General features: G+C 45.1%; 2 protein-coding genes across 2 annotated transcripts; one reads left to right on the top strand and one right to left on the bottom strand.

Annotated features, from left to right (window-relative positions):
* Positions 1-8,325: 8,325 nt before the first annotated feature.
* On the bottom strand, positions 8,326-15,851 carry LOC100016800 (uncharacterized transmembrane protein DDB_G0289901-like). The gene is made up of 3 exons (XM_001370521.4): positions 15,727-15,851; positions 15,524-15,643; positions 8,326-15,109 (listed from the first exon to the last, which is right to left on the bottom strand). The coding sequence occupies exon 3, from the start codon at positions 15,077-15,079 to the stop codon at positions 10,220-10,222; it is 4,860 nt and encodes a 1,619-aa protein (XP_001370558.4). The 5' UTR covers positions 15,080-15,109; positions 15,524-15,643; positions 15,727-15,851; the 3' UTR covers positions 8,326-10,219.
* A 20,161-nt stretch (positions 15,852-36,012) lies between these two features.
* On the top strand, positions 36,013-59,513 carry LOC103094772 (homeobox protein CDX-4-like). The gene is made up of 4 exons (XM_007507100.3): positions 36,013-36,279; positions 39,817-40,313; positions 50,886-51,028; positions 56,373-59,513. The coding sequence occupies exons 2-4, from the start codon at positions 39,911-39,913 to the stop codon at positions 56,511-56,513; spliced, it is 687 nt and encodes a 228-aa protein (XP_007507162.1). The 5' UTR covers positions 36,013-36,279; positions 39,817-39,910; the 3' UTR covers positions 56,514-59,513.
* Positions 59,514-69,702: the final 10,189 nt, after the last annotated feature.

A 69,702-nucleotide genomic window follows, 5' to 3' on the forward strand; every position in this document is an offset into this window, starting at 1 on the left:
AATTGAAGATCAAGCAAAAAAAAATAGAGAGCATTACAAGATGTAAAATGAATAATTTTAGTTATATCAAATTTAAAATGTTTTGCACAAACAAAATCAACCCAACCAAGATGAGAAGAGAAACAACCAATTGGGGGAAAAATTTATAGCAGATTTCTCTGATGAAAGTCTAATTTTTCAAATTTATAGAGAAGTCAAATTTATAAGAATAGAAGTCATTCTGCAGTTTACAAGTGGCTAAAGGATATGAACAAGCAATTTTCAGATGAGGAAATCAAAGCCATCAATAATCATATGAAAAAATGTTCTAAATCCCTCTTGATTACAGAAATGCAAATTAAAGCAACTCTGAGGTACCACCTCACACCTATCACATCGACCAATATGACAGTAAAGGAAAATGATAAATGTTGAAGGAGATATGGCAAAACTGGGACACTAATGCATTGTTGGTAGAGTTGTGAACTGCTCTTCTAGAGGGCAATTTGTCCAAAAGGGTATAAAACTGTGAATTCTTTTTGCTTCTGTAATACCACTCCTGGGTCTGTATTCCAAAGAGATCATAAAAAAGAGGAAAGGACCTACTTGTACACAAATATTTATAGCAGCTCTCTTTGTGGTGGCAAAGAATTGGAAACTGAGGGGAATGGCTGAACAAGATGTGCTGTATGATGCTGATAAAATACTATTGTGCTATAGGAAATGATGAGCAGGATGATTTAAGAAAAATCTGGGAAGCTCTACATCAACTGATACAGAGTGAAATAAGTAGAACCTGGAGAACATTGTCCACTGTAACAGCAATATTGTATGATGATCAGCTATGAAATCCTTAGCTCGTCTCAGCAGGACAATTCTGAGGGACTTGGGATAAAGAATGTTATCCACCTCCACAGAAAGAACAGCTGGAGCTGGAATGCAGATCAAAGCAGACTATTTCTCACTTTAGTTTATTTGGCTTTTTATTTTTCTTTGGGGAGTTTGATTTTATATGGGTATACTTTTACAACAATGACCCAAGTGTGTTTTGCATGATAATACATGTATAACCCAGATCAAACTGTTTACCATCTCTGGGAGTGGGGAAAGGAATGGAAGGAAGAAGATAATCTGGATCTTATAATTTCAGAATACATATGTTAAAAATTGTTATTACATGTTATTGGAAAAATAAAATATCTTTCAATTTATAAAAAAGAAATTATTAGAATGTCAATTTTGGAGAAATGTTTGAAAAAACTTACATGAAATTAAGAAGAGTGGAACAAGGAAAACCAAGAGAACATTGTATATGGCAATAGAAATATTGTTTGAAGAATGACGTATGTCTGTCCACTTCTAGAGAAAGAACTGATAACATAGAAACAAGCAAGAAATTGTTTGACATATCTTTTGTCAAGTGATGCCTTCTCTAGGGTGAGGAGGGGAAGAATGGTGGGAGGGAATTAACTGAGTATTTTAATGTAACAAACAAATAAATAAATTTAAGTTTCAAAAAAGAAAAGAAGAAAGAATTAAAATCTGGGATCATAGGTAAAGCAAGATGAGAAGACCTGTTACAAGTGCAGCAAGAGGCTCTTTCATTTATAAATTTCAAGAAGCAGGTAAGAGAGTGGCAGAGGCAAGATAATGGCGTAGTAGCAAGAGCCTTCTAAATCTCCTTCCAACTGACCATTACAAAGCTTCTCAAAAGGACAGAAATCAAAACCAGAAGAGTAAAAAATTCTCCCACTGGATAAAGCCTTAAAGAGAGGCAGTGAGTGGCTTCTGGCTGGGAAGGGAAGATGTTACCAAGGCAATGCCCTGCAAGACAGAAGCAAGCAATGTCCACCAACATGCAGGAAACACAATCCACAAACAACAAAAAGAATTAGCAGCAACAGAAAAAGCTTTTGACCCTGCATAATCTGTATGGAGAAAAAGAGCAAAATACAGAAGCAACAGCGGAGAGTGACAAACAAGCAAACACATCCAAACATTGCAAAAAAAAATGGAAACTGGTCACAAGCTCTAAAGGAACTCAAAAAGCAGTTCAAGAGCAAAGTAAGAAAGACAGAAGAAAAATGAGAAAAATAAATGAAAGTAATACAAAAAGAAAACAACAGCTTTAAAGACAAAATTGCCCAAATGGAAAAAGAGGCACAGAAATCCAATGAAGTAATAAGCAAATTGGAGATAAAATAAAAATTATAGTTACTAAGGGTACATGGAGAGGCAAATAAAAAACTAATTGGAAATTAAAGAATCTGATTTTCCAAAACTGGTTGGTCCAAGAACAAATCATAGGAATAATTAATGATTTCATTTGAGAGAATGACAATGAGGAAAGAACATATCAAGTTTTTGAGATACAGCACATGCTTGGATATGGATATGGGGAAAATTTATATCCCTGAGTGCCTATATCAACAAAAAAGAGAAAGAGGAGATCAATGAATTGGGAATGCAACTAAAAAAAACTAGAAAAAGAACAAATTAAAAACCCTCAGAGAAAAACCAAATTGGAAATCCTAAAAATCAAAGGAGAAATTAATAAAATTGAATTTAAAAGAACTATTCCACTAATAAATAAGACTAGGAACTGGTATTTTGAAAAAACAAATAAAATAGATAAAGTATTGGTTAATCTAATAAAAAAAGAAAGAAGAGAATCAAATTAACAGTATCATTAATGAAAAGGGTGATCTCACCTCTAATGAAGAGAAAATTAAAGGTAATTATTAAGAACTATTTTGCCCTATTATATGGCAATAAATATGGCAATCTAGGTAAAGTGAAACAATATTTACAAAAATAAAATTGCCTGGATTAACAGAAGAGGAAATAGAATACTTAAAGAATTTCTTATCAGAAAAAGCAATTGAACAAGCCATCAAAGAACTCCCTAAGAAAAAAATCCCCAGGGCCAGATGGATTCACAAGTGAATTCTATCAGACATTTAAAGATCAATTAATCCCAATACTCTACAAACTATTTGACAAACTAGGCAAAGAAGGAGTCTTACCAAATTCTTTTTATGATACAAATATGGTACTGATTCCCGAGTCAGAAAGTTCAAAAACAGAGAAGGAAAGACCAATATCCTTAATGAACATAGATGCTAAAATATTAAATAAAATGTTAGCTAACAAGCTATAACAAGCTATCACAAGGATTATTCACTATGGTTTAATATTAGGAAAACCACCTGCACAACTGACCATAACAACAACCAAACTTAGAGAAATCACATGATTATCTCAATAGATGCAGAAAAAGCCTTTGAGAAAATACAACACTCATTCGTATTGAAAACACTAGAAAGTATAGGAATAGAAGGGCCGTTCTTCAAAATAATAAACCACATTTATTTAAAACCATCAGCAAGTATCATCTGCAATAGGAATTAGTTTCAGGCCTTCCTAATAAGATCAGGAGTGAAGCAGGGATGCCCATTATCACCACCACTATTTAATATTGTACTAGAAATGCTTGCAGTAGCAATTAGAGAAGAAAATGAAATTGAAGGGATTAAAGTAGACAATGAGAAAACTAAACTATCACTCTTTGCAGATGACATGATGGTATGCATAGAGAATCCAGGAAAATCAACTAAAAAGTAGTAGAAACAATCAATAACTTTAGTAAAGTTTCAGGGTACAAAATCAGTCCACATAAATCATTAGCATTTCTATATATTTCCAACAAAACCCTGGAGCAAGAGTTAGACAGAGAAACTCCATTTAAAATTCCTCTAGACAAAATAAAATATTTAGGAATCTATCTGTCAAGACAAACACAGGAATTATATGAACACAACTACAAAACACTGTTCATGCAAGTAAAACTAGATCTAATCAGTTGGAAAAACTTTAATTGCTCATGGGTAGGACATGCTAATGTAATAATAATGACAATCCTACCTAAATTAATTTACTTATTCAGTGCCATACCTATCAAACCACCAAAACACTTTTTTATAGAGTTAGAAAAAGTTATTACAAAGTTCATCTGGAAGAACAAAAGATCAAGACTATCAAGGGAAATAATGAAAAAAATGCAAAGGATGGAGGCCTAGCTTTGCCAGATCTCAAACTATACTATAATGCAGTGATCATGAAAACTATATAGTACTGGCTTGGAGATGGAAGGGTGGATCAACAGGATAGTTTTGGGGTAAATTACAGTAGCAAGACAGTGTTCAATAAACCCCAAGATCCTAGCTTTGGGGACAAGAACCCAGTATTTGTCAAAAACTGCTGGGAGAATTGTAAAACAGTATGGGGAAAATTAGGTTTAGCTCCACATCTCACACCCTCTACTAAGATTAATGCAAAGTGGGTAAATGACTTAAATACAAAGAGGGAAATCAGAAACAAATTAGGTGAACATAAAATAGTATACCTGTCAGATCCATGGGAAAGGAAGGAATTTAAGACCAAGCAGGAGATAGAGAAGATTACAAAATGTAAAATGAATAATTTTGATTATATTAAATTAAAAAGTTTCTGCACAAACAACTCCAGTATAACCAAAATTAGAAGGGAAGCAAGTAATTGGGAAAAAAATTTCATAACAAAATCTTTGAAACCCAGTGGAATCGCATCAGCTATGGGGGGGGGGGGTGGAAGAAAAATGATCTTTGTCTCCAATGAATAATGTTTTGAAATGACCAAATAAAATATTGTTTAAAAAAATCTTTGACAAAAGTCTCATTTCTCAAATTTATAAGTAAATTGTGCAAAAAAATCAAGCCATTCCTCAATTGATAAATGGGCAAGGGACATGAATTGACAGTTTTCAGATAAAGAAATCAAAATTATCAATAAGCATGTAAAAAGTGTTCTAAATCTCTTATAATCAGAGAGATGCAAATCAAAACAACTCTGAGGTACCTCCTCACACCTATCACATTGGCCAATATGATAGTAAAGGAAAATAATGAATGCTGGACGGGATGTGGCAATATTGGGACACTAACACATTGATGGTGGAGTTGTGAATTGATCCAACCATTCTGGAGGGCAATCTGGAACTATGCCCAAAGGGTGCTAAAAGTCTTCCTGTCCTTTGATCCAGCCATAGCACTGCTGGGTTTGTACCTGAAAGAGATCATAAGGAAAAAGACTTGTGCAAGACTATTCATAGCTGCGCTCTTTGTGGTGGCAAAATATTGGAAAATGAGGGGATGCCCTTCAATTGGGGAATGGCTGAACAAATTGTGGTATCTATCACCAACATTGTGTTGTAAGCAATGATGATCTGGACCCTCCTTCTTTCTCTCTCTCATGCTTTCTCTCTCCCTCCCTTCCTACTGACCAACTGACCAACAGACCTACTTTACTACCTCTCTCTCTCTCTTCCTCCCTCCCTCCCTCCCTTCCTACCTACCTATATATCTATCAATCTCTCTCTCTCTGGTTCTGTCTCTCTCACTATCCTATCTCTCTCCAACTACCTCCCTGTTTGCTGCTGCTGTTCTATTTATCTAAGCAATCTCTACTTCTCTCTTTCTCTTTCTCCCTCTCTCCCTCTTCCTCTCTCTCCCCCTCTCCTTCCCCCTCTCCTCCCTCTCTCTCTGGAAACAGCTCCAGTGACTCATGGTTTGGTACAGAATTCCATTTTAGTTATTTTTTGAGAATTAGTGGAGACTGGAAAAAACGCAGGCCAAAATGTTGGGAGGCCCCTGACTGTCCTAGAGCTTGTGGATCACATGATCAGACTGGTGTATCTTTTTGCTCAGCACCTTTGTCTTTGTTCTCTTGGATAGTTCTCTTCTGTCCTGCACTTTCATTGCCTAGTTCATCTATCAACCAACCTTCAGGAGTGACAGAACCAGCAAAGGGCTGGACTAAGACAATCTTCCTGCTGAAAGACAACTTGGAAGGTCACTAGGAAAGTTCATTTCACTGGAGAGAGAGGCCAGCAAACTTTGCTTGTTGTAGTTGACCTGTCGTCCAAGGGGGGAATGGGAGAGAGGGGGTCCCTGGGCCCCCTTCCCCCTTCATTCCTGGAAGCTGAAGCCCCGCCTCCCCGGGCAGACCTATCCCAGGAGGGAGAAGAGGGGCTTAGAGGACTGTGGCCCAAGGCTTGCAGTGGGGACTTGGCCTTTCCAGCCTAGCAGGTGACAGACCAAGTGGGCCAGGTCCCAGGGGAGCAAACTGCCTTGTGGGTGTCCTCCCATGCGGGCCAGGCACTGGTGACCATAAACCCCAGAGGCCAGGGAGCAGGGTTCTGCCTCGGTGGGGCTGATGTGCAGAGGCCAGGGCTCTTGGCTAAACAAGACGGGGATGCTCAGGATGGCGGGGTGGGGGACGGGTTGTTACCAGCCTGAGGATTTCACTGGAGTTCCAGTCAAGTGTGTGAGTTTGGATGGAAACACTGAGAATGGGACCCCCCTCCAGGCACCTTTGTCCCTTCTAGGGATGTTTTGGTTCTAGCAGAAGAATCCTGGCGCCACCCTGGAGGGGGTTGTCTTTGTTTTTAGAGATGGGGAAATATTAGGAAAGATTTTCTACCAAAGACAAAAAATTATTTCAAATTATCACGTGGAGGAGAAGAGAAAGCAGCCACCAAAGGGGAGAATGTGGCCTCGGGCTTCTTTGTTGGATTTTTCCTGCAATTGCATTTAAAAAGTTTCCAACACTTAAAATTGTTTTTGAGTCTTGAATTTTCTCCCTTCTTTCCTTCCCTCCTCCTTCCCTTGGTAGGCAATCTCAGAAATTTTCCAAGTGCAATCACATAAAATGTTTTTCCATATTGATCCCATAGTATCCCATTCCAATCACGCCATAACTTATTCAGCCATTCCTCAATTGATGGGCATCCCCTCACTTTCCAATTCTTTGCCCTTCCACAAAGGGCTTCTTGGGATATTTGTGTCTCTGTGTTCCTCCCCACTCCCCTTCGCCCCTTTTGATCACTTTGGGATACAATCCCAGTAATGGCAGTGCTGGGCCAACGGATCTGTCCTGTTTTGCAGCCCTTTTGGCATAGATCCAACTGCTCTCCCCCCATCGGTGCACTAGTGTCTGGTTTTTCCTCATCCCTTCTTGGTCATTTCCCTTTAGGTTGGGGGGGGGGCAGCTCCCTCATTTTAATTTGCATTTCTCTCGATAGTTGCATGACTATGGAGCGTTTAATTGCCTTGTTTGAGAGTGGCCAGTTCAGATCCTCTGGCCTTTATCAATTGGGGAAAGACTTGTATGGATTCTTCCGTACTTGCCTTATTTCTCTGTATTTGAGTAACTGGACTGCAGCTAGACAAAAGTCTTAATCAGAGCAGAGCCATTGCCTCCCCAGAGTCATCCTCCGGCTCAGAATGTCCCAGGAGGACGGAGTGAAACTTCTAATGTCAAAGTTCCCAGAAGGCCCCGAGCCCAACTCACAGCTGAGAAAACACAAGTGGGAGGACACTTGTCCAAGGCTGCTCAGGTGGACAGCCTGTATGGCTTGAGGGAACCCGTGAAAATCGAAAATCTCCCTCCTCTCCTCCTCCCCCCAAGATGCATTGCTCAGAGTTTGCGTTGACCTAATGGCATGCTTTCATTCATCGGGGTAGGGATGTGTGATATGAAATTACTTCCCAGCAAGGAAGATGATCTGTGTAGGGAGGCCAGGGAAGGGGGCCTCACACTTGTCCTTTGACCCCGGTCTGCCTCAAAGCTCCCATTTTCTGGGCTAAGGCTAGATGATCTCCAAGGCCCTTAATCCTATGTGTTGTTCCTGCCTCAAAGGTCCACTCACACCTCATCCCCTTCCTCTTGGGTCCAGTGTGAGGTAGTATCCATGGGAAGGGGACCCAGGACTGAGGCTGGGCACTGGCAGTGTCATCGCAATGATTCCTGGGCCCTGGTCAAGCTATGGCAAGCTCATCCCTGGTTCCTCCTGGCTCGTGGGGCCACCAGGACACTTACTGATGAAAGGAAGCACCTTCCTCTTAGTTTGAGAACAGGAGGCTGCTAAATGGGGTCCTCTGCCTCTGGCCCTGAGGTCAGAAGCAAGGCTGAGGAGCCCTAACAAAAACCCTACTGAACAACCCAACCCTTCCCAGGAAGAAATCTCCAGCTTACCTCGGTTTCTCTTGAGCACTGGCATCAGCAGAAATCAGTCCTATCACCTTGGCCCAGAAACTTCACTCTTGGGACCACCCTAGAGACCTCGAAGGAAAGCAGATGTGCCAACTGCACCCCACTTTTGACCCTATACCCCTTCTGAGAGGTCCAGCAAGAGCACAGGCAAAGCTCAGTGGTCACTAATTACAAGCCGGGTGAGACCCGGGGTCTGTTGGAATTCACACACGCAGGTGCGCGCACACACACACACACACACCCATGTTTTGGGGGGACTAAAATCCATTTATTTTCAATTCTTTAATAGACCTCTAAAAGAGGTCCGCCAATACAGAACAGAAATTTCTTTCCCAACATTTAAATTTCCATTGGAGTCAACATAAGCAATGTGTGAAAGCTTAGCAATTAAGAGCACAAAAAGAAGGCGTGTGGAAAAGGGGCATAAGCACATTTCAAGAAGGATCTGAAAAGGGGCCAGCGGGCCAGCCCATGTGCCAGAGACCCAAACATGCCCTCGCTCAATCTCTGGCATGAACAATCATCAATCTAGGATTCGGGTCATCCAACAATGACACAGATTCCAAGTGCTGCGCTTTAAGAGCATGGGACCAACAGAATAGTCATCTTTTTTGCAACAAAATCAATAACATTTCTTAAAATCTTTACCTCGCCTTATTTGAGAATCAATCCCATGGGGTTTAGGTGACTTCCCCAGGGTCACACAACTAAAAGGAGCACCCACCCGAGGCTGGAACACTGAGCCACTTAGCTGCTCCCAAATCAATATATTTTCAACACTTTACAAAAGACCTCTAAAAGACATCTAGACATCTGTTAATACAGGTGAGAACTTTTCTTTCTATCACTTAAACTTGCATTGGAATCAACATAAGAACAGTTCAGTAATGAGGGAAAAAATTCAAGAAAGGGGCATTTCAAGCCAGTCCCATTGTACTAGATAACCCAGTATGCCCACACTTGGCTAAAGTGGTGACATCTTTGGCACTACCAATTATCAGTCTAGGCTTGTGGCCCCTGAGCACCGCCGCCTCGGGTTCAAAATACTGAGCTTCAAAAAACATGGCACCATACTTTTGTTTGACAGCAAAATTAACATATTTTTGATTCTTTCAAAAGACCCCCTGAAAGAGGAACTTTCCTAGACATCCGGGATTTTGTTTTTTGCTTTGAGGGTGGTTGTTTTTTTTTATTCAGCCTCTCCCACCTCTCCTACCCCTCCCCACACCATAGATGACATCATCTGGCACCAGACATCTGTTAATACAGATGAGTGCTTTTCTCCTACTAAACTCTGCCCTGAAATCAACACAGAAGCCATCAGAACCGTGTAGTAAGTAGGGCATAGTATAACACACACAGAGGAGAACGTGGTCACGTCCCAAGAAGGGGCAGAAGAGTAGCCCCCCCCCCCAGATAACCAGACCCACCCCCACCTGGTTAAAGAGAGGACAGCGCTGGCACAGATCGACTTAGCATTAACACAGGTTCTAAGGGATGGAGCTGAAAGCCCTGGAACCAAAAACTAAGTACCCTTTTTTGCAGCAAAATCACTGCATTTTCCACACTTGTAGCAGACCTCTGGGGAAGGAACTCCCCTAGACCTCTGTCAATACAGAAGAGAACTTTTTTCCCATCCCCTAAATCTGCATTGGAACCAACAAGGCGAACCATTGGGTGACTGGGACACATACCACTCATGGGAGAGGTCACAATCCAAGAAGGGGCTCTTGGCCAACCCCACAAAACAGACAAGCACCCCCACCCCCACCTGGCTAAAGACCGGTCGGTCATCTGTGGACTTTGGCATTAATCAATCAGTCTTTGGTGACTGTAGGGTTGGTAGCACAGGTCCCAAGTGCCCGGGTTCAAAGGCTTGGAACCAGTAGAATGCAACGTTCACCGAATACCTTGTGGTCGTCTGCATGGGGAAAGTTCCCAAATGGTGTCCAGTGTCTGTGTCCATGACCACAAACGTTAGTTATTGCTCTGTGGGGAGAGCAACTGAAGAGAACAAACATCAATCCCAAAACGATGGAGCACAATACTGCAACGGATCCTTTTTGCAAGCGAGGTACACCCACTGGCCTTGCTCCCAGAAATGGTAATGTGGCACAAGGAGCAGAGACCACCCTCCCCCCGGAGGCCTTTACTCAGCTTTTTCCTGGTACTCTTTGGTGGCCAGGTGGTAATCAGTGGCTGCTGTAAAGAGCTGAGAAGGATTACGGGCCAAATACTCTAGGAAATCTTGCAAATGGGTCATCAGCACGTTGAGGCTGTTGTCATCCAGGGAAGTGTAGGTGAGCATGGGGCCCAGCTGCTGGAAGAGACGCAGCAGGTGGGGACCTCCATAGATTTGGGACATCTTGTGAGTGGGGAAACGAGCCAGGATCTCTGCGTGTTGCTGTTTCTCAAACTTGTAGAGCAGTCGGGTCGCCAGCAGGAAGTCAAAGTACTCTTTGATCATGGCTACCAATGCACTGACAGAGCACCTTTTGTCTCGAGATTGGCAGTTTGGCTGGAAGGTGGCGTACTCGGACAGGATGACACTGACGGTCTTCTTGGCTGGCAGGTTGAAGAGCTTCTTCCCAAGGGTCACCAGCTCCCAATCTTGCACGAGGAGGGGCTTCAGGGCCTCGGGTATGTGGACCGGGACTTCCTCCCTACCCCTGAATTCTTTTCCTAGGCTTCCCCATAGCAGGTACTCCCTCTCTGCAGCAACACTCACTCTACTTTTTTTGGATGGGGGCTGCATCATTCCAGCCCCAGAGGCACTACTTTCATTCTGATCACTGCCGGAGGAGGTAGCAGCCTGGTCTTCATCCTCTTGTTTCCTCTTGGAAGTCCTCTTGAGGCCGACATCACTCTCCTGCTGCAAAGTGGTGGCAGCATAGCTAAGAACCTGTCCTTCAGGAGTCCATTCGTAGTTCCAGCCACTGACTACATGGCAGAACTGCCTTTCAAAGGCTACCTCAAAGCCAGTGGTGGTGCTGGCCTCCCCGCCTCCCTGGGAAATAAGTACATTGCTACTGCTCCTCCCACTGGAAGCCTCTAAGGGTTTGGTGCTAACCTGGCTGGTGCTGGACAAGCCACTGCCGGTTCTGAGGCCCAGGCCGCTGGTGCAGGAGAAGAGGTCACTGGTCCCGGAGCCATCACTGGGTGCGGAGAAGAGGCTGCCGGTTCTGGCGTCGTCACCACTGGGAGCGGAGAAGAGGCTGCCGGTTCTGGCGTCGTCACCACTGGGAGCGGAGAAGAGGCTGCCGGTTCTGGCGTCGTCACCACTGGGTGCGGAGAAGAGGCTGCCGGTTCTGGCGTCGTCACCACTGGGAGCGGAGAAGAGGCTGCCGGTTCTGGCGTCGTCACCACTGGGTGCGGAGAAGAGGCTGCCGGTTCTGGCGTCGTCACCACTGGGAGCGGAGAAGAGGCTGCCGGTTCTGGCGTCGTCACCACTGGGAGCGGAGAAGAGGCTGCCGGTTCTGGCGTCGTCACCACTGGGAGAGGAGAAGAGGCTGCCGGTTCTGGCGTCGTCACCACTGGGAGCGGAGAAGAGGCTGCCGGTTCTGGCGTCGTCACCACTGGGAGCGGAGAAGAGGCTGCCGGTTCTGGCGTCGTCACCACTGGGAGCGGAGAAGAGGCTGCCGGTTCTGGCGTCGTCACCACTGGGAGCGGAGAAGAGGCTGCCGGTTCTGGCGTCGTCACCACTGGGAGAGGAGAAGAGGCTGCCGGTTCTGGCGTCGTCACCACTGGGAGCGGAGAAGAGGCTGCCGGTTCTGGCGTCGTCACCACTGGGAGAGGAGAAGAGGCTGCCGGTTCTGGCGTCGTCACCACTGGGAGCGGAGAAGAGGCTGCCGGTTCTGAAGCCTTCACCACTGGGAGCAGAGAAGAGGCTGCCGGTTCTGGTGTCATGACCACTGGGAGCAGAGAAGAGGCTGCCGGTTCTGGTGTCATGACCACTGGTAGCGGAGAAGAGGCTGCCGGTTCTGAAGCCTTCACCACTGGTAGCAGAGAAGAGGCTGCCGGTTCTGGTGTCATCACCACTGGTAGTGGAGAAGAGGCTGCCGGTTCTGAAGCCTTCACCACTGGTAGCAGAGAAGAGGCTGCCGGTTCTGGTGTCATGACCACTGGTAGTGGAGAAGAGGCTTCCGGTTCTGAAGCCTTCACCACTGGGAGCAGAGAAGAGGCTGCCGGTTCTGAAGCCTTCACCACTGGTAGCAGAGAAGAGGCTGCTGGTTCTGAAGCCTTCACCACTGGTAGCAGAGAAGAGGTTACTGGTACTGGCACCATCACCACTGGTAGCAAAGAGGCCACCGATCCTGGATCCATTGCCACTGGTACTGGCAAACAGGTTGCTGGTACTGGATCCATCGCCACTGGTTCTCTGGAAGATGTTGCCGCTGGTGCCAGGACTGGGACTAGTGCTTCTGCTGCTGGTGTCGTGGAAGATGCCAGTTATGTTAGGGAAGACATTGGTAGTGGGTAAGCTGCTGCTGATGCTCTGGAAGATGTTACTTATAGCCTGGAAGCTGTCAGAGCTGCTAATGCCAACACTTGGACCAGCACCACTGGCGCTCGTGCCACCAATGCTGGTGAAGCCTGGGAAGCTTCTGGGGGTGCTGGAAGCACCATTTCTTGAGCTGGAAAAGCTGATGTTGGACAAGCGACTGCTGGCGATAAGGCCAGCACGGCCACCAGTACCAGTGGCCCCACTGGGGCTGCGGTTACCATCTTTGTCATCATTGTTGTTGTCCATGTCATTGTAGTCTGTGTCACTGTCATCATCCTCATCTTCATCTTCACTGGCACTGGAGAAGCCCATGTCTGAGAAACGAAAGGTTCCACTAAAGTCTGGTCTGTGGCAGCCCGCACCAGTACCGGAGTGGCAGAGGTTGCCATCGGTGCCCTTAACGGTACCCCTGGGACTGGGGCTGGGGCCGCTGCAGATACCACGAAGGCTGCCGTCGCTGTCTTTATTGCAGTTGCTGTCACCTTCACCACCATCACTGTCTCCCTCGTCATCACCTTCATCACCATCACCTTCATCACCGCCACTGTCTCCGTCGCCATCACCATCACCATCTCCGTCGCCATCACCATCATCACCGTCACCTTCATCACTGCCACTGTCTGCCTCGCCATCACCATCATCACCGTCTCCATCGCCGTCACCATCATCACCGTCACCTTCATCACCGCCACTGTCTCCCTCTCCATCACCTTCATCACTGTCTCCCTCGCCATCACCATCACCTTCACCACCATCGCTGCCTCTGCCGCCGCTGGTGCTGCCACTGGAACTAGAGTCCTCATCGCTGCTGCTGCTGTTCTTGGTACTGGGGTCCTCACCGCCACTGCCACCTGTGCCACTATTGCTCCTGAGGCCCTTCGCCATGCTGCTGCCCCCACTGCTCCTGAGTTCCTCTGCCATACTGCTGCTGTTGTTGCCCCTGCCACCGGTATTGGGGCCCTCCTCCACACTGCTACAGCTGCCACTGCCACCATTGCTCCTGGGGCCCTCCACCATGCTGCTGCCACCACTGCCAGGACTGGCACTGGGGCCCTCTGCCATGCTGCTGCCACCTGTGCCACCACTGCTCCTGGGGTCCTCCGCCATGCTGCTGCCACCACTGCTGGGTCTGGCACTGGGGCCCTCTGCCATGCTGCTGCCACCTGTGTCACCATTGCTCCTGGGGCCCTCCGCCATACTGCTGTCACCACTGCCAGGACTGGCACTGGGGCCCTCCTCCATGCCACTGCCACCTGTGCCACTACTGCTCCTGGTGCCCTCCGCCATGTTGCCGCCACCACTGTTTGGACTGGCACTGGGGCCCTCCACCATGCTGCTGCCACCACTGCTGGGACTGGCACTGGGGCCCTCCGCCATGCCACTGCCTGGACTGGCACTGGGGCCCTCCTCCATGCTGCTGCCACTTGTTCCACCACTGCTCCTGGGGCCCTCCGTCATGCTGCTGCCACCACTGTCTGGACTGGCATTGGTGCCCTCACTGCTTCCACTGCCAGGACTGGTACTGGGGCCCTCCTCCATGCCACTGCTGCCTGTGCCACCACTGCTCCCAGGGCCCTCTGTCATGCTGCTGCTGCCACCACTGCCAGGACTGGTACTGGGGCCCTCCTCCATGCTGCTTCCACTTGTGCCATCACTGCTCCTAGGGCCCTCCACCATGCTGCTACCACCACTGTCTGGACTGGCACTGGGGCCCTCTGCCATGCCACTGCCACCACTGCTGGGACTGGCACTAGGACCCTCCTCCATGACACTGCCACCTGTGCCACCACTGCTCCTGGGGTCCTCTGCCATGCTGCTGCCATCACTGCCAGGACTGGCACTGGGGCCCTCTGCCATGCCACTGCCACCTGTGCCACCACTGCTCCTGGGGCCCTCCATCATGCTGCTGTCACCACTGTCTGGACTGGTACTGAGGCCCTCTGCCATGCTGCTGCCATCACTGCCTGGACTGGCACTGGGGCCCTCCATCATGCTGTTGCCACCACTGCCAGGAGTGGCACTGAGGCACTTGCCGCTGCCACCACTACTAGCACTGGGGCCCCCTGCCATGCCGCTGCCACCACTGCCGGGACTGGCACCGAGGATCTTGCTGCTGCCACCACTACTAGCACTGGGGCCCTCTGCCATGACGCTGCCACCACTGCTGGGACTGGCACTTGGACCCTCTGTCATGCCACTGTGGTCTGTGCCACCACTGCTCCTGGGGCCCTCCACCATGCCACTGTCACCACTGCCGGGACTGGCACCAAGGACCTTGCTGCTGCCAGCACTGCTTGCGGTGGGGCCCTCTGCCATGCCGCTGTCACCACTGCCTGGATTGGCACTGAGGCCCTTGCCGCTGCCACCACTGCTGGCGCTGGGGCCCTCTGCCATGCTTCTGCTGCTCCCACTGTTGTCGCCACCGCCACCGATGCCACCGCTGCCAGGGCCCTCTGCTGCGGTGCTGCTCTTGGCATTTGGGCTGCTTCCACTGCTGGCCGACATGGCTTTCGGGCACTTGGGGCAGGCTCAGCCCTAGGGGAAGGAGGCGGGTGCTGAGGCTGCGCACAAGGGGAGGCAAAGGCAGCCTTCTGGGCTGGACTGACCCCGCCCCCACTCTGATAGCCTACCAGGTATTTGACTTCCTGGTCCTCCACATCTACCTGGATACACTGAGCCTTGTGCATCACCAAGCCCTGGAAGGTCGGCTCGGGCTCCCCCTCTTGGACGGCGGACAACTCCTTTCCCGGCTTCCCTGGCTTCCCGTGGAGCTTGGAAAAAGCCGTTTGGGGGTGTGGGACGCCTCCTGGGGCTGCTTTGGCTTTCCTAGACGGCTGGCTCGGGCCTTTACTCAACGGCAGCTATGGGGTAGCTGGGCTGGGACTGCAGAAGCAGTGGGGGGTGGGGGGGAGGGGACGTCACTGGGCTGGGCAGATAGCTGGCTCTTACCTCCTCTGCTCTTTGGCTGGACCACCGGGGCTGTCGAGGCCGGCTGTGAGAGAGGTCCCTGGGCTGACTGAACCGATAGGCTGGCTCTCACCTCCTCTGCCCTCAGGCCGGAGCGCTGAACTGCAGAGACAAAGGAAGAAGTCGGTCGGACCCTGGGCCGGCCGGCTGTTCGGCCAGTTAGAAGGCCGAGGGTCAGCTCTCACCTCCTCTGGTCTCTGGCTCGAACCCTGGAGCCGTCGAGGCTGGACTCGGGCCGGACTGGCGGCTCGTCGGGGTAGCGCACCAGAAACGCTGCTCTCTCCCCGAAACGTGCCTGGGCGGGCGCAGGCGGCCGCGTGGAGACCCTCCTTTTATGGGGCAATGTAGCAATGTAGAAGCCCGCCCACCGACGGGAGGGGTGGCGTGGGGGGGGGGAAAGTGCGCGAGGACGGTGGGCGCTGGGGCGGGGGCTACGTAACGGCTTCAACCTCCAATGGGCTGGGGAGAAAGACCCGGGTCTGAGTGCAAAAGTTAACCCCGTCACTTCCTGGCGGTGCCCTCTGGAGCAATCTCTGCCCCTCCCTGAGCCTCAGTTTCCCTCCTTGCAAAACGGAAGGCCCTGCGGCAATCCACGAGGGGGAAACTTTCCAACTCGGGTGGGCTCCATCAATGCTCGGGATTAAAGGGGGCTTAGAAAAGCACGGGTGGGCATCCCCCTCAGCAAATAGGAGCAGACGTTGCAACCCCAGGCATGGGTGTGTCCGTCTGAGCGCGCAGAAGGGTGGGGGGCAGGGCGAGGACAGAGGGCTCGGGAGCCCCTAAACAATCGATTTCTTTAGCTCGGGATGTCTCGCCCCTTGTTCATCACTCGTGAAAAGGTACTTTTTAAAGAGACATTTTCCAGTGAGCGCGCGCGGGAGCCGAGTTCGGGACCCTCTTTCGCCGCGGTGAGGGTGCAGTTTTTTCCCCCGTTTAAAAAAAAGGAAGGAAAGAAGGAAGTTGATAAAATTGCCTTTTGGTGTGGCATACAGCCTTTGTGGGCCTGCCCAAGGGCCCCCACTATTTATTTAGGGGAGGGGGATGCACACAGATTATGGGGAAATTTGGGGCGTTTGAAATTGTGTCAGCGCCGGGTCCCCCCAGCGACAAGCGGGGTTTTCACAGGTTCTGTGTTTCTGGGCTGCTTTGGGTCTGCCCTATCTCGTTTGCGCCCCGACTCATTATGGAGCACCTCCATTCTGTCTGGCAGATGGGGAGTGGGGGAAGGCCCCGTAGGGAAGCAAATCCGGGTATTAGTCCAAACGGCCACTGCTTCCTTCTCTAGAAATGAGCCCGGAGTGAGAGAAAAGTAGATGCTCCTCCAGGGCAGTTACTCCGAATGATGCCTCCAGGGTAAGAGTGGCCTTTCCATTCCCTTTTTTTTTTTTTTGGGTTCCGGGAACGGTTCTGTGAGGGTTCTCCCTGCCGGGGAGCAGAAACTCAATTGCGATTTCTATCTGGAAAAGTCTGGAGATGATTTTTAAAATCAACAACGCACTGGAGTAAATTTTTAAAAAATTCATCTCCTGAGCACAGCTATTAGCTCCCCAGATTTCAAATTGTAATATGCGTTCTCGCTGTAGTCAAGTCTTATTTAAAGTGCTAAATCGATTGAGATGAACCACCGGGCTTCACCCAAAGTTTGGGAAGGCTAAAGTATTGTAATTCTGTCCAAAAAAATCAGGTCGGGGAACTGGAAATCAGATCATCTCTAAGAGCCCGAAATGAGAGGGAACAATATTTTATTTGGAGTAGTGAATGCGGGTGGGGACCAGTGGATGTGAGAATGGGGAGCCCAAACCCTGGGATCTTTCTCTAGTGTTTCCAGTTTTGTTGCCCATTTTGGGATCCTCTTTCAGCCCCTGGGCCCCTGGAATCCTCCCTACCAATGCCAGACCCCATTGCCTGTCCAATAGACCTCTCCATCTATCTGTCTCCCTAAGTTGCCCTGGGATGGACAAATGACTCACTGGGACTTTTTCTTTCCTTTCTTGATCAGAACATGATTTGTTGTGTTTTTCTAGATATCTGTGGAGCAGATTTGATGGGGAGTTAGACTGTACTGCTCTCTCCTACTCTATCGCCTTCTCTGTTCTGGATTTGAAAAACAAGTATATTAAAAAAGTATATATAAAGTCCTTATCCATCTTGCAGGCAAAGCTCTTCCTCCTCATCCCCTTTGCTAAGGAGTTGTCTCTGAGAGATGTTATTTCTCAAAATGGGAAGAGGAAAAATATTGAGAAAAAGGGATAAGTGGGCGGGTTACTTGGTTCCTCACTAATAAATCTATGCTTGGAATAAAGCATATTCCCAACAATAACGTCTAACATTTTTCTGTTCTGAGTAAATAGTATCTGACAGAAGTAATATTGGGGAGTTTGGCAGCAGTGAAGGGGGCAGAGAGGAAAGATTCTCTCCCCTCTCTCAGTCCTCTCTCCCTTCCTCTTTCTCTGTCTGTGTCTCTCTGTCTCTGCCTTTGTCTCTCTTTCTTCCTCTCTCTGTCTCTGTCTCTTAGCCTCTCTTCCTCTCTTTTGTCTCTGTTTCTCTCTGTCTCTCTGTCCTCTCTCCCTCTGAGGTCACAACTGCAGAGACAAAGGCTTCTTCAAAACTGGACAAGGCCAGCAGGAAAGTTAATAGTCTATGTATGTGTGTGTGGGTGTATATACATATATATATATATATATATATATATATATAATTTTGTATAATCATGAAATGAAGTTTACATTTGCATTACTTAAGGATCCAGTGATGGCGATCTCCTGAGACCCTCTCTCTCAGCTCCAGGCATTCTCTCTGTCTGTACCCTGCCATACACCCACACCCACACTCCAGGCTTTGAATGCTCTCCTTTCTCTGATCCCACTACCAACCTTCCTGGCTTTAAATCTCAAATAAAATCCACCTTCTCCAGGAAACTTCCGTCAACCTCTCTTAATTCCAATGCATTTTCTCTCTTAATTATTTCCCATTTATTCTCTTTGTAGCTTGTTTGTTCTCTTCTCCATTAGACTGTGAGTTCCTTGGCCTCTTTGTATTTCCAGCACTGTGCCTGGCACATAATAGGTGCTTTATAAATGTTTATTGACTGAATAACATTAACAAAATAAGAAAAAGGGGGATTAAGGAACTGAATCAGCAAGTAAAAAATTAGAATTTAAATTAAATTAAAATAAGATAAGATTAAATGAGAACAAATAAGCAAGCCTAAAACACAAAAGAGGGGAAGATTAAAAATTAAAGGAGAAATAAATTAGAAACCAAAAAAGGAAATTACAGAAATGATAAATAAGAATAAAATCTGATTCTTTGGAAACTTTGATAAACCTTTAGCTAATCCGATTTTTTAAAAGAGGGCAGAAAATCAAATAATTTAAATGGCAATTGAGCAAGGTGAAATCACAACAAAACTAGAAGAAATAAAAAGAATAATCAGACTCTATTATCTACAGTTATATGCTAGTAAAACATGAAACAGAAAAATAACTTCAGAAATATCAACTACCCACACCAACAGAAGACCAAATAGAGATTTTAAATAACCCACACTAAGAACCGGGAAAAGTTGTAAAGTAACCACCAAAGGGGAGGGCAGGGAGAGGGAATCCCTGGTCCTGATGAATTCATGGGAGAATTCCATCAAACTTTTAAAGATTAATGGATACATAAACTTAGTATACCAATTATTCTCAAAAAATGGAGAAAGGAAGAGTCCTATCAGATTCATTTTAAGATTTTTTTAAATCTATTTTTATTTTATTTTATCTTTTATTCAGCCTTCCCCAAACCATCAAAGGCATTATCTGGCAAAATATATATAGCTTATGTCTTCCATGTTTTCTCTTCTGAGTTCATTCTCTGGAGGTGTACATTCACAAGTTATTTTTCAAATATTAAATTTATAGCTGTGTACAATGTTCCTCTGCTTCTACTCATCTCATTCTTCATTATCCCCTGTAGTTCTTTCTAAGATAAAAAAAAATGAATCTTCTCAACCTAGAGAGACTTACACAAATTCAAGCAGAGTGAAATATACAGAACTAGGAGACCATTGTACACAGTGACAGGAATAACTGTGAATAACTTGGCTAATCTCAGCAATACCATGATCCAACACAGTCCCAAAGAACTCAAGATAAAATAATGCCTTTACTTCCAGAGAAGGGCCTGAGGGAGTCTGAATCCATATCAACACTAACTTTTTTTCACTTTCTTGTGGTTTTTTGTTTGCGTTTCCTTCTACAAAAGGATTAGTATGGGAAAACATTTTACACGATTGCACAGGTAAAATCTATTTGAGATTGCTTACCATTTGGGAGGAGAGTGAAGGAAGGGAGAGAATGCAAGACTCAAATTTTTTTTAAATGTTGGAAACTGTTTTTACATGTAATTAGAGAATAAAATAAAATTATAATTAAAAAAAGAAATCTATCCTATCCCACAGGGAAGTAGGAGGAGAAAGAGATAAGCTAAGGGGAGGGGACTGATAAAAGGGAAGGCTGATTAAGGGAGGTAGTGTTGGGAAGGAAAATAGACTGCTGAGGAGGGAAAGGGGAGAATGAGAAGGATTATTAAGGGAAAAATAGGATGGAAAGAAATATGCAATTAATAATCATAATTGTGAATAGAATAAACTTACCCATAAAATGGAAGCAGCAGAATGATTTAAAAACAAGAATCCAACAAGAAACAAAGAAAGACATGTAGTGTAAAAATAAGGGAAAGGAGCAGAATTTATTGTTCTTCGACTGAGGTTTTAAAAAAAGAAAAGTGAGGAAGGAGAACAGCCAGCTGACTAAGCAGAGAGTCAGACCCAGAAACTGGTGGTCTAGGGTTCAAATGTGACCTCGGTCACTTCCTAGCTATGTGACCCCCATCACTTAACCCCAGTTGCCTTGTCCTTACCATTCTTCTGCCTTGGAACCAATGCACAGTATTAATTCCAAGGTAGAAGGCAAGAGTATTTTTTTTAAACCCTTACCTTCCGTCTTGGAGTCAATACTGTGTATTGGCTCCAAGGCAGAAGAGTGGTAAGGGTAGGCAATGGGGGTCAAGTGACTTGCCCAGGGTCACACAGCTAGGAAGTGGCTGAGGCCGGATTTGAACCTAGGACCTCCCGTCTCTAGGCCTGGCTCTCAATCCACTGAGCTACCCAGCTGCCCCCCAAGAGTATTTTTTTAAAGCCTCAGTAGAAAACATGATCTCAGAAAAAGAAAAAAGATATACCTAATTAAAGGAGATAAAGAGGGAAACCACATTTTGCTGAAAGTTACCATAGACAAAAAATGAATCTTTGTTTCTTATGGTACAATTGTTTTCTATCATAATCATATACCACAATTTCTTCAGCCATTCCCCAACTGATTGACATCCCCTCAATTTCCAATTCTTTGCCACCACAAAGGGAGCTGCTATAAGTATTTTGGCACATATAAATTCTTTTCCTTTTTCCCTGATTGCCTTGGGAAACAGATTTAGTAATGGTATTGCTGGGTCTAAGGCTATACACACAGTTTCATAGCTCACTGGGCATAAATTCAGATTGTTCTCCAAAATGGTTAGATCAGTTCATAGTTCCACCAACAGTGGTTTAGTCTACCCTTTTTCCCACATCCCCTCCAACATTTGTCATTTTCATCAGTTTGATGGGTAAATAGTTTTGGTTTGTATTTCCCTAATCAGTAGTGATTAGGAGTATTTTTATGTACCTAAAATTGACTTTGATTTCTTCATCCAAAAACTGGCTGTTCATATCTTTTGCCCATTTAGCAGTTGGAGGATGGCTCTTATTCCTATAAACTGGACGAAGTTCTCTCTATATTTTTTAAAAACCCTTACCTTCCATCTTAGAATCAATACTGGGTACTGGTTCTAAGGCAGAAGAGTGATATATATGGTCTAGGCAATGGGGGTCAAGTGACTTGCCCAGCTAGGAAGTGTCTGAGGTCAGATTTGAACCCAGGACCTCCGATCTCTGGGCCTGTCTCAATCCACTGAGCCACCCAGCTGCCCCCTCTCTCTATATTTTCAGTATGAGACCTCTATTTGAGAGGCTGCCTATGAAATCCCCCCCCAATTTTCTGCTTTTTTCCTAAATCTACAACACTTGTTTTATTTCTACAAAACTTTTCAAGTTAATGTATTAATAATTATCCTTTTTATAAATCACAGTGCTCTCTATATCCTGTTTACTCATCAATTCCTCTCCTATCCAGAAACCTGATAGGTAATATGTTTTCTGTTGTTCTAATTAATAGATTCACCTTTTGAAAAATATAGTACTAATGCCTAAACCAGAGAAAGAGGAAACCTTGAAGAAAAACTACAGATTAATATCATTGCTATCAATTCAAATTTTAATAGCATCCTATCAAAGAAATTATATATTTATACAAGAAATCATTCATTATGATCAAGTTGGATTTATGCCATGGTTGCAAGGATGGTTCAATAGAAGGAAAACAATTATCATAATTAGTCATATAAAAATATCCAAAACCACATGATAATCTCAACAGATGCAGAAGAAGCCTTTGATAAAATATAACATTCTTTTATGCTAAAAAAAATAAACTCTACAAAATGTAGGCATGGAAGGATCTTTCTGAATGTCATAAAAGTATTTAGCTAAACCTATGCAATCATATACAATGGGAATACACTAGAACCTTTCCCAATAAATATGGAAGTTAAGCAAGTCTATCCACTCTACCCATCCATTATTATTTGATATATTTCTGGAAATGCTAGCAAACAGTAATAAAAGAAGAGGAAGAAATGAAAGGCATAAAATAGGATAAGATGGAATAAAACTATCTCTATTTGCTGATATGTTGGCAAACCTGGAAAATCCTAGGGAATCCACAAAGATACTAATAGCCTCAGCAATGTTGCAGGTTACAAAATGAATACTCAAAAATCGGGAAAAAGAGGATTGTGGGAAGATGGGAGAATTGGATATGAGATTACCTCAGTCCAAAATCCCACACAAATAATTGAAAACAATGCCCGAGTCCCATTTTAAAGTGGACAGAAATAATTAAGAGTTGGGGAGGGGGCATGTGTGAAAAGACCAGCCCCAGGAAACCTGGAAGGAAGCTTTCTCACCTCCCAGGTGAGGGTTTGACCAGATTGAAGTGCAAACACCTTCAGGCAAATACCACAGGAATAGACAAACAACAAGCCCTTGAGGCATCTTCACCTGGCACCGGCAGCCTCACTTTCTCAGTTTCTCTTGTGATAAAGTTGATTGTTGATTTGGAACTACTATTATTCATTAGGAATCATTATTGGTAGATAAATAAGATTGTTAAATTGTAGTTCCCCTTAGTTGACAGAATAACTGAGTATAAGACATCTCTAATACAAAATCGATCGTAGTGGTTGTAGTTGTAGTAGTAAGGTAATCGTTTATAATCATAGACCTCTAGCAGTAATATTAATTAATCTTTCCTCTTGTGTGCAAACAAGAGTTCTCCCTGCTTTTGTCATTGATTTACCCAATGTAGAAACTTGTTTTTGAGATGACTGTGCAAAATGACTTTAGAGACTAAGTCAGCTACAGATCATTGCCAAAATTTCTACTGAGGACATGGACATTTTGCCACCATCACCCTAACCCCTATCCTCAACTTGAGCCCTTTCAAAAGGAATGGAACATCAGAACCTAGCCATCAGAAAACACAGGACCATCAGCATACTTGACCATATTAATAATCAAAATCACAGAAATCACATGATTATCTCAATAGATGCAGGAAAAGTCTTTGACAAAATACAATACCCATTCCTCCTGAAAACACTAGAAAGTATAGGAATAGAAGGGTCTTTCCTCAAAATAATAAACAGCATATATCTAAAACCATCAGTAAGCATCATCTCCAATGGGGAGATGTTAGAAGCCTTCTCAATAAGATCAGAAGTGAAGCAAGGATGCCCAGTATCACTATTATTATTTAATATTATAGTAGAAATGCTAGCTTTAGCAATAAAGGAATAAAAAGAAATTGAAGGAATCAAAGTAAGCAATGAGGAAACTAAACAATCACTCTTTGCAGATGACATGATGGTATACTTAGAGAATCCTAGAAAATAACTAAAAAAACTAGCTGGAATAATTAATAACTTTAGCAAAGATGCAGTATACAAAATAAACCCACATAAATCATTAGCAGTTCTTTATGTTTCCAACAAAGCCTAGCAAGAGTTGGAAAGAGAAATTCCATTAAAATCACTCAAGACAATATAAAAATACCTGGGAATCTATTTGCCAAGGCAAATGCAAGAATTATATTAACACAATTACAAAACTCATTAAGATATGATTAGATCTAAACAATTGGAAAAACATTAATTGCTCATGAGTAGGACAAGCTAATATAAAAAATGACAATACTACCCAAATTAACTTACTTATTCAATGCCATACCAATTAAACTACCAACAAACTATTTTAGAGAATTAGAAAAAAATAATAACAAAATTCATGTGGAAGAACAAAAGGTCATGAATGTGAAGGATAGTGGCTTAAACTAACTGTCTTATAAAGCAATGGTCATCAAAACAATCTGGTACTGACTAAGAAATAGAAGGGTGGGTCAATGGAATAGATTAGGGGGAAATGACCACAGCAAGCTAGTGTTTGATGAACCCAAAGATCCCAGCTTTTGGGATAAGAACTCATATGCTGGGAAAAGTGGAAAACAATATGTCAAAAATTAGATATAGACCAATATCTCATACCCTATATCAAGATAAGGTCAAAATCGGTATATGATTTAGACATAAAGGATGGTATTATAAATAAATTAGAGGAGCATAGAAGGGTTTACCTGTCAGATCTATGGATAAGGGAAGAATTTATGACCAAAGAAGAGAGAGAGAACAAGATGTAAAATGAATACTTTTGATTATATTACATTTAAACAGTTTTGAACAAATAATACAAATGCAACCAAGATTAGAAAGGAAACAACAAATTGGGGAGGGGAGAGGTTTGTAACAAATTTCTCTGATAAAAGTCTCATTTCTCAAATATATAGAGAACTAAATCAAATTTATAAGAATGCAAGTCATTCCCCAGTTGACAAATGATAAAAGGATATGAATAGGCAGTTTTCATATGAAGAAATCAAAGCTATCAATAATCATATGAAAAATGTTCTAAATCCCTCTTGATTAGACAAATACAAATTAAAACAACTCCGATGTACAACACCCATCGTATTGGCCAGTATGGCAATAAAGGAAAATGATAAATGTTAGAAGAGATGCGACAAAATGGGGACACTAATGCATTGCTGGGGGGGGGGGGGTTCTGAACGGATCCAACCATTTAGAAGGGTAATTTGGAATTATGTCCAAAGAGCTATAAAACAGTGTATATCCTTTGATCCAGGAATACTACTACTAAGTCTGTATCCCAAAGAAATTTTAAAAAATGGGAAAGGACCTGATTGTACAAAAATATTTATAGTAGCTCTTTTTGTGGTGGCAAAGAATTGGAAATTGAAGGGATATCTATTAATTGGGGCATGGCTGAACAAATTGTGGTATATAATAGTGACAAAATACTCTGGAAACATCTACACGAATTGATGCAAAGCAAAATAAGCAGAACCTGGAGAACATTGTACACAGTGGTAGCAATATTGTATTATGATCAACTATGAAAGCTTTAGCTGCTCTCAGCAATGCAATGATCCAGGCCAATTCTGAAGTATTAGGACAAAGAGTGGTATCTACCTCCAGAGAAAGAACTGTTGGAGTCAGATACATATGAAAGCAGACTATTTTCACATTGATTTATTTGTGGTTTTACATAGATAGTCTTTTACAACAATGACCAATATGAAAGTGTGTTTTTCATGAAACATCAAACTGTTAGCCATCTTTGGGAGCCAAGAGGGATGAGAGGGATTTGGATCTTATCATTTTGGAAAATGTATGTTGAAAAATTTTATACATGTAACTGGGAAAATAAGATATCTTTGAACAAAAAAGACCTACCTACGTCTAAAATGTCAAAGAAAAAGGCAAAGTGGTCACAAACCCCAAAAGAATTCTTGGAAGGACTTTAAAGAGACTTTGAAAACCAAATGAGAAATGTTGAGGAAAAATTAGGAAAAAAAATAAGAGCAAGAAAATCTAGAAAAAAATGTGGAAAAGGTCGACTAATTGGGAAAAAAGATCCAAAAACTTACTCATCAAAAATTAGAACTGTGCAAAAGAAAGCTAATGACTTCTTTTGTTAAAAACTCCTATCTTCTGTCTTAGAATCAATACTAAGTATTTTTTCCAAGGCAGAAAAACAGTAATGGCTATAATGTGACTTGCCCAGGGTCACATAGCTAGGAAGTACCTGAGCTCAAATTTGAACCCAGGACTCCCATCTCTAGTCTTGACTCTCAATCCAGAAGCTAATGACTTTTTTAAGATAATAAGAAATAATAAAACAAAATAAAATCAAAAGAATTAAAAAAATAGAAGAGAATATGAACTATTTATTACAGAAACAAATAGCCTGGAAAACAGAGCGAAGGGAGGCAATTTAAGAATTGTTAGGCTATGATCAAAAAAAGAGACTAGACACTACACTTCAAGAAATTACTGAGGAAATTGCCCAGAAGTTTTATAACTAACTAGAGGATAAAATAGAAATTGAAAGAAAACACTGATCACCATCTGAAAGACACCCCAAAATGAAAATTCACAGGAACATTATTGATAATTTTTTAGCTCCTAGTTAAGGAGAAAATGCTGCAAGCAACCAGAAAACAAACAATTTAAATACTGTGAAGCGACAGTCAGGATAACATAAGACTTAGTAGTAATCAGCATCAAAAGAATGAAGGACGTGGAACACAGCATTTCTCTCTCTTTTTAAAATTTTTATTTTTAAAATATTTTTCCATGTTTCCATGATTCCTTTTCTTTCCTTCCCTTCTTCCTTCCCCCCTCCCAGAGCCGACAAGCAATTCTACTGGGTTATACGAATGTTATCCCTTGGTACCCATTTCTATATTATTCATGTTTGCTATAGAGCAATCTTTTTAAAACCAAAACTCCAAATCATATACCCATGTCAACAAATGGTAAGTCATATGATTTTCCTCTGTGTTTCTACTCCCATGGTTCCTCTGGGTATGGATAGCATCTTTCTCGTAAGTCTCTCAGGACTGTTCTGGTTCATTGCCTTGCTGCTAGTAGTAAAATCCATTACATTGGATTGTGGAGCACAAGATTTCTAAGAACAAAGGAGCTGAGTTTACAACCAAGAAAACATACCCAGCAAAGTTGAGTATAGTTATACCAGAAGAAAGGCTATTTAACAAACAAAAGGATTTTTAGTTACTCTTGAGGAAAAGACCAGAAATGAATAGAAAACTTTATCTACAAGAATCATGAGAAAATAAACCTGAAAAACCAATTCTAAGGGACTGAGTAAGGTCAAACTGTTTACTTCTTAAGTGGAAAAGCCTTATCTGTTTTTCTTAAGAATGATATCACTACTTGAGTAATTTGAAAGAGCATATATAGATAGAACGTTTGAGGTCAATTTGAAGATAATGGAATAAGACAAAAATAAAATCGAGTACAAAGAGGTAAAATGGAACAATTATTTCATATAAAAAGAAATGTGAATGAAAGAACTGTTACAGTGAGAGGGAGGAGGGAGTGGAGGGCCAGTAGTATTAGAACCTTATTCTCATCAGATCTGAGTTAAAGAGGGAACAACACATATATCTAAAAGTCTTCTTAACTTACAGAGAAATGGGAGAGTGAGCTAGAATAAGAGAGGGACTCTTAGAAGGGTGAATAGATTAAGAGAAAAGAGGACAAGGGGATAAGAGAAAGGCGGCATTCTTAGATAGGAGTTCATATTAAGAAATAAGAAGACAAAGTAAGGATAAGGGAGGGACTCTTAGAAGGGTGGATAGAATAAGAACTAGGACATAAAGGGGAGGGGATAAGAGAGGACCCTTTGAAGAGCAGATAGATTTTGAACTAGGAAGGCAAGGGAAGACTCTTAGAAGAGATGCTGATCAGGGAGGATGTGGTCAGAAGAAAATCAGAATTCTGAGGAGTAAAAGGGTAAAAAGAGAAACTAGTAAATATAACTTTGAATGTTATTATTTTGTCTTAATTCACTCTTAAAACAAAAGCAGGCTGGAGGCAGGTGGGTAGCTCAATGGATCGAGAGTCAGGCCTAGAGATGGAAGATCCTGGGTTCAAATGTGGCTTCAGATACTTTCCAGCTGTGTGACCCTGGGCAAGTCACTTGACCCCCATTGCCTAGACCTTACCATTCTTCTGCCTTGGAGCCAATACACAGTATTCCGTCTTGGAATCAATACTGTGTATTGGCTCCAAGGCAGAAGAATGGTAAGGTCTAGGCAATGGGGGTTAAGTGACTTGCCCAGGGTCACACAGCTAGGAAGTGGCTGAGGTCAGATTTGAACCTAGAACCTCCTGTCTCTAGGCCTGGCTCTCGATCCACTGAGCCACCCAGCTGCCCCCGATTCCAAGACAGAAGGTAAGGGTTTAAAAAAAAGCAGGGAGCAGAATGGATCAAAAACCAAAATTCATCATATGATGGTGATGGAATACTATTGTGCCATAAGAAATTATGAGCAGGCAAATTCAAAAAAACATGGAAAGACCTAGATGAAATTATGAAAAGCAAAATGAGTGGAACAAAAAGAACATTATATATAGCTATGAAATTAATGCTTGAAGAATAACTAGTGAATGCCCATCTCCAGAGAAAGAATTGATAAATAGAAACATGAAAGGCATTGCTTCTATATACACTTTTTGTTGAATTATGCCTTCTCTAGTGTGGGGAGGGGAGAGAGGGAATGAGATACCTCATTATTTTAATACAACCAACAGACAAATTAATAATAAAAAAAAATCTTAAGATCAACCATATTACTTTGTAATAATAACAAAATCCAAGAGGCACTCATAAAAGAGAAATCCCCAAAAACTACAAACTACATAAAGTATGTTGTCATCTACCTCCCAAAGCACACAAAAGCTTTTCATAGATTCAATTACAAAGTGATGCTTAAAGAAATAAAGAACAGACCACATCAACAAGCAAACTAGCAAGAACCACATGATTATCTCAATAGATGCAGAAAAAGCCTTTGATAAAATACAACACCCATTCCTACTAAAAACACTAGAAAGCATAGGAATAGAAGGGTCATTCCTAAAAATAATAAACAGTATATATCTAAAACCAACAGCTAATATCATCTGCAATGGGGATAAACTAGATGCATTCCCAATAAGATCAGGAGTGAAACAAGGATGCCCATTATCACCTCTACTATTTGACATTGTACTAGAAACACTAGCAGTAGCAATTAGAGAAGAAAAAGAAATTGAAGGCATCAAAATAGGCAAGGAGGAGACCAAGTTATCACTCTTTGCAGATGACATGATGGTCTACTTAAAGAATCCTAGAGATTCAACCAAAAAGCTAATTGAAATAATCAACAACTTTAGCAAAGTTGCAGGATACAAAATAAACCCACATAAATCATCAGCTTTTCTATATATCTCCAACACAGCTCAGCAGCAAGAACTAGAAAGAGAAATCCCATTCAAAATCACCTTAGACAAAATAAAATACCTAGGAATCTATCTCCCGAGACAAACACAGGATCTATATGAACACAACTACAAAACACTCGCCACACAACTAAAACTAGACTTGAACAAATGGAAAAACATTAACTGCTCATGGATAGGACGAGCCAATATAATAAAAATGACCATCCTACCCAAACTTATTTATCTATTTAGTGCCATACCCATTGAACTATTGATAAAAAAACTCAACTATTGGGAAATCTGGAAAGCAATCTGGTAGAAATTAAGCTTAGATCGGCATCTTAACAATACACTCCACAATGCATTCTAAATGGATATGTGACCTTACTATTTTTTTTAATTAAACCCTTACCTTCCGTCTTGGAGTCAATACTGTGTATTGGCTCCAAGGCAGAAGAGTGGTAAGGGCTAAGCAATGGGGGTCAAGTGACTTGCCCAGGGTCACACAGCTGGGAAGTGTCTGAGGTCAGTTTTGAACCTAGAACCTCCCGTCTCTAGGGCTAGCTCTCAATCCACTGAGCTACCCAGCTGCCCCCTGTGACCTTACTATTAAAGACCATCCTATAAAGAAATAGAAGAGAAGCAAATTATATACCACTCATAGCTGTGGGTAGGAGATATATTATTAACTGAATAAGGGATAGAGGCAATTACAAAAGATAAAATAAATAAAATAATTTATTACAGAAAAGCTTCTGCACAGACAGCATCTAGCATAAGAAGGGAAGTGGTAAAATGGGGAAAAAAATCTTTGCATCAAACTTCTTTGAGAGTAGTTGGGTATCCAAGATATGTATATGTTGTGCCATAGAGGGGAACTAGATGGCACCATGGATAGAGTGGGATAGTCAGGAAGATCTGAGTTCAAATTAGGCCTCAGATGCCTATTAGCTGTGGGACTCTGAGCAAGTCACTTAACCTTGTTTGCCTTTGTTCCTTCATATGTAAAATGAGCTGGAGAAGGAAATGGCAAATGACTGTAGTATCTTTGCCAAGAAAACTCCAAATGGGACCATGAAGTTATACTAAAACAACTGAACAACAACAATATATGTATATATGTATATAATATATATTGGATATATAGATATACTGTATAGAAAAATATATGTGAAGACACACACACACACACATATATATATATACACACTAATAACCATTCCCCAGAAAGTAAATGATCAAAGAATTTGAAAAATGGTTTTCAAAAGAAAAGTTGTAAAGTATCCAATAACGACTTGAAAGAATGCTCTAAATCACTAATAAGGGTAATACACATCAAAACAACCCTGATGTTACACTTTACACACTACAAATTGACAAAAGATGGCAATAGTAAATGTTGGATGGGTTGTGGGAAGATAGGCACACTGGTGCATTGTTGGTGAATTGACACAACCATTTTGGAAAACAATTTGAACTTAAGCAGAAAACGTGACTAAAACGTGCATACTCTTTGACCCAGAGATTTAATTGCTGGGCTTATATTCCAAGGAGTCTATGGGTAAGAAGAAAGTCTCCATAAGCACAAAAATATTTATAGCAGTACTTTTTTTGTGATACCAAAGAATTGGGGGAAAGTAGTTGCTCATCAATTGGGCAACAAAAATTAGTAAACAAATTAATAGAATAGAATAATGCTGTGCTATAAGAAATTGTGAATATGGTTGATATAGAGAAGAATGGCATTCCATTTTAAAATATTTTTTCTATGGTTACATGATTAATTTTCTCGCCCTCCCCTTATCCCTACCCCCTCTCAGAGCTAACATGCAATCCCACTGGGTTTTACATGTGATATAGAGAACAGAAAGATTGACATGACCTGAGGCCAAATGAAAGAAGCAGGGAAAAAAAAAAAGGACTACAACAATATTTACAACCAAGCCCACAAAATCAAAGTCAATGTTAAAAAAGTATAAAGAATAGGCATGGAGTGGAGAAAAGTCTCCTACCACACTCCTTTGTAAAGGTAGGGGGTTCACAAGTGCTGTATACTGCACATTCTCTATTAATTTCATTTATTTATTTTATGTTTTCTATTTATAACTTATAATTTTTATCATTTTATATTATAATATTTATGTTTTACATTTAAAATTTATGTTCATATGAACTAATAGATTCATTTCTATTCAAATTTATTTGTTTATTGCACAATATTTCATTTATCTTCAGACTTTTTCCATGTTTTGATAGATTATGCTGATTCTTTCCCTCTTTTTGTTTTTTTTGGGGGGGTTGTCCTTAGAAACACTGTTATATGGGATGGCTTTCTGGGAGTGGAAAGGGAAGAAATACTGAGGGAAAATTATGGAGATGTGAAGAACAAATCTACTGGTAAAAATTCATTTAAAAAAAGAAATATTATTGGGATTCAATGCAAAACTCTGGTTGTTAGCACCACCCAGCCTTGAAAAAGAGCATCCTTCTGGGCACTAGGTGGCACTGTTGTCTCACTCAGTAGAGGGCAGTGTTACACTTCCTCGTGGAAGGGTGTCAGCTCCTTGTCTGGGATGGAAGTTTTATTGTTAGTTACTTCAAAGAATGATCACGAAAAAATCTAGTGGCCTAAGAAGAATAATGAGAACAGTAATAGATCTTACTAGGTGACTCAGTGACTAGAACCCAGGTCTCAGGACTCAAGAAGTTCAAATCCAGCTTTAGAAACTTACTAGTTGTATCACCCAGAAGAGTCATCTAACCTTTGCCTGCCTCAGTTTCCTCAGTAAAATAGGGATGATAATAACACCTGCGCCCTGGTGTTGTGGTGAGAACTAAGTGAGAGAATATTTGTAAAGCACTTTGCAAATAATAAAGTTCTTTATAAATGCATCATCATTTCTAAAGGCTTTTTTAAAAATCTCGTATACTTAAAAAATTATAGTTTCTTTCCCCCCACTTAGATGCAGAAGCGATTTTTAAATGTTCTTTTTTTAAAAGAGGAAACATAATGGGGTTGGCAGTAGCTAATAGTATTTTTTAAGAGGCAATATCAACTTCCTTCCTCTTGGCAGAGTGGTGGGAGATGACAGCTGCAGAATATTATATAGACTTTCAGATGTGGTCACACTTTAGGTCCGTTTTCTTAATACTTTTTCTTTGATGGGAGTGGTAATATCAGAAAATGACTGCCTTCTCATTTAAAAAGGCATTAATAAATGGTTTTTAAGAGGCAGCTAGGTAACATAGAGGATAGATATCCAGGCCTGGAATTGGGAAGATCTGGGTTCAAATCTGACCTCAGACACTTATTAGCTATGTGACCCTGGGCAAGTCACTTAAACATAATTGCCTAGCCCTTGATCTTCTGTCTTAGGTTATTACTAAGACAAAAGGTAAGTGTAAAAAAAATAAAATAGATTATTTTTAAAAGAGAAAAAAAGAAGCCATATAGTATAAAAAGGGATGGATATCTACTTGGAGTCAGGAAGAACCTGTGTTTACATTCTACCTCTAAGACTATCTCTGTAACTTAACTTCTTTCAGCCTCAGTTTCCTCTTCTGTAAATGGGGATAATAAAGGAATCAGCTAAGAATGTATATTAAATGCAATATAAGTCTTTAAATGCTTACCTTCTGCCTTAGAATCAATATTGTATATTGATTCTAAGACAGAAGAGTGGTAAGGGATAGACAATAGAGGTTAAATGTCTTTCCCTGGGTCACACTGCTAGGGAGAGACCATATTTGAACCCAGGATCTCCTTTCTCCACACCTTGCTCTCTATCCACTGAGCAACCTAGCTGCCCCCACGTATTCTTCATAAAGTATACCCACCACAGTTTCTCCACTGTGACTCTGGAAGGGAGATAGTTCAGGGATAGATATATATGCATCAGCCCATTTTACAGTTGGGAAGCCTGAGGCTTAGAGAGATGATGTGAGTAGCCCAGGGTCCCGCGGGAGCTCTTAAATATCTTATAAGTGTGTTATAAGTGTTAGTCTTAATGTGATATTTGAGTAGGGTGGATGGCCCAACTATGGATGAGAGGGGAAGCTTGGGCTTAGCTGGAGTCAATGAGGACCACTTAGCCCTGAGGGGAATATCAAAGGTAAGTGGGTTAAGTACTGGCCCTTGGGCTCTGGAGAGCCTGAGGTAGGAGGGATGGCAGGAGGATGGCCAGGGTGGGTGGTAGGCTGCATGGAGCAAGCACTTAGTAGCTGTGGGACCTCCTGGGGAGAGTCGGTTCCCATCTATGGACCTCAGTTTCTTCATCTGGAAAATGGAGGTAGTGATAAGACTTTCACTCTGTCCCTCCGGAATGGCTGGTGAGAGTCTGATGTGTGTGTGGGGGCGTGTAAGAGTGAGTGAGGAAGGTGCTAGTCTGGAAATCCTTCCAGTGTGCACACTCCCTTGGGAAAGTGAAGAGTTAATGGCTGCCTGCGCTGGGGCCACAGATAGACTTAGTGGCACCTGGCCAGGAGGTGAGCGGTGACTGACTGAAATGATGATGGATGGTCGGGTTGTTCTCTCTCCTGCCTCCAATCTTGGTGCAATAGTTGTTTTACATATCTGGCCTTGTTTATGCACATACCGTTCTGGAGCTGCCTTCCTAGTTCCTTCTCCGGGTCTGTCTCTGGGTTTGCCCATCTTCCCCTCTTCCTCTCTACAGATATCTGCACACTTGGGAATGAATGTGTCTACACAAACTCATCTCTAGGCATGTCTTATGTACTCGTGTGTATGGCCCTCGTCATTCTGGAGCCCTTCCTGGCTTGGGACTTGTTTTCCCAACAGTCCAGAGCCAAGCCTTGGGATACAGGTCTAACGAGAGGTTGGCCCTAAGGCCAGCAGCCCAGGATTGGGGTTCCCCTGGGGGATGGACAAGTCCCCGAGACAACCCGTGAGTTGGACCAACGGATGCTTCCTTCCTGGCCACTTCCTTCTTACTCTAGTGAGGCTATAAAAGGAGCAGTTGACCAAGGGCTGGGGTGGGGCGGGGCACTGTCCCTTTCTGGACCTCTCACTCAAAGTGGGACAAGACTCCACCCTCCTCAAACTTGGTTGGAGAATCCTGCTTTGAATCCCAGCAGTGGCCATCTGACACTTGCTCTAGGACTTGTGTATTCCTCTTTTCCTCTCTCCATTAACGGATTAATGGATTAACTCTTCTTCGGGAGCTGCCCCTGCTGAAGAGCTAGGTGGCCTCTGTCACTTAGACTTGAGCAGCGTGGGTGAGAGAAGGATTAGCAAAGACCACTACCATGCCAGAATTCTGTAACCCAGCATACCCAATGGGGAAATCAGTGTAAATGGAACTAAAAGTTAAAACTAAACATCATGTAATTAGAAGGAAGGCAAGTTTGGCCAAAAAGAAGAGTTGAGACCTCCCTCCTCCCTCCTTTACTGAGGTGGGAAGCTACACCATTTTTCCTCTTCTCTTTTGGACATTGTTACCAGAGATGACTCCCTGGGGTGGGGAAGACGTGAGATAGTCTTAGAAATGAAAGCTGTAGCAGGCAACTGGGTGACTCAGTGGATTGACAGCCAGGCCTAAAGACAAATTTGACCACAGATACTTCCTAGCTGGGTGACCCTGGGCAAGTCACTTAACGCCAATTGCCTAGCACTTCCCATTCTTTTGCCTTGGAACTGATACACAATATTGATTCTAAGATGGAACGGAAGGGGTTAAAAAAGAAATGAAAGCCATACTATGTGCTAATGGCTGTCTGAGGTAAGATTTGAACACAAGTCTTGTTGTCTATATCCCCTGTGCCACCAAGGCAGCTATACAATAAAAAATCCACACCTGTGAACTTCCCCCAAGCCTTGGTAGCCACCACATTTTACTGGGTTCGACTTGAAACTCCTCTGATTGCAAGCAGGAGCTGGGGTTCATTTATTTTTGCTTTAAGGTCTCCCCAGCCTCAAGTTCTAACTCCTGCGACCCTTCTGTAAATTCAATAGCCCAGAGAGACTGGGGGGGGGGGGAGGAAGAGGGGGAGAACAAGATAAGAGAGCCAAAAAAGAACCTATGTTTGAGGAGGGAGGAATAGGAACCAGGGAACTGGGATCTCAGGCAACCAGAAACCAGCCTATCTCTGGTATAGACAGCTAGAATGTGTCTCCCTCTCCCTCCTTTCCTCTATCTCCCACTCTGACATCTCAACAGCGTCCATCACTCCTTATCCCCACCCAATGTGTGAACCCCTGAAAAGGAAGTCCAACTGTTTGTTCATCTGTAAAATGGGAGGAATGCCTGGGGGTATCACCTTGGGGAATGAGTGTGAGGACAGAAGCTGTCTGAGCTCTTCAGTCTTACTCAGTCTCCAGGACTAATTGAACCCAGGAGGAGGCCGTTTTTGCTGCAGCATCGGGCTGGGGACTTCGCTCTCTTGGCGCCCAGGTTCCCAGGTGCTGCCGAATGAGAAGAGACATTTTGCTTGTATTCGTTTGTTACTTAAAAAGCTCAGGGAGGGCCTCGCCCCAAGGTCAGGTGGACTGCCTTCGCCCCAAATACACACACCCCATCTTCTGCCACAGGCTAGATACTGGGGAGGGGGAGGGGAGGAGGCTGGTATTAATTAGATCAGAAGACTAGATCACAGATCATACCTCGGGAATCAGGAATATATTTGGTTGGAGTTCCACTCCCAGTGGGGCCGCTCTCTCACTCACCAGCAATAAGCTGCTCCCTAATCAGAAAGATTTCTATCTCAAGGGCAAATTTCCTCCCGGCTCTGACACCCAGGGTTCAGAGGACCCTCCCAGCTCTGCCCATTTATATGTGGAGGACCCTAGTGGAGCTCCAGCATTCGGGCTTCCAAAGTCCTTTTCAGCACTGGTCTTGGGACCCTCCCAGTTTTGCCAAGGTCTGTACCATCTCTGGCATTCATTCTCTGGGGACCCTCCTGGCTCTGGCACTTGGAGTTCTTTCGAGCTTTGCCATTTTATAATCTAAGGACCCTCCCAACTCTGGCACTCTCTGTTCTAAAGTCCCTCCCAGTTCTAACATTCTATAATCTAAGGACCCTCCCAGCTCTGACATTTAGTGTTCCAAGGTCCCTTCCAGCTCAGATATTCTCTGTTCTCAGGTCTCTTCCAGCTCTAGCATTCTGATTCCCAGCAGCCCTGAATTCAGGCAGCAGCGTTCTGGAACAGAGAACAGGTGAGCACCCCCTTTCTCCCCACCAGTGGTAGCTCTCAGGGGAGCAGCACGCCCACCCAAGCCCTTCCCTCCCGGCCTCTTTCGCTGCCCAGAGGGCAAGAGAACCCACCATCAGCTTCTCAGGCACCTCACCCCAGCTGCTGTTGCTGGGCCTCGGGGCTCGCCCTTAGCAACTGGCTGGGAGCCGGTTCCCAAAGTCTCTGGCCAAAAACGGTTCTCCCCTAAGCAGGGAGTTTAAATAGCCCCAGAGGCAAAGCAGCAGGGACTTAAGAAGGGAGCCCCATAGAGAAGGTATGGCTTGTTTCTTTGGAATTCCTCCCCCACCCAACCCTGATCCCCAACCCCACACACAACACCAACGAGAGAGACAGACAGACAGACATAGAGAGAAAGACAGACAGAGAGATACAGACAGACAGGGAGAAAGACACACAAAGACAGAGACACACACACACACAAACAGAGACAGACAGAGAAAAAGAGACAGACAGACAGGGAGAGAGACACACACAGGCAGAGGGAGGGAGAGACACACAGAGAGACAGACAAAGAGAGAGAAACAGACATAGACAGAGAAAAAAAGAGACAGAGAGAGAGAGAAACAGACATAGACAGAGAAAAAGAGAGACAGAGAGATACAGACAGACAGAGAGACACACACAGACAGAGAGAGACACACAGACAGAGAGAGACAGACAGAGAAAAGAGACAGAGAAAAGAGACAGACAGACAGACAGGGAGAGAGACACACAGAGGGAGAGAGAAACAGAGAGACAGACAGAAAGACATAGACAGAGAGACAGACAGAAAAAGAGACAAACAGGGAGAGAGACACACAGACAGACGGAGAGAGAAACACAGAGAGACAGACAGAGAAAAAGAGACACACAGACAGAGGGAGAGAGAGACAGAGAGATAGACATAGAGAGACAAAGAGAAAGAGAGAGACAGACGGACAGACAGGGAGAGAGACACATACACACACAGAGGGAGTGAGACAGACAGTGACAGAAAGGGGGGGGGTGCCTAGCTGTGGGACAAAGATTGGCAGAATCAGGAAGGGCAAAGCTACCTGGGCATTAGAACAATACAGAACTCCCCAGGCAAGGGAGTACGCTGACCAGTGCAGCAGGGCAGCCACAGGGTAAAGAACTTGTTAACAGGCGCGGGGAATAGGTAGACTCATGCAGAAGACCTAGCAGGAAGAGATATTTGAATAGAAAGTGGCAGAACAGAAGAAGAACCTTGGAGGCCCGCTAGTCCAACCCCCCTCATTTTACAGGTGAGGAAACTGAGGCTCTGGGAAATGTTGACTTGCCCTGAGTCCTACTGCCTCTCTTCACTTCTCAATCACTAGCCCAGGGGTAGGAAAGTCAGTTCCTGCCCTAAACCAACTAAAACCAACTAGCCCTGGATGACAGTTCCCCTTGGAAGGTTTTCTTCTCTTGTTCATTCTTTTATTTTTGAAGCTGGGTCTCCCGGGCTTACCCAGGTCGGTGGGACAGTAGCCAATCACAGCTGATCCTACGAGTGACACCCCCCCCCAACTCTGGCCTTCTTTATTTCTGACACAAGCCAGTTTGACACCGCCCCCCCCCCAAGCTATTCACCAGCCTCAGCCTCCCAGGTAGCACCAAGCCCACTGAAATGATTTACTCTCTGTCTGCCCTCTCTCAACTCTCATTGAGGAGGGTCACATGATCCTCCATGCCTAGAATAGACTCCTTTCTCCCCCATCTCCAATCATCGAAATCTTTTCTTTCCTTCCTGCCTCAGTTCAGTTAATTGCTGCGTCCTCTGGGAAGCCTTCCCTGAAGCCATCCTTGAAAATCACTCTTTCCTGAAATTCTTCCCCTTGCTGTCCTCATCATCTAATAGCAGCTCACTTTTTACACAGGACTTTGAATCTAACACGGCATTTTACATGCACAATCTGATTTGTGCCTTTACTTGCAGAGATGTATATTTATTTTGCCATGTTAGGGTTTCCTTTTTAGATTATGAACACAGAAATCCTGGCCAAACCCAAACATTCGAGCGCACCCAGAAGAGAAAAAAGTGAACCATACTCAGAACTTGAGTTACATGCAGTTTTTAATAACTAATCAACTAGTTCAAAACTAATTTAATTAACAGACTTAACAAAAATAATTAATAATTAAGTGAATAACACTTATCTCCCTCTTTATCTCTTTCCCCTCTTTTGGTCTTTTATTTCTTATGGAATTTTGTTCTCAATATATTTTTCTTCCTCCCTCCCTTTCTTCCTCCCTCCCTTTCTTTCTTTCTTCCTCCCTCCCTTTCTTTCTTCCTTCTTTCCTTCCTTCTTTCCTTCTCTCCCTTCCTCCCTCCCTCCTTTTTTCTTTCTTTTTCTTTCTTTTTTCTCTTTCTCTTTCTCTTTCTCTTTCTCTTTCTCTCTCTCTCTCTCTCTCTCTCTCTCTCTCTCTCTCTTTCTTTCTTTCTTTCTTTCTTTCTCTCTGTCTCTCTCTCTCTCTGTCTCTCTCTCTGAGAGTCTCTGCCTGCTTGCTTGTCTATCTGTCTCTATCATGTTCTACCAGCTCCCCCTTCCATCTGCTCAGCTAATGTTACTTTTTATCTTTGTATTTCTGGTATGAGACACAGAGCCCTGTCAGCACACAGTAGGGACTTAGTAAATGTTTGCTGAATTGAATAGAAAACAAATGGACTCATTTGGGAAGGAAGAGTGTAGACTCTTTAGCTGGGAGAAGTCTTAGACATCATCTGCTACCAAGAGGAAGCTGGGGGGCCCAGTGGGCAGAGAGGTGGAGTCAGTGAGACCTGAGTTCAAAACCAGATTCAAACACTTAATCTGTAAACCTGGGTAAGGCACTTAGCCTCTATCTGACTCAGTTTCCTCCTCTGTAAAGTAGGCATAATAATAGCACCTATTTCTGAGGGTTGTGGAGGGGATAAAATGAGGTAATATGTGTAAAACCCTTTGCCAACTTTAAAGTACTATGTAATGCTAGCTGTTATTATTGCCAACACCCTCGTTTTATAGAGGGGAAAAGGGACTCCCAGAAAGGGGCCCAAGATCACCCTGGGGTCAGTGATGAGATGTGATTTAGGTCCTTTATTTCTTAATATTTGATTTCTCTTTCCAGCACCCCATTGGGTAGCTCTCCTGAGTCAAGCTTCTGGAGAAGGATTCCCTTTGGTGGAGCTAATTGTTTCATTTAGCTCAGGTCACCCCTCCACCTCCCAGGAGCCCCAATAAAACAACCAGCCTCCCTCCTCCATTGGGCCTCCCCATGCCGGGTGCCCTAACAAGAAATCTGAAGGGAATCTCCCATCTGTTACCCTCGGGGCCAAAGTGTTGGGATGGGACTGATGTGATAAGGCTCATCCCTGGGCCCGACCCAAGCAAGGGAATCCTTCAGAACTGGGCAAAGCAGACGGGCAATCTTTGGTTGAGAGCAGAGACACGCTTCAGATAGAAAGAAGCAGGCTCCGAGGCACTAGGGGGTACGGGTTTTGAGCCGGCCGGAGGCCTGAGGACTCCACCTTTCTTTTTAGGGCCTGCTGCATCAAGAAGCTGAAGATAGAGAGAAAACAAGCTTGACTAGGCCCCCGGTGGGATGGCCTAAGCAGACCTCAGCGCACCGGGTCCATGAATTATCTTTGCCAAAAGGACTTCGACATGTATCCAGGTTCTCTTCGGTACGGCACCCACAGTGGGGGCAGCAGAGGCCCCTACAGCCACCTCCAGAACCACAACTTTGGGCCAGGCTCAGCCTATGCGTACTACATGGGATACCATGGATACCATCAAGTGACCAGCCTGGATGCCCATAGGCAGTGGTTTGAGGGCTGGGTGCCCCCCGCTGAAGCATCCTCAGATCATGGGGGGAAAGCTTCACCAGGCAAGACGCCTCACACCCCTGACTCCAGCAGCCTGCTCGCCCTTCCCAGGGCCCCCAAAGAGTACTCTCCCAAGGACACGGAGCCCCATTCCTGCAGCAGAAATGGTCACCACACCTATGCGTGGATGCAAAAGACCATGGGATACACAGGTAAGTGCTACATACCCTCTCCCTTCCTTATTGCCCAACCAACCCAGGCATGTAGGGCTTAAGCTTGTCTCAAAGGTCCCTTCAAGCACCCTTATTTTACAGAAGTGGAAACTGAGGCATAGAAAGGGAAGAGTAATCTGGAAGGGACCTTAGAAATCATTTAGGCCAACTCCTTCATTTTACAGAGGTAAAAACTGAGGCTCAGACTGGAGAAGGGACCCCTCAGGGTCATCCATAAGCTCCTAGGTCTAGAGCTAGAATGGACCTCAAGGGCCATTGAATTCAATTCCCTAGTTTTACAGAAAAGGAAACTGGAGCCCCTGGAGGGGAAGGGACTTCCCCAGGATTTCCCAGGTAGTAAGCAGGAGAGCTGGGATTTCAATGGACTTCTCCTGATTCTCTCCCTTAGAGCAGATTGCCTCCAGAGACAAGGGGATAATCACAAGGTCGGGGAGCTTTGGCCTTCACACAGCTCTCTCCCTCCCCCTGCCATCTGGATAGTCCAAGAAATGGACTTTATCAAGGACTGTTTCCCTCTGTAGTTAAGAAAACCAAGGCAAGAGAGAGCCCTGGTATCTCCATGGACTTGTACAAATTGTTACCACCCCTGCCTGCCTGTGGGTATTCGCAGGCTTTTTGTCCAGTGCAGGAGAACAGCCTGTCACCCTCTCCCTATCCACCCCTATCGGGTTTCCATCTTTTGTTGGCCCAGCATCAAATTCCTGGTGGCCTGGTGGGGAGAGGAGGAGGGCAGGACAGTTAGCTCCCAGCACGGGTCACATTGTCCTGATACTGGCATTCAAGAAGGGAATGAAACCCAGAGCTAGCCAGAACCTTGGAGATTATTGAATCCAGGCCCCAGATTTTGGTTCTTTTCTTTTTTTAGTGATAGGGCAGAAACCTTCCCTGCTCCCCCTGAAAATACAAAGAGTAAGTCAACCAGATACCTTCTCTGGAAGAGAATAGAGAAGGAAAAGGTGGAGGAGAGTGTAGAAGGGCTTCAGCCAGCTTTGCTTCTTTTGGGAAACCATGGCAAGATTCATTGAGATCAGTTGCAACAAGGAGGTTATTTATATTCATAGAAGGTCGGAACTGGAAGGATCCTTGGGGATTAAACAGGTCCAGAAAGAGGAATGGATCTGTACAAAGTCACTTAGTTAATGACTGGCAGAGGATACACTCAACCCATATGTCTTGAATCCCAAACTAGTTAGTATTCCTCTTACCCTTCAACCTGCCCCATATTCCTTATCACGAGGAAAGAAGATGGCGGTCTTATTTCGTGACCTTGAGCTACACCAATTTGTCCTAGATCTGTATTTCCATGAGATGAGGTGGGGAGAAGAAGAGAAGAGGAAGGTACTCCTCTCCACTTACACAGATTAAAAACCCCTTTGGGGGGACAGCTAGGTGGCACAGTGGATAGAGCTCCAGGCCTGGAGTCAGAAGGACCTGGTTCAAATCTGGTTTCACTTAACTCTGATTGCCTAGCCCTTGCCTTTCTGTCCTAGAGTTGTTACTAAGACAGAAAGTGAAAAAAAATTTTAAATCCCCAAACAAACAAAACAACAACAATAACAACAAACCAACAACACTTTGTTGCTTAGCCAGTGGCATTCAAGAGTTTCCCTGGCCAGAAGGATCAGCACCTTGACCCTAACCCCCACCCAGAAGCCAAATGGATGGTTGAGCCTCTTGGAAACTGGCTGGCTGATGCTCAGATATCAGACACCCAGTCCATCACTAGGTCTACAATGAGAGCCTTTTAAGCATGCATGATCCCATCAAAGGTTGTACCCATCTAAGACATGGAGAGAATTGTGTCTCTTTCTCCCAATTAGGCACCAATAGGAGACTTTAAAGGAGAAAGCTTAGTGATACATCACCACACATCCTTATACGAGATATGTCAGTGATATCTACAATAGCTAGATCTAGTAAGTCAACCAATGCTTCTACACTGCATACCTGAAAGAAAGCTCAATAACTTTAGGGCCACAGAAATCCCCAAAGCAGAGCTGGCTAATATTTCTTTAGTGCACTCTACTCCATAATTGCTCTGAGCTGTTCCTTTTCTAATCTTGCTAAAAAACAAGTTAGAGCTAATTCCAATCATGCCCCTCTGTCCCTGGGCACCTCTCCAGGACTCCAACATAACAGATATTGGTCTCCAGCTCTAGGAATTCAGCTCTATACTAAGAAAATTGCGGGTCAATTCCAAATGAATTTTGAACCCTAATAATTTTCGTTATTCCCCCATTCGAAATAAGAAAATTGAGGCCCCAAGAAGGGAAGTCATCACACAAGATGTGCAGCTGGGAATTGGGATGTTGATACTGCAGCCCAGGGCTTCCCATTGCAAGCTCAGTACTATCTCTGTCATGCGAAGTTTCTTTCCTTCCCTGTGGTCTGTGTAGGGAGACATGTATGACCTTAACCATGTGGCACTGTCACAGTAGATAGGCTCACTCAGCAGACAGCCATTGTTGGGGCTATTGAAGAAGAAGCTGAAGTCCTAGAGAGATAAAGGGTAGAAATGGGAAGCCATCATTTCTTTGGTCTGAATTTCTAGAAAGACTGGTCTCTGGTGCTAAAGCTGAGAGAATACTATCTAGTCATGGGACTGTATAGCCCTTGATGCTTGCCATGTATATACTTTCTTCTTCCCAAATGGGTAGTGCCAATATTATTATTCCCATTTTACAGATGAAGAAATTGAGACTAGTAAGTTTCCCAACTAGGACTGGTTCCCAGGTCTCCTCACTCCAAGCCATCAATACACCAAGAGGACAAAGCTCATTGATTCATTTTAGGACTGAGTCCACAACTTGTTCTCCTGGGCTCAGGGTTCTAACCACCTGAGATAAGTGGCTGCAAAACTTCAGATAATAGCCTTGAGCATGATCAGAGGACTGGTCTTCCAGGAGAAACTTCTAGGAAACCCAGGCCTTGTCTTCTGCCTTGCATGGAGGAATGAAGGAGAGTCCTCTGGATTCTGTCTGCTCTCGGAAAGTGCGGAGGACAGGATTGCACACAGAAAAATATCCAGGGAGTTTAGGCACATGCGAAAGAATTACAGGGCTGCTAGATGGGCGCTGCAGAGGACAGAGCCCCAGATCTGGAGTCAGGAAGGCTCCTCTTCCTGAATTCAAATCTGGCCTCAGACACTTTCTAGTTGTGTGATTCTGAACAAGTCACTTAGCTCTGTTTGCCTCAGTTTCCCTATCTATAGAATGAGCTGGAGAAGAAAATGGTAAACTACTCCAGCATCTCTCCAAAGAAAAGCCCCAAATAGGGTCATGAAGAGTCAGACATGACTGAAATGATTGAATAACCAGAAGAAAGAATCCATTGATATAGACACAGAAACCTTAGAGAACTAGCATTCATTAAGCCCCTCCTGTATACCCTGAATTGTGCCTGGTATTGGGGATATGAGTACAAGGGATGAAATAGCTTTGACTCTGAAGGAGAGGGGAAAATTAACAGGTGTACACATACATATTCATCCATCCATCTATGCACACACATATGTAAGACCCCCAGGGAGAGAGGAAGGGCACCAGCAGATGAGGGAATCTGGAAAGGCTTCAGGAAGGTGGTGTTTGCACTGTGCCTTCAAGGAAGAAGGGGAACTTAGGAAGCAGGAGCTGGAAGACACCTTAGAACACAGGACGATGGCAGAGCTCAGAGGGATCTTAGGGAATTTGTCTTGTCCAAGGCAAGGGAAGTGACTTACCTAAGGTCACACAGCTAGTCTATGCTATAAGCAGAATTGGAACCCAAATAGCAAGGAGGAAAGGGGGCAGGCACAGAGGTACCAAAGGGGCCGAGGAACCAAAGCCTCAGGAATACCTGGCTCCTCCCTCCCCGTAGGCGGGGGATGGAACAGCTGGTTTGCACCTGCGCTGGATTGCCTGATGCCAAACCCCTTTCACCACCTACTGAAGGCCGTGCCCTCACAGGCAGTGTCAAGTAAGGAGTTAAGCAATCATCCAGCAACTTTGATCCCCATAGACAGCAACCCCTGAAGCACTCAGGCCCAAGAAATCTTTTCTTGGGTCTCAGTTCCCAGAAAGACTTGCCTCACCTGTTTAACTCCCCAGTCTGTGCAAATGGGCCTGGCTCAGTAAGAGTATCAAGCAGCCACTTTAAAAGCGAAGGGCGGGGGCAGTTAGGTGGCTCAAGGGATTAAGAGACAGGAGGTCCTGGGTTCCAATCTGACCCCAGACACTTCCCAGCTGGGTGACCCTGGGCAAGTCATTTCACCCCCATTGCCTAGCCCTTGCTGCTCCTCTACCTTGGAACGAAGACACAGAAGTTAAGGGTTTGGGGAAGGGAAGTGAAGGGTAATGAGAAAGATGGACTGGAGGCCTTAGGATCCTAGGCTTAGGGTTGGAAGGGACTTCAGAGGCCATTCATTTTTCAGAAGGGGAAACTGGAGCCCAAGAGGAGGAAGTGACTTGCCCAAAATCACAAGTAGGATCCTAGCTGTAGAGCTAGAAAGACTCCAGAAGCTATTGAGTTCAACCCTCTCATTTAATAAAGGAGGAAACTAAGACCCTGGGAGGGTGAATGTCTATGCAACTCTGGGCCTCAGTTTCCTCCTCTGTGAAATGAGAGGATGAATCTCGATTGGTGGGCTTCTGGAGTCTCTTCCTAGCTCTAGAGCTAGGATCTTACATGTGACTTTGGGCAAATCGCTTCCTTCTTTGGGCCTCAGTTTCCCCATCTGAAAAATGAGAGGGTGGAACTCAGTGATTTCTGGGGACCCTTCTGGCCCCTGAATCTTTGGCCCTTGGAGGAGCTCTGCCTTGAGGCTTATTGCAGCCTTGTTGGATAGGCGTGAGGCCAGAGATCCTTCCCCAGAGTCTTGGGTTCCGAGATCATCTCTGTCCCAGGGGGCACCTAACCCTTTGAACACTTCTCTCTCGCCAGCTTCCAGTGTAGCCGCCTTTGATATGCAAACTGTTCTGGTCTGCGGTCCCTCACAAAGGGAAAGCTGGCTTTCCACAAAGGGTGAGGATTTTCACAGCAAATAACGAAGCCTGGTCTGGCCTTAATTGTCCCCCGCAAAGAAACTGCTGGAGGGAAGGGGAGGGCAGCGCTGTGCTTTATGGTCTCTGGAAGTGCGGCTTGAGACGGAGGCCAGGGCTCTTTGGCCTCCTCTGTTCTAGTCTAGCGCCTGGCCATCCAAAGAATTGAGAGAAAGGGAGGCGTCACCCCGAGGAAGGGGGGAGGGAGAGTGATGGTTTAGGGAGCAAGAGTTCAGGTGTTTACGCCTGGGCGCTTAGGAGGGAGCCAGCTGCTTATCCCTCAGGAGCCTGGTGGAATGGACAGAATACGGGATTTCAAGCCATAAGTCACTGTTACCTGTGTGACCTTGGACAAATCACTTCCCCTGCCTGGGCCTCAGCTCATCCCTCTGTAAAACAAGGAGATCGTACTAAATCTTTTCTTAAGAGTCCAGAAGATCTCCTCGGAAACGGGTGAGCTGGGTGAGCTTGGGCAAATCACTCCCTCTCCCCTGGCCTCAGTTTCTCTCTCTGTAAAATGAGACTAAACTAAATGGCCTCTGAGGTCATTTGTAACTCTAGACCATAGATCCTAGCTGTGAGCTGGAGCAAGTCCCTGGGCCTCAGTTTCCTCCTGTGTAAAAGGAGAGCATTACGCTGTCTGACCTCTGAGGTCTTTTCCAGTCCACAAGTGAGTGAACAGCCCCATTCGGGCATGCGGCATCCTCAGTTTTCAGTAGGTAAAGTCTGACCTGAGGGTATCTGAGAATTTGCTTAGTAAAAAGCCCTCCGGCATGATCCTTTGGTATTTTAGACTAAGAAATGGGCTGGCCGCTCGAAGGGAGAGGGGGAGAATGATGGGAAAGGATGATCTGGAAAGTCCCTGGACCTGCGTGGAGTTTCTGCCCCAGAGTTCAGGAAGCCACTTTATTGTTATGTTTATTATAATAGCCAACATTTGTTAAACGCCTTCCATGCGGCAGGCACGATTTTACAAAGTGATCCCATTCAATTCTCATAGCAATCCTGGTACATAAGTGCTATTACTGCCATCCTCACTTTCTTCAACTGAAAAATGAGGTTCCTCACCTGCCCAGGGTCATACAGCTGGAAAATTTTTGAGGTGGGATTTGAACTCAGGTCTTCTAGACTCCAGGTGCAGTGCTAGCTGCCTCTAGTGATTTATCTTTTCCTTTTACATTATCTTCATTTCTGAATATATCCCTCCCACAGCCCCTACCCAACGGTAGGGAAACAAAAAGGAAAAAAGAGAAAGGGAAAAGCAATTCGCAAACCCCAAGATATTAGTGTAGTCTCACAGCATAAGCACCATTACAGAGCCATCACCTTGACGAGGAGGGACTGAGAGGTGGATTTGGTCCGCTCTTCCTGGACTAAGAGATTCAACGTAGGATGAAGGAAAACAGAAAAGAGACTTTGGCCAGGAAGGAGGCAGAAAGCAGCCCCCGTGATGAGACACTAAAAAGCCTCGTACGTTCCCAAAGCAGAGATGCTCCCAAAGGGTCAGTCGGTGGCGGGACCTGCAGCTCGGGGTTTCCAGAAGAACTTGTTTTGCCATAGTTTACTAGTCGGCATTTCAATCTACTTGGCCATCGAAGGAAGGTTGGCCAGGGCAGAGATGGGCTTATCTCCCTTGAGACAAACAATTGCCCCTGGGATTAGTACCTGAGATGAGGTAATAATTGGGGCTTTGGGGGAGGGGCAAGGGAAAGTGGGCTCTCTCCGCCTTTCTTCCTCTCTAAGTGCTTCTTTCTTTTCTCTCTTGCTCTCTTTCCATTCCATCCCATCGGCTCCTTTCTGCCATCCCCACTCATTGATATTCAGTCTCCCCCTGTCCGTTGGCTGCATCCCTGCTCCTCCATCCTTAAAAAGTCCCTCTCCTGAAACTTCCATCCCCGGTAAGTGCTGATTGCCCCACATCTCCTCCTTGCTTCTGTGACTCAGTTGCTGGAGCTCATCTACAGCAGGTGCTTTCTTTCCTTTTACTCGCATCCTCTTAGTCCATTTTTGGCATCTAGCTTCCCATATTCTCTTTCAACTGAAACTGCCTTTATGGTGGCTTCTCAGTCCTTGTCCTTTTTGGCCTCTCTACTGCAGCCTTTTGCCCTGTGTTCTGAAACTCTCTTCTCTCTAGCTTTCTGGGACACCCTCCTGGTTCTCCTCCTACCTCTCCTACTGGTTCTTCTTGGTCTTTTTTTAGCCCATACCCACAAGCCACGAGTATCCCCCAAGGCTCTGTCCTGGACACTCTTCTTCCTTCATACAATTTCATTTGATTTCTCCAGCTCCCATGATTCAGTTAGCTGACGATAATTCCCAGCCCTAATCTCCAGCCTCACGTCTCCAACTACCCATTGGCCATCTCCGACTGGATCTTAAACTCATCACGTCTAATGCTAAACTTATTATCAGCCCTTCCCCTAAGTCCTTCCCTCTTCCCAATTTTCCTGTGACTACTCTCCAGGGTACCACCATCCTCTCAGTCACCCAAATTCACAACCTAAGTGTGTCTCCCTCAACTCCTTGCTCTCTCGTAGTCCTGTATCCAAACTGTTGTCAAAACGTGTTGTAACATCTCCTATATGCAACTCTTCTCTCCTGACACTGCCATCACCCTGCTGTAACCATTCACTACTGTTGGACCTTTTTTTTTTTCATTTTAAATCCTAATCTTCTGCTTTAGAATCCATTCTAAGTATTGGTTCCATGGCAGAAGAGCACTAAGGGCTAGGCGATTGAAGTCAAATGACTTGCCCAGAGTCACACAGCTAGAAAGTGTCTGAGGCCAGATTTGAACCTAGGGCCTTGAAACTTGAGGTTTCACACTCTAACCATTGAGCAACCTAGCTGCCCCACCACTATTGGACTAATGCAAGAGCCTGTTGGTGGATCTACTTGCCACAAGTCCCTCTCCATTCTAGTCCTTCCTCCACTTAGCTGTCAAATTTGATCTTTCTAAAGTAGTTAGGTGGTACAATGGTTAGAGTGCAGGGCCTAGAGTAAGGAGGATCTGAGTTCAGAGCTGTTCTCAGACGCTTCCTAGCTGTGTGACGCTGGGCAAGTCACTTTACTCCATTTGCCTCAGTTTCCTCATCTGTAAATGAGCTGGAGAAGGAAATGACAAACCATTCCAGTATCTCTGTCAAGAAAACCTCAAATGGGGTCACTAAGAGTCAGACACAACTGAAAATGACTAGACTAAAAAGCAGAGATCTGACATTTCACCCACCCACCCTCAATAAACTCCAGTTGCTCCCTATTGCCTCCATGATCAATCTGAAGTCCTCTGATATTTAAAGCCTTTCCTAACCTGGCCTTCTCCTGCCTTTCCAGTCTTTTTACATTCATTCCTCTCCGTCACCTCCTCCCAACTCCTCCCCCCCCCCACACACACACACAACTGCCTCACATAGTTTTCCATCTGGGGAAATTGGTCTCCCTGCCGTTCCTCACATAAGACACTCCATCTCTCAGCTCCCAACATTCTCTCTGGCTGTCCTCTGTGCCTGGGATGTTTTCCCTCCTCATATCTGCCTCCTGCCTTCCTTCAAGTCCCACCTAAAATCCCACGGCCCTTTCCCAGTCTTTCCACCATTATGCTGTGAGCTCCTTGAAAGCAAGGACGATTTTTTGTCTTTATGTGTATCTCTAGCACTTAGCATGGTGTCTGGCTCATCCATATCAGGCACTCAGGTAATACTAGTTAGTTGATTGTCTTTTTCTTAGCCTCAGTGGAAGAGAAGATTGGCCAGATGGCAGAGGACTTGAGTGCCAGGCTGAGCATCAGACAATGCTAGGTTCATTTTGTCCTCAAACAAGGAGACACCTCATATTAGAACCCCTCTCTCCCTCAAGCAAAGATTTATGGGATTAAGGACTTTAGGCGTCAAACTGTAGAATCTTCTTATTTAACAGATAAAGAAACCAAAAACCTAAAAGGGCAAGTGATTTAAGAGGGCTCTTAGTCCATTGCCTGGAGGCAAATCTCCAGACCTGGTGGATGAATCAGTGACTATGGAAGAAACTCACCAGTTGAATTTGGGGGCAAAGTGTCAATAAATCTGTAGCCAAGTGATTCCTTGAATAGGGTGCTTGACTTGAGGTCAGAGGGATCTGAGTTACAGCTCTGCCTTAGACACCTACTGGCTGTGTGACCCTGGACAAGTCACTTAACCTCTCTCAGACTCTGTTTCACTATCTGTAAAATGGTTATAATAATAATAAATAATAATGATAATAATAGTCATTCCCAGAGTTGAGAGTAGCAAATGAGATATTTTAAGGTGCCTTGCAAACTATAAAAGCTCTTAGTTCTTCTTATTACTGTTAAGCCCTCACTGTGTTTGTACTGAGAGATGCAGAGTTGAGATAAGACAGTCCCTAGGAGATTCCGTTCTAGTAGGAGGTACCTCTAGTAACACAAACACACTCTATGATGCTAGGAATAACTGTCTCCAGCCATAACCATCTCCTTCCTGGCCTGGAATTAAGGAGGTGCTAGTCCCTTCTCCTCAGCCCCATTCAGGCCATATCTAGGTTCTAGAACAATATGTTCAGATCTAGGCACATTGTGGGGGGGTGGGGGGAGACGGTACCTAGTTGGAGAGGGGAGAACCGTCAGTGAGGGGGCTGGAAACCCTGCTTTAGTGGCATCAGCTGAAGAAAGACACTAGGGGCTTTAAACTTGACTTGTTTGACCCCAGAGAACAAACCTAGAAACAAGAGGAGAAAATTGCAGTTGGGCTCAAAACAGAGCAAAGGAGCATGGGGTTTGGAGTGAGTAGACCTAAACTGAAACCCCAGCCCTGCCATTTACAACCAATGTGACCTTTGAACAACTGGTTTCACCTCTCTGGATCTCAGTCTTTTCATCTGTAAAATGGGACAGAGTAGGGGAGAGTAAACTACATGAGTGGAATCAAACTCAAATAAAAACAGGGGCCACCAAAGACCCCCATACATAAGGATCTCTGTGGCTGTATATTGACTTCTCAAAGCACATAACATCATTTTCTGTTTCGTTGTCTTTTAAGAGGGATTTCCTCAAATATTTCCCAATTACATTTTCACTTGTTTCAGGCAGCACCAGAAAGTCTGCCTCCACATTGCAGCTCCAAATCTTTGAATTCCTTCATTAGAGTTGGCTCAAAGAGCGATGAACGGCTTTGGGAGGAAGGATTTTCCATCAGTGGGTGTCTTTTGGTTGGGAATGATCATCATCATGACTAACATCTGTATACATGTTAACATATGTGAGTTCTTTTGGTCCTCACGAGAATCTCTCCCTAGGAGGGAGATGCCACAGTTATTCCCACTTTATAAGTGAAAGAACAAAGGCAGAGGTTAAGTGACCTGCCCAGAGTGTCTAAGGCAAGAGGTGAAGGGTCTTTTGAACTCCAAGAGCAGCATTCTGTCCACTGTGCCACCTATCTGCCATGGGGCATTTCTGCTCTGGTACAGGTTAGTATAGTTACACAGCAAGTTGGTTCCTTCAATAGTCTGCCTCCAACCCAAGTGTGCCTTCTCTTCCAAACAGGGAAAACGAGGAAAGAGAAATACCGGATGGTTTATACAGACCATCAGAGACTGGAGCTGGAGAAAGAATTTTACTTTGCTAGATACATCTCCTCACCAAGGCGGCTGGAACTGGCATCCTCTCTGAACCTTTCAGAGAGACAGGTGAGCAGAGTATACTGGGCCTCATCCTGGGGAATTAGCAGAAGATGTGTGAGCAGAGTATACTGGGCCTCATCCTGGGGAATTAGCAGAAGATGTGTGAGCAGAGTATACTGGGCCTCATCCTGGGGAATTAGCAGAAGATGGGTGAGCAGAGTATACTGGGCCTCATCCTGGGGAATTAGCAGAAGATGGGTGAGCAGAGTATACTGGGCCTCATCCTGGGGAATTAGCAGAAGATGGGTGAGCAGAGTATACTGGGCCTCATCCTGGGGAATTAGCAGAAGATGGGTGAGCAGAGTATACTGGGCCTCATCCTGGGGAATTAGCAGAAGATGGGTGAGCAGAGTATACTGGGCCTCATCCTGGGGAATTAGCAGAAGATGGGTGAGCAGAGTATACTGGGCCTCATCCTGGGGAATTAGCAGAAGATGGGTGAGCAGAGTATACTGGGCCTCATCCTGGGGAATTAGCAGAAGATGGGTGAGGCAGTGAGGTTAATAGCAGTCTTCGTGTCTGCTGGTCCTGAAGTCAGAAATCCTGAGCTGAAACCCTGGTGCTGCCATCTGCCACCTATGTGATTTTGGACTTGCTAGTTCATCTCTATTGGGCCTATTTCTATTCATAAAATGAAAGGGATACCAGAGAGTCCTCACAGCTCTAGAGGTAGGATTCTGTATTCCTAATAGATTAATTAAGTACTCAAGGATATATTCTTTTAAAAGTTTCCTTCCTAGAAAGGATAAAAAAGAATAGATTCTCAACTAGGTTTAAATATGGTCCTTGATAGAGGTCCAGAGAAGACAGAGATGAACTTTACAGATCTTCTTTATCTTGCTGTTTCTACGAAAAAAAAAACTATTTTTAAAAAAGAGAACAAAGGAAGTGGTATATAGGTGGCTCCGACAAAGAGTCAAGCCTGGAGACAGTAGATCCTGGGTTCAAATCCAGCCTCAGATACTTCCTAACTGTGTGATCCTGGGCAAATTGCTTAACTCTGATTGCCTAGCCTTTGCTGCTTTTCTGTCTGAGAACCAATAAGACAGAATATAAGCATTTCTAAAAAGGAGGGAGGGAGAGAGAGAAACAAGTATTATCAGGAATGAAACTAGGGAAGGAGGCAAAGTATATTATTTGAGCTGGCCCTCTGACAAGTTACCCCATCTGCTTTAAGTTTACCAGGCTGTGGAAGTCAGAATTGGAGGCCTGTGCCAAACAGCTGGCTTAACCTTGTTTGTGAGCTACAGACTATGACCTCTAGCAGCCATATCACCTCATGTTTGTGCTCTGGGTCATGGCTCTGGTCAGTTGAATCCTCCCCATGGAAGCTCTGGAAGAGTAGTTTAATTCTTTGTGCTTGAATCCTCAGAGCCCAGAACAGTACCCAGTAGGACTGTGCCCATACCTAGTGGGAGATTAAGAAATGTTAGTCAAATGATCGGTTGATTGATCCTGGAGACACCAGGAAAAGGGAATGGGGGCACTAGTGGATCCTAGAAGGCAGAGCAATGCAGTAACAAATAATTTTTACCTATCTGAGCAGGAATCCTTTCCCATTCTACCTTCCTGGGATTCTTGCTTAAAAGGGAAAAGTTCTGAGAATTTTTCCCATCATCCCATACAGTGAAAAGGTTCAAGGTGCTATTCATGATCTGGCAAAGGTCTGAGGTACCCTTGACTCAGTGTGACAGGATTTTCCTGCCAAGAGAGGCTGGTTCTGCCCACCACTACCTTTTCCAATTCCTTCCTTAAGGAAAGCTTGACTGTGTCACTGTGCATGTCTTGAGGGGGCCTCTAATGTCGACCCTCTGGCCCCCTGAGCTTCCAGGTCCTCCTTAGTCCCCACACACCCCACAGCACAAAATGCACAATGATATCCGTGGTTATGCCAGTCTGGGGCCTGAAAGCTGATCTTGGCCAGTCTACCTAACTTGAGCTCTTTGTTCCTTCCTTTATCACCCCATGAGAAATAACCAATGCTGAGAAAATGAGGGCACAGGCCAGGAAGAGTACATATTCAATTTCAAACATGGCTCCTAATAGGCCACAGGAAGAGGATCATGCTGAAAAGGACTTTGGGTAATGGAAAACAAAAGGGTTCGGCTTGGAGGAACGTTCTACCATAAAATCTTAGACATGGAAAGAATTCCAGAAAACCAGCACCACAAAAAAACAGAGAATGCCAGGGGGGAGAGGGGGAGTAGAAACTAAAATGTTACATCAGAAAACAACCTCAAAACTCCTGAGAACACAGAATGTCAAAGCAGGAAAGACGTTAGAACATATAATGGACAGAGAGGGAATGTAAAGCAGAGAATGGAAGATGAGGGAAAGCTCTTAGGTTAAGGAGAATAGGACTAGAAGAATCTGGAGAACACAAAAGGACAGAGCTGAGAATATCAGAGCTGAGAGAGGACTTAGAAAAGGGAATGGAAGATTTCAGGAACCTAGGTTCTAAAGTAGACAGACTGCCTGGACTGGAATTGGGAAGACAACTCTTCCTGAGTTCAAATCTGGCATAAGAAACTTACTAGTTGTATGACCCTGGAAAAGTCACTTAAGTCTGTTAATAGTCCCCAGTTTCTTCATCTGTAAAATGAGTTGGAAAAGGAAATGGCAAGCCACAGTAGTATTTTTGCCAGGAAAACCCCCAATAGGGACACAAAGAGTTGTCCATATTAGAGAATGACTGAAAAAGAATTACAAATGATTTTAGAAGACCTAAGAAAGGGGTCTTAGAAGAGATGAATGCCAGACCTTGGAGGAGCCATAGAACACAGAATGTCAGAGCTGGTAAGGTTGTTAGGGCACCAAATGTCAGAGCTGTGAGGAGCAGTAGAACAGAGGTTAGAGATGGGAGAGCCCTTAGAGCAGTGATGGTGAACCTATGGCACATGTGCCAAAGTGGCATGCAGAGTGCTCTCTGTGGGCATGCATGCCATCCTCCTGCCCCCTCCACCCTCCAGAGTTGGTTACTAAAAAGGCAGAGGGACTTGTGTGGAGCTGTTCCCCTCCTCTCCATGGTGCCTGATGACATTTTTTTACTTCACTCATCCCCCTGCCCAGTAGCGCAGTGGGAGCGCTTTCTCCCTCCCCTGTCTGTGGTAAGGGGCAGGGTTGCAAACTCAGTGGAGGAACTGAGGCACAGCAGGAGGTCTGGGGAAGATATGGTATGGCATGCAGTCTCTAAAAGGTTTACCATCACTGCCTTAGAGCATAAAGAACCAGAAGTGGAAGGTCCTTTAGACAAGCACATTAGAAACTGGAGTGCCTTAGAAAAATTTGTTCTCCAACCTATATGGGTGCTTGGAATTAAGATTATCCCTACAGAGAAGAACCATAGAAGGTCAGTTTCAAAAACCCAAATTGCTGAGCTTTTATTGGGCTTTAGGATACAGAAAACTGGACCTTTTAGACCTTTAGGCCTTTAGACTTTTCCAAAGGTTTCATTTTCTTGTAGAAGTATTTGACTTCCTTTTGGGTTTTTTTTGTTATTTTTCTTTGAATTATTGCTATCCCCAGAAATCCCGTAGAGGATCAGTGAGTCCCAAAGGTAGTGGATTTGGGAGTAACCCATAAAATTATAATTAATCCTCAGAGCTAAAAGTTTTTAAGAATTTTAAGTTGTTACTTCTTTAGTCATCAATATTGGGCCTCAGCCTACCTATTTATAAAAGGGGACCTGCGTTTGACATTTTGCTGCTTCCTCTACCCAAAATTGTGAAACCTGACCAGCTTTCAAGGAGGGGTTGGGTTGGGGATGGAGAGAGCTTCTGTCTTACTCTTTTGGTCACATCAATCCAACAATCCTGTGCCTCTCTGGGAGAAGTCTGGAGGAAGGTGACTCTGGATCCTCTTAGCTTTGAGTACTACCATATCACATTGGTAACTCCTATTGAGCTTATGGTCCATCTAGACCACTGAATCTTTTCCAGACAAACTACTATCTAACCATGAAGTTTCCCTATCTTGAACGGGTGATGGTTATTTTTTTTCTTCTGGACCCAGTTATAAGTTGTTGGGGGTGGCTTTTCCCATTAGCTTTAGTCCAGTTGATGCTGATGCTGTCATCCAGTGTTACCCTCATCCCTTTGAGCATTCTTCCCAAAGCACACCATCTATAGGTTTATTCAAGTCCTCAATAAAAGTACAAGGGAGAATAGAGCCCAGCACAGATCCCTAAAACACTCCTCTGGACCTCCTTCCAAGGTGACATTGAGTGATTATCTTTGCAGTGGGGTGTATGGTGTTCAAGGAGACTAGCACCTCTGGTGTGAGGTCTTGCCGAGCCCTTTTCAGGGCTGTTCATCTTCCTTTGGGGTCCACCTGCCACCCAGCTCTCACCTGTGGCTCCAAGAAACTGTTTCAAGGACAGTGGCCACGCTCTGGTAAATCATCTTGGCAGATGGGCTAAACCAGGTGGAGACCACAGGCTTGTTGGGGATTTAGAACATGGGAAGACTTCCCCTGGCAGAATGGGTGGATGGGAACAATTGGTTCCAGTGGCCATGAAGGCAGCTGAAGCAGGCACATCAAAGACACCAAGGTCATCCACTGCATCCAGGGGCCATTGCCAGTAGTTCTGGTTTTTGTCTTGCCACTAGACTGGATGAGTGGGGAAGAGAGAATGAGGCTGATGATTCTGTGTGACTCTGCCCCGCCGAAATCCAATTCATGTGTGAGTCTAGACATCACCCTGTGATGTCTTCAGTAATGAAGAGTGAACAACAACCACCACCTTTTATTCTAGCCATTTGACTGGTTCCAAATCTACCTAAATGCATATAATAAATAACCTTGCCTGCATCTTCCCACCTTCCCTCCAAGAGAGACTTGGTCAAATAATGTGCTAAAGTCAAGGTCATTCTCTTACCCTGTAGGTCTAAGAACCCTGTCAAAAAGGAACTGAGGTCAATCTGTAACGACTTGTTCTGACTCTTTAATTTTACCCCGTCCTTTTCCAGATCCTCATTTATTTACCATATCTTTAACAGTAGGTTCTAGATTCCATATGATGTTGGACAGATTATGCTCTTTAGCCTCAATTTCCCCCTCTGTAAAGTGAGGAGTTTGGAGTAGATATGTTCTGAGGTCCCTCTCAATTCTAAATATTATGGCATTATGGGCCTTCTGCTTACATAGTGGATACTGCAATATTATCCCCTCTTCTCTTGACTCCTGGGTGGTTATGGGTAAGTTGCTCCATCTCTTCGGCTATAAAATGGGCAGGCGGGCACTTGAAATATCTGCCTCCTGGTACTGCTCTTAGGAACAATGGGACATAAAGCAAGGCTACAGAGCTGTCCATTAATCCTCGTTATGATTTCTTTTTATGTTTCTCTTACAGGTGAAGATCTGGTTCCAGAACCGTAGAGCCAAAGAGAAAAAACAAATGAGCAGGAAATCCCTTCCTGCTGATAACAACCAAGACTCCTTAGCATGGAATTCAGGCTTGGCTGGCCCTTCTCAAGGACTAGCCCTCAAATGATCCCCCTATCCCCCAATCTGGTCACCTCTCATCTTTGAGGGCTCACCTTGTAGTTGGAGCATAAGGGAGGTAGTGAGTTCTCAGTAAGGTGAAAGACAGGGGCTGGATTATAGGGGAGAAGCCCTTCCCATTCCCATTAATCTCACTGAGGTAGCTGATGATGCAGAAGATAGAGCACTGATCCTGGAGTCAGGAAGACCCGAGTTCAAATTCACTCAGACTTGTACCAGCTGTGTGACCCAGGGCAAATCATTGTACCTCAGTTTCTATCTGTAAAATGGGGATAATAATAACACTGATCCCAATAGGGTTGTTGTGAGGATAAAATGAGATGACATTAATAAAAGCACTGCATTTAGGGCCAGCGAGGTGGCTCAGTGACTTACAAGCCAGGCCTAGAGATGGGAGGTTCTGGGTTCAAATAGGACCTCAGACACTTCCTAGCTGTATGACCCTGGGCAAGTCACTTAACCCCCATTGCCTAGCCCTTACTGCTCCTCTCTCTTGGAACCAATACACACCATTGATTTTAAGAATGAAGATAGGTGTTTTTAAAGCACTACAGATATAGCACAGTGCTTGGCAAACAGTAGATGCTATATAAATGCTTAATCCCTTCCTAGTCTCCTCTTTTCTCATTGTTTTCTAATGTCAGAAGAGCAAAAAATAATGATGAAAGCCCTGAATGGAATACAGAAGAGACCTGGGAGAAGGAATAGAAGATATTTATTTTCAAGAAGAAAAGCCTTGGCTTGAGGTGGTGGGGAGAAGAAGAGCTGATAGCTGGAGATACATTTCCAAAAGGTTGCCAATGTGTGAGTGCCTGGCCTATAGTGGATGCTTTAAGAATACTTGTATCCTAGCTGTGTGACTCTGAGCAAGTCATTTAACCCCAAGTGCCTTGCTTTTACTTGTCTTCTGCCTTGGAGCCAATTCTCAGTATCAATTCGAAGACAGAAGGTAAGGTATTAAAAAAACAAATTTGTGTCATTGAATGAAGGATTAAAAGACTAATATTCTAGAGAAGGAACCTCAGTGACCATATGATACCACTCCTTCAACAGAAGGGGAAACTGGGGTCCAGGGAGGAGAAGTGACTTGCTCTGGGTCACACCTAAGATCCTAGATCTAATAATAATAACTAGCATTTATATAGCGTTTTAAAGTATGCAAAGCACTTTACACATGTCATTTCAGTTGATTCTTACAATAAGTCTGAGGTAGGTACTGTTATTATCTCCATTTTACAGATGAACAAACTGAGTAAGCCTCAAGGATTTGCTCAAGGTCCCACAGCTAGCAATTATCTGAGGCAAAATTCAAACTCTGGTCTCACCATCTTGAAGTCCAGTGTTCCAACCTCTGTGTCTCTTCAAGCTGCCTTTTAGAACTGAGAGGGATCCTGGAGGCTAACAAATCCAAACTCCTCCTTTTACAAAGGAGGAAACTGGGACCCAAGGAGAGGAAATGACTTGTCCAAGGTCACATGTAGCATCCTCAATCTAGAGCTGGAAGGGGTCTCAGAGGCCATCAAATCCAACCCCTTCTTGTTACAAAAGAAAATACTAGAAAACAGAGAGGGAAAGTGGTTTGCCCAAGGTCATCTAGTTCATAAGAATCTCAAGATGGATACATGGCACCACGATTCCTGGTCACTGCAGACCTTGGCCCTCTTTGGTTGGATTGTAGGGTAAAAGTAGAAGTAGTTGTAGGCAGAAGGTCTTTGCCTTCTCCAAAACCTCTTCTAAAAATGCCCAAGTCTTGACCTTCCTCTTCATGGAGGCTGTCTTTGGATCACCTCCATTCTAAAGGCAGTAAGGAAAAAACAAAAACAAATAATGAGGTGAGAGAAAAGGTTGAGCTGGCCAAGGAAGGAAGGAAGAATGAATGAATGAATGAATCCAGCCTTCAATTCTAGCCTCTGGTCTCTGGGCCACAAATCAGGAGGCTCAAATTCAAGACCTTGCTCCCTGACTTAGTGGCCACATGATCTCAGCCATGGCAAGTCATCCCACAGAGTTCTCACTTTGGCAATTCTGTAGAATGAGGAGAAGTTGGAGCAGCCAGTTTCCAAGACCCCTCTCATCTTTGGGTTCTGGGTTCCTGCATTCATTCATTCAACCAGCATTCATGAAAGATCTACTCCAAGATGGGAAGGTGTACAGGGGAAAATCGGGGAAATACCAAGGCTAAAAAACCCATGAAATCCATTTCTGTAAATGTCTAGAGTGCTCAAGCACAGAGCTAGACACTGCAGATCTCGAGACAAAACGAACCCCCCCCCGACGTCAGCGAGCATAATTGTACTGGGGAGAACAGACTCATTCGAGTCACTGCACAGGATTGCCAGCAGGGAAGAGCGCCTTAGTTAGTAGCTGAAGGAATCCCAGAGGGAGGGTTCTCGGATTCCTTCTAGCTCTACCGTTCTGCCAGCCTGCGTTCGTTCGGTGCGATGGTGTAGGGTGCGGTTTCCAAGCCCAGCATCTGTGGAGCCACCCTTCGGGCCAGACGCGAGAGCTTCAAGTGGCGGGAAAGCCAAAGGCACGTCCCTGCCCTCAAGAAGCTTACGTGGTACCAAGTCTGCACATCCAGGGCGAGCTATGGCAAGCTGATGTTGGGAAGGGGTGGCGGAAGGTGCTGGCCAGCAGAGGGGAGGGAGGGAAGGCCAACCCACGAATCGCCCACGAACAGGCACCGTGGGGAATGGGAGCCGGTTATACAGAGTATTCACAGGGTTCTTTGTCAGGGATGGGGCGGGCGGGGGCACTAGCAGCTGGGGGACAAGTGAAGGGTTCGTGTAGGCGGTGGGGAAGGGAGGTTGGAAGCCATGTAGCCGCCCAGTGGTCCAGCAGAGGTCTGGGAACGCGGCAAAGGAAGACTTGGATGTCGTGGTGCTTTACACGATGTTTGTATTGTTCTCGCGAGCCCCGAGTCCTTTCCGACGGGTATGGGGAAACGCAAAAGCCTTCTTTCAATAAATAACTCCGCCTTTTCCACGAAGTCCACGCTAATGCTGAGGCATTTTTTTGGGGGGGGTTTCCGGCTTCCTACGTTAATGGCAGATTTTGTTTGAACACCACAATCACTTCCCATTGGGGGCGGGGCGGGGCGGGGCGGCGGTGCTGGACCAACACCTATTTCTTTGAACTTCTATTCTATGTAAATGAAAGCCTAAAGGAGATCGCCGAGCCGGGCTGAAACAGTTTTTAGTCAGGCGATCTCTTTTCAGCCCTTTGGTTGGGTGCCCAGGAGCCTGCAGGGGCCTCTGAGGCTCCTGTTTACTCGGCCAGCCCAGCCACATAACTGAGGAGGGGGAGGGAGGAAGAAAGAAGAGCCTGGCAACAAGAGAGCCCACGTAGGATCCTCCTAAGCACTCGGAGTTTAGAGCTGGGCGGATTATCTGAGAGCGGTGCTTGGGGCTCACGTAAATCGCATAGTGAAAGTTCCTGCCAGCCTGCAGAGCCTCTATATTTGGCCCTTGGAGTTTAATTTCATATTGAAATTTCCTGTGCCCAAGTGCAAGACTTTACATTGATCCCTATCGAATTTCATCTCCTCAGATTCAACTCCGAGGCTCCAGCTTGTCAGGATCCTGCCGCTGTCATTCACTGCCTGCTGGCCTTCCCCATCTTGTCTCCTCAGCACATTTGATGAGTCCTAATCCAGATCATTAACAAACACTTAAAACAGGCCAGGGCCAGGAGCACAAAGAAGCCCAGGACACTGTCTTTGAGTTGGCTATCCCACTCGCTCCCAATCCATCGCGGCATAGTGCTTGTTGCCTAGTCTCCATCTCCATCTCTGCCAGAACACTAGCTGATAAGGCAATCCAGGCGGGACATGCATCTTACCTACTCTTCTAGTCAGCCTGTCCGGAAAGGAAAGGAGCCCAGGAGCTCCACTTGAAAGCGCTTGCAAGCCCAGGCCCTTCAAATAAAAAACCAGCTGCCTAAACCCACCAGCAAGCATCATGGGGACAAGCTAGAAGCCTTCCCAATAAGGTCAGGAGTGAAGCAGGGGTGCCCGTTCTTAGCACCACTGGTATTTCATGCCATACTAGAAATGTTAGCAGCACTAAAAGAAGAAAACGAAATGGGCAATATATATCAGAACGAGGAATGAGCAAAGAAAACGATCTCTTTTTGCACGTGAGATGAAAATCCTAGAGATACAACTAAAAAACCAGGTCAAACAATTGCTAGCTTCAGCAAAGTAAAAAACGGGCTGCAAAATAAACCCCAGTGAATCAGCAATAGTTCTACATATCACCAATAAAGCCCTGCTAGAAGAAATAGTAAGAGCTACTTCACTGAAAATGACTGTAGGCCCGGGAACAGCAATATTACCTAGTGATCAGCTGAGAAAAATTTAGCTATTTTTAGCAACCAGTAATCCAGGACAATTCTGAAGGGCTTAAGGTAGAGAATGCTTTCCACCTCGAGAGAGACAAGCGTTGGAGTTAGAATGCAGATCAAAGCATTCACTTTGGTTGACTTGTGTTGTATTTTGGAGTTTGGGTTTTACATGAGAATTCTCTTGCATGATCATATATGTATAATCCAAACCAAATTGTTTACTATCTCTGGGGGGGAAGGAGGGAGACAATTTGAATCTTATTATTTTGGAAAATGTATGTTGAAAGTTGTTATTACATGTAATTGGGGAAATCAAATACTAAAAATACTAAATCTATATATACTAATATACTAAAAATACTAAAAGAATAAACATAGACGATATAAAATATTTGGGGGCATGCCAGCCCAGACAAACCTGGAACCTCTATATGAACATAATTATTAAATATTTCTTGTGCAAATAAAATCAGATTGAAATAACAGAAGAAACATTCAATGTAAATGGGTGGGCCAAGCCAATATAATTAAAATGCCAATTCTACCTCATCTACTTAATCTAATTGTCATCCCAATTAAACTACCCAAAATTATTTTATTGAGCTAGAAAAAATAAAATGTATTTGGAAGAACAAAAGGAATTAATGAAAAAAATAAAGGAAGGAGGTCCTACAGAACTAGACCTTAGACTGTGATAATTACCTAAACTAGCTGGTACTAGCTAAGAAACAGAATGGTGGAATCATTATATATTATATGTAATATATAATATGTATATGTAATAGTCATAAGAAATAGAATCCGTGGAATCAAATATACAGTACACAGTAGTAAATTACAATAATGACCTCATGTTTGATAAACGCTAACAACTAAGCTTTGGGGATAAGAATTTATTATAAAAATTTTCTGGGAAAACTGGAAAGTAGTCTAGCAGAAGCTGGGTATAGACTAATATATTATACCTTTAACCAAAAAAAAAAAGATCAAAATGTGTACATGACCTAAACATAAAAGGAAATAGCATAAGTAAATGAAAGGAGCATGGAACATATTACCTATCAGATTTTTGGATAAGGGAACAATTTATGAATAAACAAGAGACAGTATAATCATGGGGTATAAAATGTATAATTTTGATTATATTAAATTTTAAAAGGTTTTGTACAAATAAAACTAATATAGCTATGATTAGAAGGGAAGTTTAAGATTGGGGAATATTTATTTTTAAACCCTTACCTTCTGTCTTGGAACCAATACTATGTATTGGTTCCAAGGCAGAAGAGTGGTAAGGGCTAGGCAATGGGGGTCAAGTGACTTGCCCAGGGTCACACAGCTGGGAAGTATCTGAGGTCAAATTTGAACCCAGGATCTCCAGTCTCTAGGCCTGGCTCTCAATCCACTGAGCCACTCAGCTGCCCCCCCCCCCCCGGAATATTTTTTATAGCCATTTTCTCTAGTCTTGGTAGAGAGAATTCCCAAAGTAACTTGGATAATCAAATTCCCCCATCACTACTGTAGCATGCCTCTGGATTGTTTTCTATTTCCCTTATGTTTTATCTATTTCTTTTTCTTTTCGGGTACTACATATCATACAATGATGACAAAATCACTTTTGTTTCCCCTTCCACTAAATATAAAGCATACATTGTAAGAGCTGGAAGGAACTTTAGAGCATAGACTGTTATGATGCACTCCTCCCTCCTTATCAAGGTTAAACATGTTCATTTTTTTCTTATCAAGGTTACACATGTTCATTTCCTTCAAGTGATCCTTCTATGACATGAACCCAAGACCCCAGTTCTGGTTGCCCTTCTCTCTGGACGTTTTCTAGTTTGTCAGTTTCCTTCCTAAGCCATGGATCCCAGAACTAAATACAGGACTAGAGACATGGCATAAATGCATAAATAGACCAGAGGACAGCTGAACTATCACCTCCCTAGTCCTGGAAGCTATGCCTCTCATGATAAGATTAAATGAACTAGTTTGGTTGCCATTTTGTTCTGTTGACTCATAATAAACTTTCAGACCACTTAAATGCCATGATCTTTTTTCAGATGAACTATTGGCTAACCATGCCTGGGTCTCATCCTGTCCCTGTCCCCACATCCTATAGTCGTGGCTGCTCACAGTATAGTTTCTTTGAACCAAAAGCTCTGGGATTCAGCCCTGACATTCCTAGGCGTTCTGATTTGGGGGTTTCTTTCAGGAGGTGACCAGTGGATTCTTTCTTTCTTTGCCCAGTGTTCTAAGAAGATGGGGAAGTTTTCATTTATGCTATATTGAAATATGATCTCTTGAAGCTTTTTTGGGCTATGACTTTCAGGTAGTCTAATGGTTTTTAGAAGCTCTCTCCTGGACCAGGTTAGTTGTTTCATTTGTTTGTCTGTCTGATAGTTTACATTTTCTTCTGGTTTCTTATCTTGTTTTGTTTTAAAATTTCTCATTAGCTCATGAAATCTTTGCTCTCTCTTGGGCCCAGTGCCATTGTCAGGGAATTCAGTTCTCGGCAGAGGTTTGCCACTGTCTGTTTTGAGCTATTAAATCTCCTTGGTTTTGCCCCCCTTCCCCAGTCCCTCGTTTCCTTTAATAGACTACTCTGCATCGCTTGTTTAATTTCTCTCAGATATGCTTATAGTCCCTGAGACCATCATGTTCATTTTTCAGACACTGTTGCTAGACTCAGGGAATTCTTCTCTTAGACTGAGTTTATCTCTTGGGCTTCTCTGAGTCCATAGTATTTCTTCACTGGGTTTGCAGTTTTCTTCTGTTTACTCATATCTGTAGCCTCTGTTTGTGGATTCTGGCTTTGTGGTTGGGTCAGACTCCATGTCCTCCCACATGCTTTTGATGAACCTTGCTTGATTGTGGCTGTTGTGGCTTGGACAGGTCTGGCTTCCTGCAGGCATTCCTGAGCTTTGACGGTATCTCCTGCTGCTCATCTCAGGTTTTGGCTTTTGTTCCTTCTCGGTCTTCTTGTCCAATCCTAAACCTGAAGTTGATTTCATCCCTTGCTGTGGGCCTGATGGCCCCAAATGAGATTTGTCATTGCTTTCTCTGGTAATGGGCCTTCTTTGAGACCCAGGCACTGCTCTCCCTCTTCCTGCCCCTGTGGCCTATGCCCTACTCTTACCTCCTGCCTACCCTGGCTTGCCTTTTCTCCAAGCTCCTGTAGGATTCTTCCCATGCAGTTCTGAATCACAGAGAGGAGCTTCGAACTGATTTTCATTGGTTTTCTTTATCTGACCAATTTTTAGAGCTTCGCCTTGGTGCTTGGGGAGAGGGGAGATGTCCCAGCACTCCACTACCTTCCCACAATTCTTTCTTTTATTCATGTGCAGTTAATTTTGTTGGTCTCAAGTGAAAGCCCTTCCACTTATCCCTATTGAATTTCATCTTATTCTCTTCAGGCCATTGCTTAAGCCTGTCGAGATCTTTTTGGCTCCTGACTGGGTGTTAGCTATCCCTCCCAGCTGGGTGTCAGCTGCAAATCTGATGAGTACACCATTGGTCTGAATGCTCATTCCACCGGGAAAGATCAAACACTAGAAATGCTTTAATAGACTGGCTCCAGAGAGCGGCTGTTCTCTGAGACATTCCTACCCCAGTGACCAACCCTCTGGTGAGGAGCCTCTCTGGACCGGCCCAATTGCTATCTGAGCAAGTTGGAGGAGCTGGGTAGGTTTTGCCTGGAGAAAACCAGCAAGCTGGGAGCCATGAGAGCTCTTCTCAGTGGTACAAAGTACTGGAGCTCAGAAGAGAATCCACTTGCTCTGGAAGGTCCCATAGGAGTATGGGGAAAGAGTTTCAGAGGCCAATTTAGACTGGAAGCCAGAAAAACTGTCTGAACAACTGGCACTGTCCCAGAAGGGAAAGGGCTGCTGCCTTGAGAAGTGGTCTCCAAGCACAGGCCAGATGAGTCCTTGCCAGCCACTTTCTTTTTTTGGATCCCTTCTGTTTTAGAATCAATACTAGCCTTAGCCCCAAAGACAGAAGAGCAGCAAGGCTAAGGCAATGGGGGTTAAAGGACTTGCCCAGGGTCATACAGCTAGGAAGTAAATAAGGTCACATTTGAATACAGGACCTCCAGTCTCCGGGCCTGACCCTCTATCCCCTGAGCCACCTAGCTGTTTCTATAAGGCACTTTGTGAAGAGGGGTCTTTTCTAGGTATAGATTGGGCAAGGTGATCTTCAAATTCCCTTTTTTGTTACTGACAATTTGTCCCCAGGGCCAATTCAAATGAATTTCCACTTTGGTAGGACCTACCAGGGCTTTACTACCACTGGAAATCTTGTTGGGGGTCAACCTGGTGCCATAATTCCTTGGGGAAGGACTTAAATGGAGGAATAAGAAGCTGTCACATGCGTGAAATGTGCTTCAGTTTTCTACCCAGCCTGGGGAGGTCAATGTCACAAGGATGATATTTCATCCCCATTTTACAATGAAGTTAAGAAGTGAAGTGATTTGTCTAAAGTCAGCTGCATCCCAGATCTCCTGACCCCAGAGCCAGGAGACCCAGTGGATAGTGCAGGACCTGGAGTCAGGAAGACCCAAGTTCAAATCCAGTCTCAGATGTTTAACTAGTTGTGTGACCCTAAGCAAGTCTCTTCACCCTGTTTGCCTCAGTTTCCTCTTCTGGAAAATGATCTGGAAAAGGAAATGTCAAAACATTCTAGAATCTCTGCCAAGAAAATCCCCAATGGGGCCACCAAGATATGTATATTCCTGAACAGATGACTCACACACAGCCTAATGAAGGAAGAGCTTTTCGTTCCGTGACTTCATTTCACAGTCATAGGTCTTTGGAGGCAGCTGTCCATAAAAGGGCACCCTCAGCCCTCCCAGGTTTTACCTTCCTGGGATCTTGAGGGAATGAAAATGTTTCTGAAGATTCTGATATCCAAGTCATGAATGAATGAATGAATGAATGAATGAATGAATGAGGTTCCTATGTGCCAGGATCTGTTCTCAGGGCTGAGAATGCAAACACCACCACCCCTGCCACCAATAATAATGTAATGATGACTCCAGGTCCTGCACTATCCACTGGGTCTCCTGGCTCTGGGGTCAGGAGATCTGGGATGCAGCTGACTTTAGACAAATCACTTCACTTCTTAACTTCATTGTAAAATGGGGATGAAAAATCATAATAATAACAGCTGGTATTTATATAGCACTTGAAGATTTGCAACATGTTACATTTCTTTGCTCATCTTACCCTCAACAAGTCTATAAGGTACATGCTGTTATTACCCCCATTTTCAGATGAGGTAAGGGAGGCAGACGGAGATGGAGTGACTTGCCCAGGGTCAGTCACACAGCTAGTAGTGCCTAAGGCAGAATTGGAACCCAAGCCTTCCTGATTCCAAGTCCAGGCTTTATCCACTGTGTGGATTTCAGCTGAGTATCAAGGCAGCCTGGGCCCTCAAGAAAACAACACAAAGGTCGGGGAAATCACTGGGATGGTGAATGGAGTCCCAGGGCAAGGGACTGCTAGGTCTTCTCCAGGAAGGAGAGCATTTGTTGGGTTACTGTTCTAGGAGCTTGAGATGGGAAGGGAGGCAGTGTGGGGAAGCTCAAAGATGGCCAGGCCGGCCCAAGTCTCAACATGGTGTCGGCTTCCCTGGGTCCCAGGGGAGGAGTCGGAGTGGATGGAGCAAAGCGCAGCTGACAGAGCTGCCCAACAAGCTCCTTCCTCCCCCTGAAGTGGGATGTCTGCAGTCCACACTGGAGGCATCCCAGTTTGTGCCAATATGTGGAGCATGCCCAGGAGGGCCTTTGGCGAGCCAGGGCCCCGGGTGAGGGGACCTCAGCTCAGCAGACAGGGCAAAGCAGCCCAGGCTAAGCAATGAGCAATTCTGACTCTGGACAAAGAGCAAAGGGAACCAACCTGCACCAGGGGCCAAAACGTCTCCTCAACTGTTCGACCTGTCCATTGGGTCCATTTTGTGGTTTTTCTTTGTTTCCAGGGGAGGTTATGGGGGGAGGGGGTGTGGCCGGAGATCCAGAAAGCTGTCAGCAAAAACCTGCATGTTTCGAAAGAGGACACTCAACATGGGGTGGGAGGGAAGTGCACACAGACTGATGTCGGGTGAAGCATCTCCACGGTACTGACTACATGCAGTCGGCAATCTCTCCTGCTGCAGCCCCAATGCCGTGTAGGTGTGCTGGCCACACTGAACCCTTGAGAAGACAGACCCCTGGGTGGGGAACACTGGCATCCCTGCCTGTCGGCCCCTTGAGTCTTTGTTCAGCTCTCTGAGATTGAAGGTGGAGGAGGGATATGTCCATAAATGAGAGTGATGGAAAAGCACAAGATCCCCCTTTAAAGTTGGGAGGGGAGGGGCAGCTGGATGGCTCAGTGGATTGAGAGTCAGGCTTGGAGTTGGGAGGTCCTGGGTTCAAAATATGACTTCAGATCTTTCCTAGCTAGGTGACCCTGGGCAAGTCAGTTCACCCTCATTGCCCAGCCCTTACTGCTCTTCTGCCTTGGAAGTGATAAGTATTGAAGACAGAAGGTAAGAGGTTAAAAAGGAAATTGCTGAGGGACAGCATGGGCACATCTATAGCCCCACAGATGTACAGATGCAGCAAACCTTGCCCCTACTCTGTCTGAAGGAGGTTGTGTTGCATGGAGACCCACTAGAATCCTGGAGGACATCCTGGAGGCAGGAGCTAGCTGGATTGCGTCTTTGTATTATCCTGGGGATTGGCCCATAATAGGAAGGAAGGAAGGAAATGAACCTTTAATTAATGAATTACCTATTAAAATCCCATCTTTCTGTTTTAGAATCAATACTAAGTATCAGTTCCATGGGCTGGGCAGTGGGGGTTAAGGGACTTGTCCAGGGTCTCCCAGTTAGGGAAGGTTCTAAGGGCAGATTTGATCCCAGGACCTCCCAGGTTCAGGCCTGACTCTCTAACCACTGAGCCGCTAGGCTGGCCTGTAAATGAGCATTTATGAAGTACCCACTATGTGCACTTTATAAATATCATCTCACTCCATCTTCACAGCAGCCCTGGCAAGTAGGTACTATTGTGAGCCTCTTTTTACCAACAGGGAAACTGAGGCAGAGGTTCAGTGACTTACCCAGAATCAGACAGTGAGTAGGTGTCTGAGGTCAGATTTGAACTCAGATCTCTATCCACTGCACTGCTCTATAAATGGTCAGTGTCTGTTTATTGAAGGACAAAAGTCCACTTCAAAGCCAACATTTCAGGTTTGCAAAGACCTTCCTGTGCACTAGCTCATTTGATAAAGTTACTAGGAAAGAGGGAGGAAAGAAAGGGATCCCGAGAGCTCTGGGCTTGGGCCTGGGCTCCGATTTCCTCCTCTGTCAAATGGGGTGAAGGGTGGGGGACAGACTAGGTGATTTCCAAGGGCCCTTCTGGGTTCAGCATCCCATGAGCCTTTGGGCAAAGTGGCTCATGGCCAGAGTTAGCAAGCAGCTCCTCGGGCTCCAGCAGAGCCTGGCTGACCACGTGCAGCTGGGGCCCATGGGCCAGATGTGATTGGTGTAAGGCCCAGGAGGTGCCAGGATAGAAAGTGGGAGGGGGAACAGGGCATGGGGAGGCAGCAGCTGCAGCAGAGGTTGAGCCCTCTCGGGCATCTCCCCTCCTGCCAGCCTTCACAGGCCGTTTGCGGGACACACCTAAGCCCCAGCTGTGTGGATTGCTTTGAGTTCAGCCCACCTGGGTGCGTCCCCACCCCCTGCCTGTGCCCTGGCCATGGGGAGCAATCGGCAGCTGAGGCTCGGCCAGAAAGCCTGGGCCCTGAGCATGGAAGGAAATATGACTGGCCTGGTGGCAGCTGGGCAGAGGCATTTTGACCCTCCCCAGCCCCTTGCATACCTCCTTCCTCTTAAAGCAGTCTCAGGCCGGGCCACAACCTGCTGGGATGGGCCCGCCGCTCACGGTCCGGAGCCCTCATGCCCCGGGGGAGAACCCCGACTGCTCCGTGGAAGACCAAATGGGGTTGGAGTGGGCTTCCTCCAGAGGTCTGGCTCGAGGGCACCGGGACAGTCGGGAGGGGAGGGGAGGCTAACCCGAGCGACAATTGGCAGGAGGCCGGGGCAGTGGGCAGGGGAGGGGAGGCTCTGGGGAGAGCAGGCAGCTCCGCAGCCGGAAGGGCCCGGACCCAGGAGCTGGGAGGTCTGGGGGCTCATCTGGCCTTCCACTGTCTCAGGGCCTGACCTGGGGCACAATCCTTTGGCTTTCTCGCCTAGGGTGAGGGGGTGGGGTGGGGGCTCTGGCCCTGGCCAATGGCGGGCGGGGCTTTGTCTTTGGGCCCTTGCCACCCCTAAGACTATGCCGAGGTACGGGAGCTCCCCTCCTCCGCTCCGCTCCGCTCCCCTCCCCGCCCCAAGACTTCTTGTTGACACCAGCAAGAGCCATCAATATTGACCAGCTTCAGACTGAAAACAGCTCGGGGTTTGCTGTGGAAACAGTGTTGATATTGAGGACCCCTCCCCTAGGGCCCGACAGCCCCCAGCTAAGCTCTGCCTCTGGGCCTTGGAAGGGCGCGCCAGTGCCCTGCTCCGGTGCTCTAAGTCTTCAGGCCTCCTCCAGCTCTGCCTTTCTGGGTTCTAAGCCCTCCTTCGCGCTTTAGAACATTCCCCTCCAGCTCTGCTTCCCCTGTTCCTCCCAGGTGTTCTAAAGGCCTTTCCAGCTCTGCCTTTCCCTGTTCTAAGCCTCCCTCCCAGCTCTGCCCCCGTGTGTTCTAAAGCCCTTTCTCTGATGTTAGAGCTCTGTTCGAAGTGGCCTCCCGGCTGGTTCTCTAATTGAACTCTGGCCCGGGCTAGAAAGAAGGGGCACCTCGGAGGTAGAAGGGAGT

This window comes from Monodelphis domestica, chromosome X, assembly GCF_027887165.1.
Source record: "Monodelphis domestica isolate mMonDom1 chromosome X, mMonDom1.pri, whole genome shotgun sequence".
NCBI lineage: Eukaryota > Metazoa > Chordata > Mammalia > Didelphimorphia > Didelphidae > Monodelphis > Monodelphis domestica.

What these genes read in the sequence shown, in the direction of transcription:
- LOC103094772 (XM_007507100.3), top strand. Translation starts at nt 39,911, where the DNA reads ATGAATTATCTTTGCCAAAAGGACTTCGACATGTATCCAGGTTCTCTT. An exon ending in AAAGACCATGGGATACACAG is followed by an intron (nt 40,314 to 50,885) that starts GTAAGTGCTACA and finishes TCTTCCAAACAG; the next exon opens with GGAAAACGAGGAAAGAGAAA. An exon ending in TGAACCTTTCAGAGAGACAG is followed by an intron (nt 51,029 to 56,372) that starts GTGAGCAGAGTA and finishes TTTCTCTTACAG; the next exon opens with GTGAAGATCTGGTTCCAGAA.
- LOC100016800 (XM_001370521.4), bottom strand. Translation starts at nt 15,079, where the DNA reads ATGTCGGCCAGCAGTGGAAGCAGCCCAAATGCCAAGAGCAGCACCGCA.